The sequence below is a fragment of the Physcomitrium patens genome, chromosome 1, assembly GCF_059467195.1.
Source record: "Physcomitrium patens ecotype Gransden chromosome 1, ASM5946719v1, whole genome shotgun sequence".
Lineage (NCBI taxonomy): Eukaryota > Viridiplantae > Streptophyta > Bryopsida > Funariales > Funariaceae > Physcomitrium > Physcomitrium patens.
In genome coordinates, this window is record NC_143410.1 from 26,255,888 (window position 1) to 26,318,060 (window position 62,173).

General features: G+C 34.9%; 4 protein-coding genes and 1 long non-coding RNA gene across 8 annotated transcripts; 3 read left to right on the top strand and 2 right to left on the bottom strand.

Moving 5' to 3' along the window:
• Window positions 1-21,292: 21,292 nt before the first annotated feature.
• LOC112281131 (uncharacterized) lies at window positions 21,293-24,364 on the bottom strand. 3 transcript variants are annotated; one of them, XM_090254883.1, is made up of 4 exons: window positions 23,672-24,361; window positions 22,783-22,888; window positions 22,326-22,615; window positions 21,293-22,040 (listed from the first exon to the last, which is right to left on the bottom strand). In XM_090254883.1, exons 3-4 carry the CDS (start codon window positions 22,594-22,596, stop codon window positions 21,646-21,648), a joined length of 666 nt encoding a protein of 221 aa, XP_090111009.1. In that variant the 5' UTR covers window positions 22,597-22,615; window positions 22,783-22,888; window positions 23,672-24,361; the 3' UTR covers window positions 21,293-21,645. The 3 variants fall into 3 exon arrangements, with proteins under 3 accessions (XP_090111009.1, XP_024373114.1, XP_090111010.1); XM_024517346.3 differs by lacking the exon at window positions 22,783-22,888 and having other exon boundaries at window positions 23,672-24,364; XM_090254884.1 differs by lacking the exon at window positions 22,783-22,888 and having other exon boundaries at window positions 22,326-22,721; window positions 23,672-24,364.
• A 2,832-nt stretch (window positions 24,365-27,196) lies between these two features.
• LOC112281112 (U-box domain-containing protein 43) lies at window positions 27,197-32,046 on the bottom strand. 2 transcript variants are annotated; one of them, XM_024517305.3, is made up of 8 exons: window positions 31,904-32,046; window positions 31,266-31,724; window positions 30,818-31,174; window positions 30,379-30,621; window positions 30,072-30,269; window positions 29,201-29,975; window positions 28,833-29,101; window positions 27,197-28,631 (listed from the first exon to the last, which is right to left on the bottom strand). In XM_024517305.3, exons 2-8 carry the CDS (start codon window positions 31,713-31,715, stop codon window positions 27,756-27,758), a joined length of 3,168 nt encoding a protein of 1,055 aa, XP_024373073.1. In that variant the 5' UTR covers window positions 31,716-31,724; window positions 31,904-32,046; the 3' UTR covers window positions 27,197-27,755. The 2 variants fall into 2 exon arrangements, with proteins under 2 accessions (XP_024373073.1, XP_024373081.1); XM_024517313.3 differs by having other exon boundaries at window positions 31,266-31,717; window positions 31,904-32,042.
• Window positions 31,456-33,040, top strand: LOC149989966 (uncharacterized). Its single transcript, XR_016505809.1, has 2 exons — window positions 31,456-31,595; window positions 31,742-33,040. It is a non-coding gene; the product is annotated as an uncharacterized LOC149989966 (long non-coding RNA).
• A 905-nt stretch (window positions 33,041-33,945) lies between these two features.
• Window positions 33,946-37,396, top strand: LOC112281122 (eukaryotic translation initiation factor 3 subunit I). Its single transcript, XM_024517325.3, has 7 exons — window positions 33,946-34,502; window positions 34,685-34,900; window positions 35,426-35,553; window positions 35,871-36,080; window positions 36,261-36,347; window positions 36,623-36,702; window positions 37,003-37,396. Exons 1-7 carry the CDS (start codon window positions 34,319-34,321, stop codon window positions 37,076-37,078), a joined length of 981 nt encoding a protein of 326 aa, XP_024373093.1. The 5' UTR covers window positions 33,946-34,318; the 3' UTR covers window positions 37,079-37,396.
• Window positions 37,397-43,007: 5,611 nt separating this feature from the next.
• On the top strand, window positions 43,008-44,642 carry LOC112290123 (uncharacterized). Its single transcript, XM_073538012.1, has 2 exons — window positions 43,008-43,770; window positions 43,972-44,642. Exons 1-2 carry the CDS (start codon window positions 43,687-43,689, stop codon window positions 44,203-44,205), a joined length of 318 nt encoding a protein of 105 aa, XP_073394113.1. The 5' UTR covers window positions 43,008-43,686; the 3' UTR covers window positions 44,206-44,642.
• The last annotated feature ends 17,531 nt before the right edge of the window (window positions 44,643-62,173 follow it).

Below are 62,173 nucleotides of genomic sequence, written 5' to 3' on the forward strand. Positions count from 1 at the left end.
ATGAAGGTACATCCAGTCTTTTATGTTTCTCTGTTGGAGCTTTATCGAGAGTCGTCTTTTCTTAGAAGAGTACAATATCAGCCACCTAGTATTGAGATCGAGAACCACGAGGAATACGACGTTGAAAAGATACTGGATTCACGACGAAGATGGGGCAAGTTGGAGTATCTTGTTCATTGGTACGGCTACGACATTAATGAGCGAACATGGGAGCCAATTGAAAATCTAGCCAATGCGCCACAAAAGGTATAAGAGTTTCATCAACAACATCCTCATAAACCTAAGCCAGTTCGATGATAGCTTCCTTCTAAAGCTTGTTCACCCAAGAATATAAGAAAGGGGGAGAACACCACCAAAATTCGCAGTTGATGTAGTTATTTTTTCCAAGATAAAGTAGAATTTTTTCAGTAGCCATAGTTTGGTCTTCTGATATGGATAGCCAAGAGATAGATACTATGCTAGTCAGATTATGTCAACCGACTAACTCACGAAGCAACCCCGAGATGAAAAACCGCCTATACCACGACGACGACAGAGGATACCGAGTAACCGATCACTGGTGATTATATTCAAGTTTGAGCCTGCTTACGATGGTCAGCTACAAGACGTATTTGCAAGATAATTTCATAATGAGGACACGGAAGTTCATGCTTAGTCAGAAGTTGAAGGAGTGGGCTACTACCGTTGGCTTCAAGGGCCGATGAACCACTTGCCTCGTGAACAACAGTTGGAATTCATAGCAGATGTTAAGCGACAGATCTTTATTTTCTTGCGTTGGTATTGGTTAACAACAACATTATTTTTCAGAGACCTCGAAGCTAAAGGAGGGGGTGATATTAGGAACATAGTCCTTAGAACCTTCTAGAGACAAGTTTCTAGAAACTTCTAGAAATAAGTCTCTGGAACCTTCTAGAAGCTTCTTAGTTGGTAGAAGATGTTAGGAACATAGTCCTTAGAACCTTCTAGAGACAAGTTTCTAGAACCTTCTAGAAGCAAGTCTCTGGAACCTTCTAGAAGCTTCTTACTTAGTAGAAGTTTCTTGAGAAGCTTCCTAATTAGGAGTATATATTGGAATCGAGGCTGAAGAGTTCTTCAGTCTCGACAACACATCTCTTGGAGCTCTAGTTCACCTCTCTGGTGTTGTTCTTGTATTCATCTGATTAATCTAGTTCTTGTCAGTTCTTCTTGAACTTCTTGTTAGATCTCGAGTCTGTATTTCTATATCCGTGACACTATTCCAACACCGCTAGAAAGTCATGACATGCTTGAAGAACACATAAATTATTTTTTTTTTTTTAAGAATATATAAGCATCTTTCAAAATAGAATAGATTATTCTTAAATTCAAAATTAGAAGTATCATAAAAGCTTAAAAAAAAGATTTTTGATATCATGAATAAGAAGATCATAAGACATATTTGATTGAATTTATTTGACAAAGGTTGAATCAACGATCAATGTTGATTTTATTACTCGAAGGTAAAAATACTCTATTTTTAAGAGTCTCATTTTTTCATTAATTAAAAGATATGTCTTCTTCTTTTGATATAAGATAAAAATATCTAAAAAGGGCTTCTAATAAATCTTGTTTTTTTTTAGATTGATAAATGATCTTAAAAACAAATCTTGACAAAAGCATGCTCTAATGGGCTTAGCAACAATTCAAAACATATGGTGATGTAAAATATTGAAGATTCTTGTAGTTTATATAAATAGTGATTGGATTAGAAGTGCCTTAAAGATAATGGTGCAATTCTTAAAATGAATCCATAATTACAAGAAGCTCTTTGTTGTAAATCTTGTGGTTGATCTCGACTATTAAAACTTTTTTTGAATGAAAAGCTATTAAGTGGAGTTTATTATTTGTTCCCATTTGTGACAATATGACCTCTAAAACAAAGTTTGATGCATCTATTTCTATAAAAAAATGGTTTAAAAAAGTCAATCCAATATGAAATTGGTACAAAAATAAAGACTCTCTTTAAAGCTTCAAATGCTACTTTTGCTTCTTGATTATATTGAATTTTATCTTTACAAGTCAAATATATAAGTGGAGCTATAACTTCAAAGAAGTCTTTGATGAAGATCTAATAATAGTTGGCAAATCTCAAAAAGTATTAGATATCTTTCATTTTTTTTTAAAATCTTCCAATCCATAATAGATTAAACTTTCTTAGAATCCATTATACGTCTATCATTTGAAAAAATATATCTTAAGAAGTCAACTTGAATAGTACAAAATATACACTTTTCTATCTTAGCATAGAATCTCACATCTATTATTTTTTGTAATACACAATGAATATGGAATTTATATTCATTTGTTTTCTTAAAATAAATTAAAATATTATTTAAATAAAAAATAATAAAGTCTTTTAAAAATTCTCAAAAGATATCATTTATTAGATTTTGAAAAGCTATTGATGTATTTGTAAGTCCAAAAGATATGATGTTGTATTCAAAGTGTCTATACTTTATTCAAAACGCAGTCTTCTATTTATTTCCTTCTTTGATGCATACCAAATTGTATACTCTTTGTAGATCTATTTTTATATAGATCTTAGCTTGATTCAATTGACCAAAAAGTCTAGATATCAAAGGTAGCAAGTACTTATTTTTAATGGTGATTTTGTTGAGTCTTCAATAATTAACATACATCCAAAATAATCCATCTTTTTTCTTCACAAATAAAATTAGAGCTCATATTTGACATTTGGAATGGAATATGAAGTTCTTAGCCAAATTTTTTTTAATATATTCTTTAAGTTTAGCCAATTTATTTTGTAATAAACTATAGATTGATCCAAACGATAGTTAAGTTCTTTCTTGAAGATCAATTAAGCAATCAAAAGAACAATGTTTTAAAAGGATATTTGTATTTTTCTTTTCAAATATATCTTAAAAATTTTGATATTGATTTGGAATGCTACTTGAATTCTTTCCACTATCAAAATAAGTATGATTTAAATGATACAAGGTAATCTTTATTTTGCAATATGCAAAAAAACTCTTGTATCTATAAATACAGATTTAGTTGTATTAGAATTATGACTTTTTACTTTATTAATTACATTCTTAATTATAATTTTAAAAAAATCAAGGTTATAAGAAATCCAATCTATTTTAGGATTATATTTTTTTAGCCATCATAACTCTATGTCACGGACACAAAATACAGACTTGAAATCTAACAAGAAGTTCAAGAAGAAGTGGCAGAACTAGATTAAACAGATGAGTACAAGAACAACACTAGAAAGATGAGCTAGAACTCCAAGAGATGTGTTGTCGAGATTGAAGAACCCTTCAGCCTCGACTCCTATATATACTACTGAATAGGAAGCTTCTCGAGCTACTTCCGCTAACTAGGACGCTTCTCCAACAACTTCTACTAATTAGGAAACTTCTCGAGCAACTTCCTAGAATCTATCAGAATATTCTAGAACCTTCTAAGAGAATCTTTAGGGAATATTCTAAGAATCTTTTAGAACCTTCTAAAGGAATCTTTAGAGAATCTTTAGAGAATATTCTAGAAGAATATTCGAAGAATCTTCCAATGTATGTCCATGACATCACCTCCTCTTCTAACTTCGAGGTCTCCGAGAAGCAATGTTGTTATCAGTCAATACCAACGCAAGAAAATGAAAATCTGTCGCATCACATCCGCTATGAATTCCAATTGTTGTTCGCGAGGCAAATGATTCATCGGCCCTTGGAGCCAACGGTAGTGACCAACACCTTCAACCTCTGACCAAGCGTGGACTTCTGTGTCTTCATTGTGAAACTGTCCTCCAAACACACCTTCTGGCTGACCGTCGTAGGCAGGCTCGACCTCAAATACAATTACTAGCGATCTGTTGCTCGGTATCCTCCGACGTCGTCGTGGTGCAGGCGGTTCTTCATCTCGCGGTCGTCTTCGTGAGCTAGTCGCTTGAGATGACATAACAAGTGTAGTATCTTGACTATCCATGTCCAAAGGCTAAAATGATGAGAGCAAACTATAGTTGCTAACAAAGTTCTACACTATCGAACTATGGGTTTTGGAGGTGCCCTCCCCCCTTTTTATGTTACTTGATGAGCAAGCTTCAGCAAGAAGCTATCGTTGAATCGGCTTAGGTTTATGAGGATATCGTTGATGAAATTCTTGTACCTTTTTTGGTGCATTGGCAAGATTTTCGGCACGCTCCCACGTTCGTTCATTGATGTCGTATCCACTCCAATGCACTAAATACTCCAATTTTCTCCTATTACGCCGTGAATCTAGTACCTTTTCCACCTCGTATTCCTCATGGTTTTCAATTTCGATACTTGGTGGCGGACTTTGTACTCTTTGGGGAAAAACTGACTCTCGATAAGGTTCCAACAAAGACACATGAAAGACTGGATGTACCTTCATAGTAGCTGGTAACTCCAAACGATATGCCACCGGATTGATCTGCTTCCCGATAACAAATGGCCCTAATCTCCGATAGTCCAATTTGTCACATGGCCGCTTGGTCTTGATATTCCGTCGAAGAAGCCATACTTTACTTCCAACTTTAAAAGTAGGCGCCTCATTTCGATATTTATCTGCAGATGCCTTGTAACTCTCTTGGACAGATTGCAATTGAAGCTTCAACGTCGCTTGAAGCTCCGATAGTTGCTTCACAAATCCTTCAGCTGCTGGGTTGTTATTTGCTGAAGAACTCAATAAATCGAGCTTGGGGTGGTATCCGTAGTTGGAGAAGAATGGTGTTTGTTGAGTTGACGCATGAAGAGTGTTGTTGTATGCGAACTCAACAAGCGGTAGATATGCAGTCCAATCATCTTGTTGATAGTTGATGCTGCATCGTAAATATTGCTCCAAAACTTGATTCACCCGCTCCGTTTGACCGTCAGTTTGAGGATGAAAAGTCGAAGAGAGCTTAATATCCACCTTCAATATCTCAAAGAGAGACCTCCAAAACTTGGATACAAACTGAGTACCTCGATCCGACACGATATCATCTGGTAGGCCATGATAACGATATATATTATCAAGAAAGAGTCTTGCGGTGTCTTCACTTGATGATGTTTTCTTGCAAGGCACGAAATGCGCCATCTTTGTAAATCGATCCACCACAACAAAGATGCTGTCAAATGAATTCGATGGCGGTAGGTCCGTAATGAAGTCCATAGAAACTGAAGACCATGGTCGGTGCGGAATAGGCAATGGCTGGAGAAGTCCATACGGACGATGTCGAGGGATCTTGGATCTTGAACAAACATCACAAGAAAGGACAAATTCCTTCACATCCTTCTACATTTGGGGCCACCAAAAATCTCGTGAAATGAGCTCCAAAGTCTTGTTGAATCCAAAATGTCCCGCAGCTGGAAAGTCGTGGCGAGATTGAAGTATTCGGAGTCGAGTTGGTCCTTTCGGGATATACAACCGCTCCTCAAAATACAGAAGATCTCCCTCCACCTTAAACTTGTCATTATCGACACGTTGTTTGATGTCAAGAGCTATAGAATCCTCAATGGTCGCAGTACGTACCTCACTGAGGAAGCCGTCATCGATAGTTGCAACAGTAGCAAAAATCCTGAATTTTTCTGGTTTCAACAATGTTGTACATTGTTGATCAAACGCTGCTTCTCCAGCCTTTGGCGTAAGATACGATCTCCTCGATAATGCGTCAGATAATCCTTGCTGTTTTCCAAGGCAGTAGGTGATAATAAAGTCAAATCGTGATAGAGACATATTCCATCGAGCTTGACGACGATTCAAAATTCGAGCTGTCATGAAGTACTCCAAATTCTTGTGGTCCGTATAAACAGTCACTGGATGTGCAGCTCCTTCGAGGAAGTGACGCCACTCTTAGAAGGCATCCACTATAGCAAGCAACTCTTTGTCGTGGATCTCGTAGTTGATCTCAGCAGCAGAGAACTTTCATGAATAGAACGCAACTGGGTGAAGCTTCTTGTCTATGCCCATCTGTGAAAGCACAGCTCCCAAAGCAAAATCTGAAGCATCGGTCTCTAAATAGAAAGCCTTTGCAAAGTCAGGGTGTACCAAGATTGGAGCTGTAGTGAATGCCGTCTTGAGATCTTGAAATGCTTTTGCTGCTTGTGATCTCCATTCGAGCTTGTCTTTGCTTGTTAGACGCGTGAGTGGTGTAGCAACTTGAGAATAATTCTTGATGAAGATCCGATAGAAGTTAGCAAATCCAAGAAAACACTGAACATCTCTAACCGTCTTCGGAACTTCCCAAGATATAATTGCTTCTACTTTTTTTGGATCCATCTTCAAGCCCTCTGTAGTCGCAATGAAGCCCAAAAATTCCATCTCATTTTGATGAAATTGACACTTCTCCAACTTGGCGTAGAGTCCTCGTTCGCGTAGTTTTTCAAGAACCAAACAAACGTGCTTCTCATGTTCTTCTTCATTCTTGGAAAATATCAAAATATCATCCAGATAGATGACAACAAAGTCATCGAGGTACTCCCGAAAGATGTCGTTCATCATATGCTGAAAGACCGCTGGAGCATTGGTAAGACCAAAAGGCATGACATTGTACTCAAAATGGCCATACCTTGTACGAAAGGCTGTCTTCCATTCATCTCCTTCTTTGATTCGCACAAGGTTGTAGGCTCCTCTTAAATCAATCTTTGTAAAAATCCTTGCACGTCCAAGTTGATCTAAGAGGCAGGAGATCAAAGGTAAGGGATAGCGATTTTTCTTGGTCACCTTGTTGAGTCCTCGGTAGTCCACGCACATCCGCAGTGAACCATCCTTTTTCTTCACGAATAGGATTGGTGCTCCAGCTGGCGACTTTGAATGTCGAATAAAATTCTTGGCTAGATTCTCATCGATGTACTTCCGCAATTCTGCCAACTCCGTCTGCGATAGGTTGTATATTGGACCAAAAGGTGGTTGCGCTCCTTCCTCTAAGTCTATGGCGCAATCATATGGTCGATGTTCCGGCAGTATATCGGCGTTCTTCTTCTGAAACACATCTTCAAAATCCCTATATTGCTCTGGTATATTCGATGTTGAGATATTCTCGCCGCTAGTTGGAGCTGCATAAATGACAAATGGTGCGCCCTCCTTGGACGATCTTAGGAACGCTCTCGCTCCAATAAACATGGATTTCTTCATGTAGGTTCTACCAACAGGTTTATTATTATTTTTTTCAGGAAATGTTATCCTTCGTAGCTTCCAATCAATGGACGGATTATGATCTTCTAACCAAGAAAGACCAAGGATAACAGGGCTTGATGGGGTTCTAATAATATTAAAAATAACGTGACTACTATGGTCCTTAAACACCACTTCTATAGGTTCTGATTCGTGGGTAACGTTGCCTGACAATAAGGGTCGTCCATCTATCACCTCTACGTGAACAGGTTTGGACTTCTGTACTAAACGGATCTTGTGGCGTTTAGCAAACTCTTCATCTAAAAAACAAGTAGATGCCCCCGAATCCAATAAAGCTAAAGTTTTTTGTTTTTGAGGGCCTAAAAACAAAGGAATTGTAAAACAACGGGCAGGTTGGACAGAGAAGGAGGAACCTGATTGTTGTCGTGATATTAGATTGTCCAGCTGCACGGTTCCTACTGTCGCTGGGCGTCGTCGTTTTCCGGAATCATTATACTTCTAGTCTTGACAGGGTGCCAATTTTGCTTCTTTGGGCAATTTCCAACCTTGTGACCTTCTTCTCCACAGTACAAACATAACCCTTCCTCCATACGCCGTTTCTTCTCTGTTGGAGTAAGAGATCGGACACGCGCCGTGTCGATTTGCATGACTGTTGCCTCCGAATGTGAGTTTAAGCTATTTGCAGACATAGTCACGTCGTAACGAGTCATTTGGTGTCTTGGACGTTGGTCTTGGCGACACTGGAATAGGCGGTTGTCACACTTTACAGCTTGGCTAATAGCTTCGTTGAGCGTTTGAGGATCAGGAAGAGATAACAGCAAGTCCTTCACATCATCCTTCAAGCCCCAATAAAACTGACTCACCAACGCCTCTTCACCCCAATTAATGTCACTTGCCAATTGTCTGAAATCCGAGGCATAGACTGATGCAGAGCGTGTTCCTTGTCGTAGCGATCGGATCTTTGTTGTAGCCCATCGAACTTTATCATGCTCGCCAAATGCTTCTGCAAACGCCTCCAAGAACGTTTCAAAGTTGCTCAGGATTGGCGATCGCTTCTCGAACAAGGGAGTAAACCAAGACAGGGCTTGTGCTGTAAGCAAGGTTCCAACAAGTCCAACACGCGCTTCCTCCGTCGGATAACGTTCGGGCTGTAAAATTGTTATCAACCTGATTTGGTTGACAAAACCTCGAAACTTGGAACGAGTTCCATCAAACTTATCCGGAAGACTAACTCGAGGCTCCTCTCATTGTAGGACTACTCGATCTTGTTGAAATGGAGGTAGAACTGCTTCTTCTGGCGCAGAAGTTTGAGGCTGATATGCTTTAGATGGCGCTATCTCAGATGCTCCATTGTTATGGAGTCCTACCATGACTCCTTCGATCTCTGTTGTCCTATGTGACAACGAGGCAAGAACATTTATGATGGCGTCTAGTTTGGATTCCAAACTTTCAGCCATTTTAACGTCTTAACCTTCGGCTAACCTTCAGAAAGAAGAAAAAAGAGTTTTGACAAGAGGACAATATTGGTTCAGAGGAGAGTACTCCGCAACCTCTAAAACGCCTTAAGACTCCAAGATGAGGGGTAATCCACTCTCTCCAAGAAGAATAAGGCTCCAATATTGAGAAAGAAGAGATATCAGTTTAGAGGAGGGTAATCCGCAACCTCTAAAACACTAGCACACCTTCAAGAAGAGGGGTAATCCACTCTCTAACAAGAAGGAACTAGCTCTGATACCAGTGAAAATGCAGTCTCGACAAACTGTCACGGACACAAAATACAGACTTGAAATCTAACAAGAAGTTCAAGAAGAAGTGGCAGAACTAGATTAAACAGATGAGTACAAGAACAACACCAGAAAGATGAGCTAGAACTCCAAGAGATGTGTTGTCGAGATTGAAGAACCCTTCAGCCTCGACTCCTATATATACTACTGAATAGGAAGCTTCTCGAGCTACTTCCGCTAACTAGGACGCTTCTCCAACAACTTCTACTAATTAGGAAACTTCTCGAGCAACTTCCTAGAATCTATCAGAATATTCTAGAACCTTCTAAGAGAATCTTTAGGGAATATTCTAAGAATCTTTTAGAACCTTCTAAAGGAATCTTTAGAGAATCTTTAGAGAATATTTTAGAAGAATATTCGAAGAATCTTCCAATGTATGTCCATGACACTCTAAAATGATTGAATTAGAAGGATATCTAATGATATTAAATATTACAAAGCTACTATGACCATTAGTTGTTGCTTCTGTATAAAAGATTTCATGATTAACATCTCTTGAAGATAATGGACGACCATCTATGATTTCTATGTGAATAAATTTAGTTTTCTTCATTAAAGATATAATATATCTTTTAATAAATCCTTCATCTAAAAAACACATTGAGGCTCCTGAATTTAATAAAGTAGAGACTTTGTGATATTTAGGCCCTAAAATAATATTTATTGTAAAACAAAGAGAGGGTTCTAAAGACAGAATAGGACCTTCATTAGATATTGTATAATGTTATAGCCACACAATCATTCTTATAGTTGGACAAACTTTTTTTTTGACATACTATCTTCTTTGATAGCTATATTTTTATTTTGTAGTTGTATTGTTTTTTTTGGACAATATTGAGCAATGTGCTTAAGTTCTCTATAATATAAGCACAATATTTTTTAATGATCATGAGTCTTTTCTTGCTTAGTAAGATGTTTGAAATGTATTACATCAATTTACATATCTTCTACTTCTAAATATATATATATATATATATATATATATATATATATATATATATTGAAGAAACATTGGTATTATCATTGAATTATAGTAATATTAAACGACACTTATGCAACTCTTAGATTAAAATTCAAAAGTTGATTGTGACACTTCACAACAAAGTTAATTACTTGACTTAATATTTGAGGATCAAGTAAATTGAGTATCAATGTTTTTACTTCATATTATAATCTATAAAAAAATTAGCTAATAAGTGTAATATCATTCTACTTGATATTAATTCCAAGTTATTAAGATTGAAAAACATATAATATTATTAATTAATTTTTTATTATAAAATATGAATTTTTTTTGTTACAATATAAATTACATCATATTTTTCATACATAGATTCAAAAAATTTTAAAAAAATATCTAAATTATCTAATATTTGATCTTGTTGTTCAAAAAAAGATAAAAATCATGATAATGTTGAATCTTAAAGAAGTATATCAATGAATTTAATTTGTAATCTTGGAATTGGATAGCTTTAGAATTGAAGTTCAATCACAAATTATACTTGATTCATAAATTCTCAAAAAATAGATCTTGTACCATCAAACTTCTTGTACAATGCAATCTTTGATTCTCCAACATTGGAAGGATGTTCTATTACTAGAAAAGAGACATGATTTGATACAAATATAGAAGCAACTGCAATCATGTCTATATCTTTGTTTCTTGCTATTCTTGTTGCTTCTTGTGATGGTAAATTGAATTGATATATTACAAGTATTAACTTCTTCAATTAATCTTGCATTTATGCCAATGCAATTTTTATTTTAAGGAGCTCTACTAAGATAACACTTTGAAAAGAAAAAATATCTAATATAGCTCAAGCTAAATAGAAGAAAAGACTTGAAAACAAAGAAAATACTAAAGATAATATCAATTTAAAAGAAGATAATCTACAACTTTTAATACACTTATGTCTTATGAAGAAAAAAGAATAATCCACTTTTAATCAAAAAAAAGACAAAGCTTTGATATTATAAGTGGACTTTTGTCAATCTATCAAGGAAAAAAACTCTATGAAGAAAATAACCAAGTGAGATTTTTTTCAAAGAAATATGATAAAATATAAGTAAAAAAATATGTATATTAAAAAAAATAAAAAAGGCTATTGCCAAAAGATAAAAAATTTAAAGACTCTTGAATTTAGATTAGATTAAAAAATAAATTGACAAGATTGAAGAAGGCTTCACTCTTGCTTCTATATATATTATCTACCTAAGAGCTATGTGGCAACGTTCTATAGGACTTCTCACATGTGTTGACTTTGCAAGCCACATATCTTAACTTGTAAAGACAAGTTTTCTATGTATGTGCCACTTAGTTAATTTGTTCTACAAGCTATCTATACATGTGATATGTAGTTAATTTATTCTTATTATAACTGGAGAAATTCATTTTTTGACATACTAACTTCTTTAGCAATCATGCTCCTCATTTTGTGATTCTATTGCTTCTTTGGATAATATTGAGTATTATGCTTAGTTTCTCTACAATATAAGCATAAATCCTTTTAACAATGTCAAGTCTTTACTTGCTCAATGAGGAATTTAAAACATAACATATCAATTTTTATTGATTTTTGGCTTAATAAATAAGTTTCTAAAAACTTAAAAGTTGTTGTTATTACTTAGATTATTCTTCTCTAATAAAGTTTTTGTTCTTGACACCTTTTAAATAATCGATTATTGCATGCAATGGCTTGAGTAATAAATTATTCTAAAGATACTGCTTTTGATATTGTCAATAATAAATCTTTGATATTATCATTCAATCCATATCAAAATTAATTAATAAGGACTTTGTCATTCTATTCTACATTGTAAGCAAGGTTTTAGAATTCATTAGCATATATGGTAATTGATCTTGATTCTTATTGTAAAGATAAGAGCTTAATCTCTACTACTCTTTTTGAATCATTATTTTCAAATGTAGCCGTAAATACTTTTATGAATGAATTCAAATCATAAAAGAGTTGTGAATCTTTTTTCTATTAATGGTATAAATTAAAAGAAAGTACTTCTAGATAGAAGTGCGTCTATAAATCCAACTTCAGTAAATCCATGAAGATATTAATCTTATTCCATTAAACTTATTGAATATACTAATCCATGTTCTCATTATACTTTTACAAATAAAACTTTCTGAATGTGGTTGTGATATCGATCTACTTCCTTTCTTCAATTGTACAATTTTTTAATACAGATTCTGAACTTTTTTCTGTAGACGTAGGATTAGGGTTTCCATGGTTGGTATTGATGATGCATAAAATTTCTACTCGAAGAGTTTTGACAAGTTTGTGAAGATCTATAATAGATGCAAATCTATTCTCACTTCCACCAAGTATAGCATCTATGCTTTTTCCTTCTATTTCAAACAATTTAACAAATCTATAAGTCAAATTATGAAAGATTAATCTGCAAACTTTAATATTAAATAGAAATTTCTACAAAAGGGAGAATCAATTATTTTTAAGGAAAAAAATGATGTTATAAAACTAAATAGTTTATTTAAAGGTGGATAGTTTGTAACTTTCAAAATAAAATAATAGAAGTGAGATAATCTACTCACTTCTAAAACAAAACAAAAAATATATATATATATATATATATATATATATATATTATTATTATCAAACTATCAAAGATATGAATCTTGAAGAAAAAAAACCTCAATACACTCTTATGTCACTCAAAAGACTAAAAAATTATTCAAAGATGGTAATATATTAAACTATAATGGCTATTTGGAAAGACAAAAAGATTAGAAAGTCTTAAAACAAGACTAAGGACTAAAAAATTATTGACAAGAGTGAAGAAGGCTTCATTCTTGCCTCCATATATACTCTTAATTAGGAATTGTGTAGCAATTTTATATAGGACCTCCAAAATATATTGAATTTACAAGACACATATTTTAACTTGCTAGACAAGTTTTCTATATGTATGCCATATAGTTAGCTTGATTTATAAGCTATGAAGACATGATTAATTTGTTGATTAAGTTTCTAATCTACTAATCAATTATAAATATATTTAAAGTTAAAGTAGTATTTATAAAGCTTCTAAGAAGCTTCTTTAAAAATATTATAAAAAAATCTACTTTTACCTACTTCTATTTAATCATATGAATAAATATTAGAATAAGTATGTATGTCTATGATAACTTCCCCTCTTAGTTGGACCTCTTCTATGTCTTCAATTGATTTGGTTTTATGCTATGTGAAATTATAATTCTATTAAGAGGAAGAAAGAACTCTATACAAATCATTACTTCATATATAGAAAAAAACGAGGTATAAAAAGAGTCAATTATTGATACTTTATTTTACATGACTTAACATTATAAGAAATGGATCTTTAAGTACCAATTTTTTATTCAAAAAGCACCCAAATGTCTCAATAAATGTAAAAAAATCAACAACTTGTGAAGTAGATTTGTGTTGAAGAATTGATTTGTTGTGCAGTTGTTTCAATAAGTGAGTATGTATATATTAAATAAAAAAGAACTTTGAAGTCACAACACATAGCATCAATAATATTGCATACAAAAAAAAATTGGATTAAGATATCTCTTACTTCCAACATCCAATACTTATAAATAATTCTCATATTCTTTTGATATCTTTTCTACTATAAAGAAATGCTTTTAGCATATCTTTTATTTTCTTAAGATTTTATTTGATCTCTACAATCCAAATATATCCATTAAGATCTTAACATATCTTTTAGGATTTTAGCATATCTTAGCATATCTAAGTATATTTTAGAATATCTTAATATATCTTAGAATATTTTAGAATAACTTTTAAGATTTTTTGATCTAAAGATACTTTGATCCTAAGCAACTTACTTAAAATAATATCTTCTATTTTTAATTAATTATTCTAACACTCTCACTTTACTATTGGTAAAATATTTTAAATCTTAATATTAATATGTGATGTCTATCCTTTACTAATATCTTTTATAACAAATCAATAAAAATATCTTCTATTGTATAATACTTTATATTAATCACTCCCATTTCAATCTTCTTTTTTATGAAGTGATGTTGAATGTCCATGTGTTCCATCATTGAATGATGCTTTGGATTCTTTACAAATATAAGACATCTTTGATTGTTATATTCTATTGGACTTACTTCTATTTGTATAATTCTAATGTCCTCCAAAAGTTTTCTTAGCAATTGTTGGTTGTCTCTTATAATTCCATGAAATAGCTTCAATTCCAACAAAAAATACATAATCTATTATTGACTTTCTATCATTTATATTTCTAGCCCAATCTACATTACAATAACCATATAAATTAATGTTATTACCTCTAAGGTACAATTTGAATTGCAAAGTATCTTTTAAATACCTCATGATTCTTTCCATAGTTGTCCAATGGATTCGTCTAGTCTTTAACATGTCTTGATTCACAACATTCATTGCATATATAAGATCTACTTTTGTACTAATCATTGTATACATAAGTGAACATATATCATGGGTACATATCTACTATAATTGTTACTTACATAATATGAATAGATAGAAGTAGATAAAAATAGATTAATTTTATAATATCTTCTATAAAAGCTTTCTAGAAGCTTTTTAGATGCTATTTTGACTTTACATGTATTTAAAGTTGATTGATAGATTGAAAACTTAGTCAATAAGCTAATCACGTATCACATGTGTTGGTAGCTTCCAAAATAAACTAATTATATGATATCCATATAAAAAACTTACTTTTTAAGTTAAGATATGTGACATGCAAAGTCAATACATTTTTGGAGGTCCTATAGAATGCCACTTTATAGATTTTAGGTAGATAGTACATATAGAGGCAAGAATGAAGCTTTTTTTGCTTCTAATCTAATTTCAAGAGTCTCTAATTTCTTTATTTTTTGGCAATAGCCATTCAAAAAAAAAAAAATAATATACATAATTTTCTATATTTAATTTTTAATATTTCTTTGAAAGAACCTCATTTATTTATTTACTTTCATCAAGTTCTTATCCTTAATAAATTGATAAGAATATACTTACAATATCAATGCTTTGTCTTTTTTTAATTAAGAGTGGATTATTATTTTTGCTTGATAAGACTTAAGCATATTAGAAATTATAGATTATCCTCTTCTAAATTAATATTATACTTAACATTTTTTCTTTGCTTTCAAGTCTTTTCTTCTATTTGTCTTGAGTAATATTAGACATCTTTTGTTCTTTAATTATTACCATAGCAAAGCTTCTTGAAATGAAAAGTGCTATAGCTTAAATACAAAAGCAATTGAATGAATTGATGCTTGTGATAGATCAACTCAATTTACCACCACAGAGAGGAGTAAGAATGGCAAAAAGCCAAGATATAGAAATGATTGGAGCTACTTCAATATTTGCATCAAATCATGTTCTTTTTCCTATGGTGGAACAACCTTCTAGTATAAAAAAACTAGGGATTACACTATCCAAGAAGTTTGAAGGCATAAGATCAAAGTTTTGAAGATTTATCAATAAAGTACAACTTGTGATTGAACTTCAATCCTAAAGCTATCCAACTTCAAGATTGCAAGTTAGATTTATTAATACACTCATTTCAGGTTCAATATTATTATAGTTTTTATCTTTTTTTGAATGACAAAATTCAATATTGGATAATATAGGGATTTTTTTGGCAAAGTTTTGATCTATATGTAAAAAAAATGATGCAATTTGTGTTGCAACCAATAAGATCTCTATTTTGTAATAAAAAATTCAATTGATAATATTATATGCTTCACAGTATTGACAACTTGTAATTGATATCAAGTAAGATGATGATGCATTTATTAGCCAATTTTCCTATAGATTATACTATGTAATAAAAAGATCAAGTTATTTTCTATCTCTCAAAGGATATCTCTTTTCACTTAATGAAGATTCACCTTCTTGCACTTTAAGGTCCTTTGCAATCTTTTTATTTTAAAACTTGTCTCTTCATATTCAAAGATTGATACTCTTCTTCAATATTATAAATATCTTGATTATCTTTATTATTGGTTCTAGCAATTATAGACACATTTTTATCTACTTTCTTTAACTCTTCATCTTCATTTGTATTTTCACTATCTTTATTGACATCATCTTCTTCTTTTTTTTTTGCTAGAATTTTTTCTTTAATAAGTCCATAAATACAACATTACTCTCATTTTGATACATTTTCAAGTGTTCACAAGCACTCTTTTGCTTCAAAAATTCTATATCACAATTCTTGATGATCTTTTTGATTTCTAAATTGATTAGCTTATATATCTTAGTACCTTCACAATATCTAATAAATACATATTTTATATCTTTTACTTTAAGTCTAAACCTCAAACAATCAAATACCATTACATAAGTAATGCATTCAAAAATCCACATGTATAAAACATAAGGTTTTTTTTCTACTCAAAGCTTCTTATAGATTCATTGATGTGAGTACACTTGTAAGGTACTTATTCATTATATACACTGTTATAACCATGGCTTCTGTCAAATATGCACGTCAAAGATTTTGTACATGAAGCATATTCCTTATCATTTCTACAATGGTATAATTGCTCTTTCAACAACTTCATTTTGTTGTGGAGTGTAAAAAGTAGAGATTTATCTTGTACTGTCTTGATTCTTTAAAAATTCATCAAATTTTTTTTATATATATATTCACCTTTATTATCTATACATAATACTTTAATCTTATACTCTTATTGCTTCTCTATAAGTGCCTTAAATTCCTTAAATCTTAAAAAAATATTCACTCTTGACTTTAAGGATATAAATCCATACCTTTCTTAAAAAATCATTAACAAATGTGACAAAGTACCTTGTTCTTTCAATTCATGGCAACTTCATTGGTTCAAAAATATCAAAATATATAATTTCTAATAATTTTCTAGCTCATGTTTCAACTCCACTTAGAAACAAAGCCCTTTATTGCTTGCCTTGGATACAACCTTCACAAGCAAGTGTCATGGCATTGTAATTGAATTGATTAAGATCTAAACTGCTTATTATAAATTAGAGCTTTTTCATGCTTTTGGCATTCAAATGACTAAGTCATTGATGCCAAATTTTGAACTTATCTTAAACTTATAGGAACTTTGTAAATATTTCCACTTTAATTTTATTTACCTTCTTAAAATTAATAAAGTAGAGGTTTCCATTTCTAAGACTTTTTAGCAATATATTATCCATTCAATGACTTCACAAAATATCCATTCATGTCAAATTGAATCTTACAACCATGTGATATAAGTTTGTTCACGAAAAGGAGGTTTTTTTTTTTTTTTTGTATATGTAGGATTTTCTTTAATTTGATCCTCTTAATTTGATCCTTCACATTAATCTTCTCCATAATAGAGTCAATTTCAATAGCTTGCATCATATCATTATCTTCCAACCAAATATTTGTTGCTAGAATTATTATATAAGTGACAAATGAATATTTGTATGGTGTCATGTGCTTAGTAGCAGCCGAATTTATGATCTACTTGGATATGGCAGCCATAGAGGCTCCTTCACTTGCCATAAAAGCATAATTATCTCCACCAAAATAATCACAAGTATTATTTTCATTCTCCCTATTTTTTTTCTTAGACTTGTAGCAATTCCTTACAAAGTAACATAGTTTTTACAAATATATCAATTCTTCATATTTTTATTTTGATTATCAAATTATTAAATGGCATAATTTCCTATCTAGAAATATATTAGGTATCTAGGTGTAAAAAGTTTAGCTTTAACTTATTGGCCAAGGTCCAATAAGTTATTTATTTCTATTATAGAAGATAAATAAATGCTGCAATAAAGAAAGGTGTTTTAATGATAAAAATCTTTTATATTTAAGAAGGTTTGTATACAATGCTTTCTAAAGCATCTACAAATGTTCTAATATCCTTTGATGTATCAAATCATAACTAATTATTTGCTGGTAAGTTTGATTTTCTATAAACTCAAAGAAAATCTATAATCTTCTTAAAAAATCCATTTGTATATCATAATTTTGTCATAGCTTCATATCTCTATATTTAACATATATGTAAAGTCTTGGCTCTTAAAAATCTCTTTACTTTTCATAAAATATCCAAATTATAACAAAATCCTTTCAAAATATTTTTCTCCCCCAAAGGATTTTTTTTTCTAAACTTTAGAAATTCATATCTCTTGATCCAATCATTCGATTTTTTTAAAAAATTTTGGATAATGTAGACTTTATTCTTAAGCTTTATTAAAAAAAAATGAACCATAAATCTACTATAGATCGTTTGGCATCTTAGAAATCTTAACATGTACTCTAAACCTTAATTTACAAGCATCCAAGTACTATTTTCTCCATATCTCAAAAAAACAAAATTAAAATGCTACAAAATTTATGTATAAAATTTAGTAATATGATAATAAAGATTTTAAGAAATATTTAGGTAAAATCTTGTTGAATTGCTCAAGTTACAGCTCAAAACACAACGACTAGTAAATCAGGTCACTTATTGCCTTTAGATTAGAAGTATTGACTTTAACTTCCTATATATCCTTCATCTTTGCTTAAAATTCATCAAAAAATATATAAAAAGTATAGCTGAAAAAGTTTTCTTTCCAACTCTAATTGCTGATCCTTCATTGCTTTTTGTATGCGTACATTATGTCCAGAAGAATGACAATAGGTACAAAATCAACACCTTAACTTTGAGCGCCTATATCTCTTTAATAAAAATTCCAAATCATTCAAAAAAATTACCAAAACTATAAAAAAAATCTAAAATTCATAATCTTAGCTTTTCAAGTTTGAATTTCCTTGAAAGAATAACCCTATTCGCTAATAAGGCCTTAGATAGCCTCCTTGAAGTCCATTGGGTATGAATTTTGGCCAATAAGAATGGAGATTTTCATCATCCATTTCCATTCATCTATATGATTGGCCTAACTATTCTTTTTTACACAAATTTCTTTCTCTGATACTTTTTTTAATAAGTTTTACATAGTATATATCCTAAATATCAAATAAAAGAAACAAAACAAGATTTTAAGAATCACCAATGTCTAATAAAGGTAGCTCTAAATATATAAAAATTATTATCAATATAAAATCAATCTCAATAATAGCCTTTTTAAACTAATTACTTCAAAGTAGTAATCTAATCACATTTTATAATCAATTAAAATTTAATAATACAACTCTCACTACATTGTATAGTAATTATTTATTAAATGTATATGTGCATTATTTTTACATGGTAGCTAATTTACAACATGATAATATTTGTGAAAATAGCTATCTTTGCTTTGTCTTAAAAATAAAATTAAATCATTATAGTTAAGCTCTTTTTACTTTTTGATCACTTCATACACAAGTCTTGATGTGACATAATTTATAATAAGCTCTTTCATGTTGATAGATTCCAATGCCACAATGAAGTAGTTACACGACTTTGGAAGGCTCATTAGTAATATCAACACAATTTTTCTATTACCAATTGGCATATCAAAAATTACTAGTTGATTTGCAAGTGCTTTTATTTTGTTGACGTGATCCATGAGGTCATCTTCTTCTTCCATCTTTATTTTTAAGAACTTCCTCCTTGTCCATAAAGTATTAGGAAGGTTTTTATTCTCATAGATATTGCAAAAAAAACTTCCATGCTTCTGTTGATCCATTGAAAGCAATAATATATGAAAAGTTGGCATCATTAAGATTTATTGCAATCATCTTAGAAGTCTTTTGTTCACAATGTTTATACTCTTTCTTCACCTTGACATTAGCATTGTCACTTGGAAGCTCTTCACTTTCATTAATAATGTTCCAAAGATCTAATAAAATTAGCAAAAGCTCTATTTTTTTTTTTTCAATGGTAGAAATTATCACCTCTAAATTTTTCAATCACTCTCAAGCTCTCACCTTCACTTGAAACCATATCTAAGGAAGAGGTGTATCAAAGAAAAGATAAAGCTCTTAAAATCAATAAGATGATGTTGCTTTAGAAATCCAAAATACTCTTTTTGTGAGCAAATAAGTGCTTTCATTCTTTAATCACCTTCAACTTCATTCAAAAGACTTCTCACAAGTCTTATACTCTATTTAAACCTCTTATACAAGTTTTTCCATTCTTTAATCACCTCTAATATCAAATAACACTTTTAATCTCACAAACACCTCTTATCACTAAAAGATGCTTTTTAAGAACTTAAGTACATGAATGCATAATATTAGAGCATCAATGATATAACTCAACAAAGGAACATAATACTGGTATTTATAATATTATTCTAAGGTATTTAACAACCTCCAAAAATATGAGTGTACTTAGCAACAACTAAGAGCAAAACTTCATCAACAACTAGATGCAAAAGTGGGATTAATTGATACCAAATTTTAATAACAACAACCATAAGATCTATTCCTCACAAGAAGAAAGACTTCAAAGAACTTCAAAGAACTTCAAATCTCATAATTAAAAGTATGTGGGCCCATAACCTATTGAATAAAAAAGAACTTTGAACTTACAATACATAACATCAATAAGATTGCAGATAAAAAAAAATATGGAGTAAGATATCTCTTACTTCCAACAACCAATACTTGTCGGTAATTCTCACATTCCTTTGACATCTTTTTTACTATAAGAATACGTCTTTAATATATCCCTTATTCTCCTAAGATCCTATTTGATCTCATTGATCCAAGCATATTCATTAAGATCCTAGTATATCTTAGCATATTTAAACATATCTTAATATATCTTAGAATATCCTAGAATAACTTTTATGACCTTTTGATCTAAAGACACTTTGATCATAAACAACTTACCTAAAGTAATATCCTCTACTTTTACTTAGTTATTTTAGTAAAGTATGTGTTTTTGCAGTATTAATGGGGTCATTGCCAAGTGGCCATAACTTCAAGCTACAATGTGTAGTGGAGCTCCATGTGGATTCATAGCATCCCATATCAACAACCAAACTGGCTGCCTTCACACTTCATTTTTAGAATTATTTAATGAATTTCTCCAGCTTTTGTTATCTTTCAAAGGTGCTGGATATATGAAACTAAGTACTCTTAATAACAAATACAAGAACTTGTAGAGCTTCCCACACCACCATAATATATTGGTCTCAAGTCAAATATTTGGACTTTAAAGTTTGTATTGTAAAGAATTAATAATTGGCCTTAACAAAGGAGCTAGTATAAAAATAGCTCCTCTGAGAATATAATACATAAAAAAATTACATCTATCTACTACATGAACATGAAGATAGATATAATTATTTTTACTTCGTTTCAATCCAATCACTTTCTCTGTTTATTTCCATGATCGTGCTGATTATTTGGCTTCTCAGAGTGTGGCAATCCAGAATAAAAATGCAAGCACATCTACAAAACCAATTACACAAAAATAAAACAAAAATAATTCTCAGAAAGTGGTAGAGAAGACAATCCAAACAGTTTGCAGAAACCATTGGACACTCCCACCACATCCCCATTCTACTTGCTATCAACACTCTGGTACAGGTACACCAACGTCCAAAATGAAACTCACCAAATATATGGAAGAATAAACTTGACGAGCAATCTCTGCACGTTTGTATTGTGAAACTGGCTCATACTGTGTAATATGCAAAACAACAGCATCTGGGAGATAGGGTTTCTGTTGGTGTTCTAGTAGTTGAAACTGTGTGTCTAACGTGACAAGTAAAAATGTACGTAATTAAAAAAGGATGTGTCAAGGTTGCACCGAGGGGAGCCAATTTTACAAGGTGGCGCCCACCAGAGAAGCTGCTTCAAAGATTCTCCACTTGATGCCGTGACTACGTGTTTTGCTGTTCTGCTGAGGATTCACGACCAAATGTGGCTCGGCTTTTGTGACAGCTCCTGATTCAGCCCTTTCAAGGGCTTTGCATACAGCCTCCACGACCTCCCTACCACGTGCACTGTTGTGTTGAAATTTCTCCACACACTTCTGCTCAATCTTCTCTGCCATAGACTTCAAGGCTGGCATGGACGTCTGGCACGTTATGCTCGTCTCTTGCCGCAACAAGGTCCAGTCTTCATTTTCGGGGTGAGGATTGTAAGAACATTTCTCCTCCACATCAACAAAATCTTTTAAGGTCACATTACGAGTTACTATTTCTAAAGATCGCTTGTCTGCAGGACAGAAATCGATAACATTATCAGTACTTACAACTGCCAAAAATGCTACATTAGGAAGAAAATGTAAAGGAAAAATAAATAAATGAATGTGCAAATTCACTGCATGCTACTATATCCCTAAATTCATGAGGACTTGTAAATTAATCCTCAATGATTAAATGACACTTGAGACAGTCCCTAGTTCACCATCGGCACCTAAATTGGTCCACCCTGATTACCTTCACACACTAAATGCTGTTCAAATGGTTTAGTGTATAAGCATAGGCAACAACGGTTTACCATTATCGATGATGGACTCCTCTAGACAGAGGCACACGTTTGTTCCCATGAGACGCTGGAGCCACCAGGGACCAGGAGCATTTATGGTGATTGATCGAGTAGTGAAAATTTGTCCAATTTTCGGGTCGACGGTTCTGTTCACAATACGGACGTCCGCAACGTGTGAAAGTAACGACCTGTGTTCCAAATCTGCGAACTTTCTAAAGTTAGCTATCGAAACACGCTCCCAAGGATGCCGATACGTATGCTCTTGCTTATACCCCCTGACCATATTGCCGTAAACCACAGTCCTGAACACAGCGGAGGCAAATTGAATGAAGAGTACTGTGAGGATGCCAGTCCGGTGAATTGAAGTAAATAAGAGGACTATGTGAAGGTGGGAAACTTCAAATCATGCTGCATGCATTGAAAATTCAGAGAAAGTTAGCCAAACTTGTTGTAGGACTGAGAAACTCACAAGATAAAACAATTGGTCGTTACACTATTGCGGCACTCAAGTTGATCAAATAGATTTTCTTCAACCTGCAAATCTAAAACCCGAGTAACAGACGCAAAAATGGTCCCTGCATACGCAGACGCACGCTGATGAATATTATGAGGATCGGGGAGTAAGTTGACAAGGAAAATGAAGTTTTGAGCTAGATTCAGCTGTGTCGTCATAAACCATCTTAGGTAATCAAATTAAAAATGAACTGCAACACAAAACCTAATCATTGCAGTAGAAATATTATGACACTGAACTACACTGTAGTATCTCTCAACAAAATCTTACGATACTCATGGATCATTCAGAAGATGAAGAAAATAGTCTTGTAAATTCCATGGTAATAATGAGCGAAAAAATACTGACGATTTTATTTCTCACAAAGCCGAAAGGCAAAAAGCCAAAAAAACGAAAGAAAGAAAACGTGAACTACACTACCTGCGTATCTATACACCTACATTTCACGATTCTAAAACCGAAGTAACCCCAATATTAAGAAGACCGATCGGGGGACAAAGATACTCTTGAGATACAATCACCGTGAGTCTCCATCACTTTCCACACGAACCCTAAAACGAAATTCGCTCAATGACAAAAACCCACGTAATGCCACGACCCACGACAGAAATGCTTTAGAATTACTTCTCTAAAACTATCATACCTAGGAGATCCACAAAAGGGTTCTAAAATAAACCTAGCTACTCACACCATCTCTTCATTTCCACTCCCAACGCCTCATCGGCAGCTCTGTGAAGTGAGATAAAAGAAAACAAAGACCACCAATTGCGACAACCGTCCTGAACTAAAAAGATATATCATATAACATAAAAAATTAAAAAAGAGGCAAGGAATAAACACCGACCTGTAAACGAAATGTGGAGAAAAGCTCCAGCAGCATCCTCTGCTCCAAAACACCGATTGATCAATCGAAACACTCCGAATCTCAGCAATAGCTTCTCTCTCCGCAATCAAGAAACACGAAGATAGACGTGGGAACTCAAAAGTGGGAGACAACAATTAGTTGGTGCGGTGGGAAGGCTGGTGGCCGCCTCAGAGCGGGTCAGCGCGACGCGAGCACATCCCTCACAAGACCACACTACGGGGCAGAGCGAAGGAACAGGGGGACCAAACAGCAGAGCCGCCAACGGGACCCGGACTTCATGGAGATGGAACCGAATCCAACGGAGCCGAAGCTCAGAATTCCGTACCAGAGCGAGGAGGGTCGTGAAATCGAGGCCCAAATTCTCTCTCACCTCCCAAACACTAAACTCTGACCATGCAAATCTATCGCCCCTAGTCCCTCTCTCCCTCCCTCGCACAGATCCAGCCAATTCATACCCTACCCGCCTGCCTGACGGAGATCGATCGGGAAAGGACTCACGATCGGTTCTCGCATCTGACAACTGCTGGGGGGGTTGGGGGGGGCAACTCAACAATCCCAACTCCTTCCTGCTTAGGTCGGTCATTCACCACGGACATTCGGCGGCCTCCCATTTCCTCGCAACGCCCGCTCATTCGTCGCTTGCCATAGACATTTCCGCTTCGCCGTCAGTCTGTCTATCGCGACAAGCGGCTCTTGGTTTAGGGTTTGCTTGCGTTCTTCACGCTTCTGGAAAAGGAAAAAAAAATAAAAAAGTTACTTCATTTCTTGGTTGAGGGTTTGCTTGCGTTCCTCACGCTTTTGGAAAAGGAAAAAAAAGAAAAAGTTACTTCATTTCATTCACTTTAACGGCATTTCCAATGGCTCAAGCTTCAAGCACACCGCAAGTTGCAAAATGCACACCCTTTATGTCTATTTAAGGCTTCTGATTGACTCATCCAGATCTCTTTTTCCTTGCCCGAAGTGGGTCTCAACCTCCCTCCTTCTCTTCCTTGTCCTGCCTCTCTTCATTGTCTTGGCATGAGTCTTGTCTCTTCCTTCTCTCTCTTGCCTCTGTGCAAGTCCTCGCCTCCTCCCCTTCTTATTTGTCCATGTGGGGGTGTAGGTTTTGATCCCCTCATCCCTCTCTTCCTTGACAATGAGGTGGACCATCACTTGCATCAAGGCAAGAGAGAGGAGGGGACCAGGACCCACATTGGGATGCAACATATCTCCCCAAATGTACTATTGGTTCATCCATTATGGAATGTGTGACGACAGCAAACACACCCACTTCCTAATTGCACAATTGCAAAGAGTATTGCACCCTAATTCCTACAAGCAATGACATGGAGTAACACCTCTAAGTAAAATTGATTAGTCTTGTATGTTATGAAACTAGGTGCAATGGTTCCTTGAATAAAACAACAACAAAAGAACATCTACAGATACACATGCACCACTTGGCAAAGGCAAGGTGCTGGTCTATAGATTCAAAATATAGAATCTGTCCCAAGGGATGTGAAGCAGAGACAATGTTAAAGTGGGTGCTCTTGTATGCATAGAGAGACCTACATGCAATGAAAGGTGTCCTTATTTATGATTTCTAAATTTTTTATTTTTTATTTTCAAACAAGTTCTCTAAGTTCAAATCATTACTTTTGGATGGTCATCTTGTGGGTTATTTTTAAAATATTTCTTCATAATACTACACAATAGTCACTTCTATGAAATAAATTCAATGCCTTAATCAACTATCTTTAGATCCTTGTATATGTTATATTCATATCTATAAGATAGCAAAAATTTAAGTATTATTATATTTTACTTTTATATTGGTATAGTAAGCTCTATGTAATTTGGTTGAATTCAGATATATAGTATTCTTATTATCATTAAACTCTGATTTTTTTGATATGTACAAATTCTAAAACTAATTTCTTTCAAATAATTTATATTTAATAAAAAAAATCAAACTCCATTATTTTACTAAGTTGCTATTATAATGCAAAATTATAAATCTAAAGTAGAAATTGGTTTCAAGCACCCATAGGTAGTATTAACACTTGTCTAACTTAAAATATATTTTTTAAGTTTTTGAGACATCGTGTCACAACTTGCATACACCAACTTACATGCTACACATGTCATAAATACATGATAACTCTTAGTTTTACTTTATACAATTTCAGAATATTTTGGAATTTACTTCAATGTATTATAAGGCTTATATTTCAATTGTGGTTGCTTTCAATATCCTTTACTTTAAATAAATATTTAATTTACACATGCACAAGATTAGACAACATCTTATTCTACACGTTTGATATATGCTGAGATTTTATTTATTTACTAAAATATACACAACTTTAATGCTATGGTAAGAATTCTACTAACATCTATTTCTATTAAATAGATATTAAGATCGCCATTATTTCTTATGCCCTAAAATAATTATATAATTCTTTTACATTCTCAGTGTTTTTCAAACAAATTCATGTTGACTATTTATATGGTAGCACCATAATCTTATTTACTAATGTTTTCATTTTCTCTTTGATATGTATATTGTTAATAATACCTTTTAGTTGTAGTTTAAATATTGTCCAATTAATTTATAACATTGGTTTGATTACTTGCTTTCATTTGTTTTATTTGTATTGATTACTAAAAGATTTCACTAAGAAGATACAAAATATTAAATTTAAGTGATTCTTAAGTTTAGCAAAGAAGGTGGAGATACTTCCAAAACCTAAACCAAGAAATGAAGTAACTTTTGCTTCTTCTTTTACAAACAAATTATAAAAAAAAAAAAAAAAAAAAAAAAAAAGTAAAATAAAAAATAATACAATGCTTAAAGATATAATCAATGTCAAAGGATAAATGTTACAATATAAAGTGGACCAAAAGTTGTTTTCAAATGGAAATTTTTTCAGAATGTCAAAAGTCAATATTCAAATTTTAAATCATTGTATCTGACAATTTATCAGTAATCTAATTTATAGTTGCATTGTTGATTGGTTTTCTCAATTCCATATAATCTAAACAATATCTTCAGTTTGTATTTTCAAAAATTATCAAGTATTGATTCATGTATTCTAAAATAATAAAAACACGTGTTTAAAAAACATACATGAAAAAACATAATTAAAAAACAAGTGTAATTCAAACAATGAAGAAACATTTTTTAATACGTATATACAAATATATATTTGCGAAAAAATTTAATAACTTTAATTCAATGTGAGTTCAACTAGATAGCCATAATCTTTGAGTCACATGTAAACGTCATCCAAAACTGAAAACTAGAAACAGATGACCATACAAATTTTTAAAAAAAAACACACATGTGCTATAATTGATACCAATAAATGAATATGTAAACATGTAAACATTAGAATAGATGGATAATTGCATGTCTCCTTACCCATGAGACACCACATCAACTAAAACTGCGTTAGAAAGTGGAATGAGTGAAAACACAATTTTTTTTTTTTTTTTTTTTTTTTTTTCCTCAAATCAAATAAATCTCACAACAGAGTAGGTCTGCTAATTTGCACACTTTCAAACTGTACACATAACTAATCTAACAGTGTGTGTGTGTGTGTGTGTGAAGCCACAAAGCAGCCCTAGTTACAACAAAGTGATGCTCATAAAAGCAACTCAATCAACCAAATACAAAACCTCTATCCCCACTTGAGAGAACTCCAGAATTAGGGTTTCGGGGACAACAACGCTACGCTAAGAATTGGTCTCAATCTGAGATTTTAAAAGGTCGTCTATAGTAATGAAACATGGAGCTAAGTTATTGTGGCACGCGACCAGGTTTTAGGGTTTTAGGGCACGCTTAAACCTGTCTCAGCTCGGACTTGGCTTGGCTCCTACGATGGTTGCTGTTCTATGGAAACGTGTTCTACGATTCTTCGAAGCTCACCACTGTTGTACAGGATTCGCTTATTGCATTTGTTGGCATGATACAATTTCGGCTGTTGAGTAGGAGAAGACAGTGGTGCAGAAGTTGAGAAACGTCAGCAGTAAAGGGCCTGGTATTGCTTTGCTTTGTTTGTATGCGTGTTTTTAGGTCATGTCACAAGGAGTCTCGGCGTTGCATGCTGGCCATTTTGCGGAAGGAAGACGCAGGAGGGTGGCTGGAGGAGGTTTTGGAGAGGCGGGCGAGGGCGTCTTGGGCGAGGGCACGGGTGTTCGGGCTGCCGTGACGACGAGCTTCCATGAGAGCTTTGACGAGGCCTTGGTCGGAACTGTACAATTGTGTGTATTCTTCGACTCGCAGGATACGATCGATCATCCAAACAGCTTTTTCTTGAAGGCGGCCTTGCCGGACGTTATAAAATAGATCAAAGATCGGTTGGACGCCTTCGGCGTGGGCGAGCTGCTCAACGCCTCCCTTAATGTCGACGCCGTCCATGAGGAGGGTGGAGAGTGCGTTTACCGCAGCTTCTTGTACACCGTAGTCGTCTTCCTCTTCGAGGAGTTCAATCAGAGGTGAGATAGCACAGGCAGCGACGAGGCAGAATGTTCCGTTGGGATCGCATACTCCCCCGTGCACATCGCATTTTTCCGGCAGGTCACGGATGGTTTTTGATGGAAACAGGCACAAACCGAAGAAGGCGCCTCGGTTGGAAGGAGCCTGCAGTGGATTTCGAAGTGTGAAGAGATAAGCGCGTTCTGATAGGAGTTGGAGGCCTACAGCTGATCTTTCCTTGGTTAGTGGCGTCCAATGCGTCATCAGCTTCTCCTGAAAGAGGGTGAAAAGATAGAGCTCTCGCATGCTGTTGAGAATGGCCACGTTCGAGTTTCTAGCGAAGTGGAGTAAGATGCCCAGCAATGCTTCCTGCATTGCGCATCCTGCACGCCCTGACAGTCGACCAATGCGCCCTGACTTGCAGTCTTGAAGGGTATTGACAGTCCACTGGAGCATATCAATCTCCAGCACTCGTATCACCTGCATAATAACGCTTCAGAAACGCATAACACTTCTGCCGCTGATAGCTTGCGTGCCCACCAGTGTCCTCGAAGTCACAAACACTAACAATGACGAATGCTCAAAAGATCATAATATTCTTCCCTCCGATTACCTCCACACTACCATTGCAATTTGACCATAAAAGTGTCACCAATTATTGTGAATTTTAAATGCGCTCACCTCGAATTCAGTAAGTGGGATGTTTGCGAGAATCGTTGCAGCCGCAACGCGTTCTTCCAAAACAGCCTTCCCCTGTAGTTGAAGGACCTCCTTTAGAAACTTCAGCTGGAGTGTAGAGCGTAGGGCTGCAGCAATGTCATCTCCGATGCGCACACTGAGGAGGCTGAGCAAACGTAAGGCATTCAAACGAGTGTTTGAGTCGGAATGCAACATGAAGTTCACGAGTGTGATCGTGCCGCCGCAGCTGCATATATTTGCTGCCACAGCATCTGGAACACGGAGAAAATCGTCAGTGGACCGGGTGCAACACGTAGTTCAGAGTGTTTGCCAGCTTAAAAAGATACCGGCGAGTGAGACCCGCTACAAACCTGTAACTTCAGTGGAACAAGCTATGCCATACAATGTTTGCAGGATCTTCTCCTTCCATAGCGAGCTCCCGTTCTGTAGAAGCCCGAAGATTTTATGCAGGACTTTCTCTGAATATAAGAGATGGCCCTCTTTGTCCACTTTCGAGGTCTCCCAGCTGCCGGGTACCACGACCAGATTTGCAAGAGTGCTTATCGCCATTTCCTTCAAGTTTTCCGGCGCCGGTAACGAGAATATTGTGAACACCAGATGGGCAATAACTCCAGCCTTGATTAATACATGTGCAGTGTCTTCTAGTGTGGACAAGTTGTAAAGGACACCCAAAGCGGCTTCCCTGGCATTCGGACTGATTGACAACATTCGCACCAGAGCTTTACCGCCGGTCTCCGCCACAACTTCTTTACTTGTGTTCGTGAGGATCATTTGGCTCAAGTGCTTAGCGAGCTTCACTTGAGTTTCCTCAGAGCCTTGGCATAGGCGGGCGAGAACAGGTTTCAAGCGGCCTGCCTCTGCCATCTGCAAGGCATTGGCGTCCACGTTTTCCAGATTCAGAAGTGTGTGTTCGGCAAGATTACTAATTTCTGCATTGCCGTTGTGAGCCGACGTTACCCCCATCAGACCAACGATGGCACCCTTCTCTGATCCGATCCGTAAACTCATGGAAGGATAGGTTGACAATTCGTAAAGAAGACCGACTGCACACTCCCTCTCTTTTTCCACCCCGCTGTTTAGACTTTGCACGGCAAGCTTCAACGCTCCCATGTCTACTACTGCATCCTGTCGATACGAAAACCAAGTTTGGATGTAATTCCAGCTCAAACAGAGAGAACTTATTAAACAAAACCAATGGGAGTTCTGAGATAAGCTTTTCACCTTATTTTCCTGAGAGTCGACGACCATGCCACGGAGAGCAGCAATGGCTCGGCTTCGGAGATGAGCGCGTGACTTTACATTCCGCTGCCATAGACCTAGCACTGCAGAAAGTAGTCCTTCGTAGAGCTTGCGCCGATTTTCAACGCTGTCGTCGGCAACGAGAATAATATCCTCAAGCGCCTGCTCAGCTTCTTCACCCTGTTAAAAACAGGTTCATGAGAATTGTTTAATGCGTTTAGTACCTACATCATTATTACTAAATGTGAAGAAACGTGTATTCAGATACTTGAATGGAGGGAAAACCTACCGATGCGGTTGGGCCTAAGCGAGAGGTTGCTAGGCGAATTCGAATAGCAACATTGCGCTGTTCCCATTCCTGAATGGTATGGCGAAGCACCAGGCTAGGTCGAAGTTCGGTGGATGTCAGTACTTGTCCAGAGACAGGGCATGTGGACGGTCGTCCTTGCTGACGACAAAAGTTAAACCAATTCTCTATAGCGCTGCGCTCATAAGTTCGCTCCGATTGCAGGAACACCGGATCCTTCATCACCTACACATGCGTCATCGGGAGATTTTACAACTGCATTTTCAGTCACTAAAACAACAAATAATAATGATTTTGAATCCAAATCAGACAATTGCAATAACCGGAGGTTCTACGTTCTACGAAATACTTCGAAAAAGCTGAGAAGGAGCAAACCGGAAAAGATCGTGCATCGGAGGTGCACGAGACTTGTATATCTCACCTTTTTGGATAAGGGACACAGGAAAGTGTCAAATGGTGCAATGGTGTCATCTTCTCCAGCCTCCACAATTGTGTGCCAATGCGGTACAGCCGGCTCCAGAGTCCACGACTGGAACATACTCTCAATTGTTTCAAGCAATTTTATCTGTCCCCGGTCCCGGCAATCAGCAAGCTCCCTTCGCAGTAGCTGGAGTTGCTCAAACAAGGCACCTCTATTTCTGTCAAGTTCGAGCCCCAATTCACGACCAATGTCGAGAAGGATCGCATTCTGAACTCCTGAATCTGCATCCTCGTGCCGTGCTGATTGCGAGGCTTCTCTTTCCAGCGCTAGGCATATGCGCTCCTCACTTGCAGAAACCTGATCCATGAACGCAGCACAAAATCACCTCCTGGATTGACCAAAGAAACAAGGCGCTTCGTCGAATGTATCTAGAGGAAGGAGACTGTACCATGAATAGCGCTTGTTGCATTTCGCGAGCGAGATCATCCGCCTTCTTTCCCACATCCCACATTCGGGAATCCCGCCTTGGAGAAGATTGCACTGACGGAAGGCGAGCCAGGCATCGCCCAATACCATGCGTGGTTTTCTGAATTTCTCTCACCACTTCCTGACAATTTGTAAGCAAGTAGAGTCGGCTCTTACTTTTGCATATCTGCAGAGGACTCTGAAAATTCACCAACTCTCCCTTGATGCCATTCAATACAGTTTGCACGCGGAGAGGCAATTCAGGCGCGTTTCCAGTATTCAACTGATCAAGAATAGGACGAAGCTGTTCAAGGTACGAAATAAAACGCCAAAAGCTCTCTTTCTCCACAGGCGCCTCGCGAGCTTCTTGTATCACTTTCTTGAGCTCGACTATAACTTCTGTTACTAGGTTCTGGTTGGTATCTGACGCCATCGCTGGTCACTGCCACCAAATTTCAGTGCTTCACATTTCGTTGATTCAAGCCCCGACTGGAACAACTTCTTGCAATTTCCTGTGACTATCGAGCATCTGCTTCCGAAACCATCGTCTCTCATACAACGAGAAGTTGCCTACATACAATGGAGGAATTTGACAAAATGAGCCGAGGGACATGTGCTCACCTGTACTAAATCAATAATGTGCACAACTGTGCTGGGAACATGGGTCTTTGTGTCCACATTCTCCATATCCTGTCGCTTCCGCAGCTATCCGGATAGACAGAACTTTGCATGAATGCTGCACCCATGACTTCTCCGGCGAACATCTTATCATTGCATTCACGGTTGAATACTTGGCCTTGTGCAGTCGTAACAAAGGTGAGGAAAGCAAGGTGCAATAGCCTTGGGAACAGGCTCTCTCCGTGCCATCCCAATATACAAAGGGGGTAGAAAAGAAGAGCACAAGTGACGAAGATGAACCACAATCAAAGAAAAAGTGCACAGTGGGAGATTTTCACGGAAGGACTGCGCTCCGACTTACACCGGAGCTCAGCAGGGCGACAGAAATTAGGTTTATGATTTGGGCAAGAAGAACGAGCGAAACACAACAAATGCTAATAGTCTTGTATAATCTCATGTCCAGCCAAGAGCAATGCCATATTCGAAGTCAGAGACACCAGATGATAATGAAACAAGAATTCCGCAATTTGAGATCTCGAGTGGGTTGGACCACACACAAGGGGCAAAAGGCAGAAATTGAAGACGCAGGGTGAAGCAGCAAATCTCGGAGGGAGCACGCGAGTATTCAGTGGAACGAAGCAGAGCGGCGCTGACACCGGCCATCCTCTGCTGTTGGACCCACACAAGGAGCCGCTGCCAGTGTGCAACCTCCTTTTCGACGTTGTAAATACTAAAATATTATCTCAAATACCTGCCATGTTTACAGTGCCCCATACCTCACCGTAGCTGACGATTCTCCTTTTCTTTTCTGTACAATGCTCACAGAGAATCGTCCTCATTGCTTGCCGGAACAAATGTCTCCAGGATTGCAACAGTGTTTTTCTCTTAGAGGGGTTTGTAGAGATCAACTGGCCAGAGCTCATTGTCATTAGTCCACAAGTATTCTTACTTGTGTGGGAAATTCTTCACGCAAGGATTGCTGTAGGTAGATTGTGACTGATTGTTAATATAGTCAATGGAGGTAAAATACCGAGGGTGGCACGTTAGCTGAAGGTGTGGAAGGCGTGGAGAGCACTGATTTTAAACTTTTTACAAGAGATCCCGTACATCATTATTTCCTTCAAACGATTATTTAACTCCTTTTTTTGATACTGACATATGGATGGTGTAGGACTGGATTTGCAGTAATCACCGAGAGTACAGCTACATAGAATTAGGAATATCATGAGGTTTCAGAAAACACACCGCGTCGGTTACCAGAAGCTCAAAGGTTGCCTCGAGAATCACGGGAAACTACAGATGTGCACCGATAGTGAAGAGTATGTCTCGATTGATGTTCAACAATCCAATTGGAAACCAGCGAATAATCAATATTTCGCTGGCAATCTCATCCTTTACCTAGAAAGGAGTAACCGACACAATCGGGCTCGCCGTGGTTGCACTTTGTCATGTGTGATGTCTGTTCTCATTTAAACGATTTGTGGCTTAACTTCAGTGCGGTGAGCCTGAAGCGTAAATGCTGATCTATCCGCTACTCGGATCATGGAAGATGGTAACGCTAACAGTACCCAAACAGTTCGTGGCAACAAAAGTCTTCACGTCGGAGGTAATGCCCTCAAGGTCGTGTAAAGGTGGATCACAAAGTCCACCTTCAAACGCATGTACAGCTTCGCAATCAGTGTGCTCAGTTGCTGAAAAGCTCTAGATGATCAGTGCTTGATTGTAGCTTTGATTGTCACTACATGCTTCCATGCTCAGACTTCGATAGTGCGACAAGGAACTTACCACAATTTACAAGGATCGCCCTCGAAAGCGGCTTTCAGGAACCAACCACCATCTCGTGCACAAAATTTTGCCAACATTGACTCAGCGGCGTGAATCTTGCAACTAACCAGTGAGAAGAATTCTCGTGAAGGGTACTATATATGCAAGTTTACAGGTAATGCCTCTAGTGCCACCGTCACAGTAATTGACTGATGGTGGACTCGAAAGCTCAACCAACACAAAAAGTCAAGTTCCTCTGAACGAACACTGAAAAAAAAACCCACGATCTTCAGGAATGGGAGCCAAAGAGATTGTCGCCATCTTGTGCATGACCAACCTGTTCCTCAGCCGATGCAGTACTTGCGGGCACAGTGCCCAAAAAATTGCACAGTTTCTAAGCAATCTCTGGACTTCCGATTGAACGCTAGAAAGAATGTAGGTCTAGATTCTTCCTTTTTTTTAGGGCAAACGTGGCTAATAGTGTTCTCCAGCAAGAAATCCTAAGGTTTTTGCAATTTCACATCTTTGTTTCGTCGAGCTTGAGCTGAGGAGCTTGACAGTGCGCGAGTGCAGCGAATTTTAGTAGTAGTCGGAGTGTTTTTTTTTTTTTTTTTTTTTTTTTTTGTGGCAAGAGGTGGAGGGAAACTAAGCAGAATGAGGCCGATTTTGTTGAAGGGTCACGAGAGGCCCCTTACGTTTTTGAAGTACAACAGAGACGGAGACTTGCTTTTCTCCTGTGCCAAAGATCATACGCCTACAGTGTGGTATGCGAGTAACGGCGAGCGTTTGGGCACGTACAAGGGCCACAACGGAGCTGTATGGTGCTGTGATGTTTCGAGTAGGTTTTCTTGACCTAGCTGGTGTTGTTCGGTCGTGAACTTGCTAGCGTAGTTCGCGAGAACTAGGTAGGTCTTGGGTTCGACCGTTTGGCGATTCTCAAGCCACGGTGTATTGAAAAGATGGTTTAGTTTTGAGTCTGGGTTTTGATTCGCCTCCATGTCATATGACCATGTTGTTCAGGGGATTCGACTCGCTTGGTGACCAGTTCGGCTGATCAGACTGTGAAGCTATGGGACTGCGAGACTGGTGTCCAACTGCACTCTTTCAACTTCGATGCTCCCGCGAGGGCTGTTAGCTTCGCTGAAGGCGACAAGATGGTGGTGATTACTACTGATCCGTTCATGGAACAGCAATCTGCTATTCATGTCAAGCGGATAGAGTCAGACCGATCTTTACGTAAGTGCTTTCGTTATCCTTCACCTCATCGCGGTGCACAAACCTTTAGAATCATATATTAGCTTTTTCCTTCAAAAACCTTAAATCTTTGGAGTTCCAATTACAGCATCACTGGGAAATTCCGAGACATCGTATCTCTACAATGATTGTCACCCGACTTTTTGAGTGTCTGGTTCACAAGCGAGATTTTTGTTAGGGTTTCATGCCCTGATCAAAAAACCGAAGTGAAGCACGGTTCAGTTAGTTGGAGCCAATTGTAGACATCGTAATGAACGTGCATTTTTTAAGCTTGAACCGTCAAGTAGTTTTTGATTCCATGGAGATGTCTACCTGATACTTTTTGTAACACTACCCTAAACTCCTCCTTGTCTCTATCAACTCTAGGACACGTCAAGGCTAATCTCAGGCCTTTCTTTTTGCAACTTCGGAACTAGAACTTGTTTACACTTCTAAGATCGTTTGAGACAAGAACGCAGCAGTGTATTCGTTCATTTCTGAAATTTGAGGTCTGGATGATGAATGCAGAATCCAGTGAAGATGTGCTCACGATCACAGGGCCACAAGGCAGGATCAATAGAGCCATGTGGGGACCATTAAACAAGACCATTATCAGTGCTGGCGAGGACGCTACTATCCGTATCTGGGATGCTGAGGTTTGTCTTAACAATTGGATCCTGACAGCACTTTTCAATTTTCAATCAAGTAGTTTATTTACAGGTTACGTGATGTTTTGATATGTTGTGCCAGTTTTCTTTTTTTTAACTATCGGAGCGAAAGTTCTACGTTCTTTGGGTTGTATAAATGTCAACAGACGACTCAAGCTTCATTCATGTATTTCCTCTGTGTTGACTTCAAGGATAGGGTACCTGAATCTCAATTTTGCAGACTTCAAAAATCTAAAACGATTCATCTGATTGCAATGTGACAATGTGTTGGTTGCAATTCAATTCGTTTCTTCGTTCACTTGCAGACAGGCAAGCTATTGAAAGAAAGCGATCCTGAAACAGGCCACCAGAAGGTTATTACAGCGATGGCGAAGTCAGCTGATGGCTCACACTTTATCACTGGATCTCACGACAAATCAGCGAAGTTGTGGGATATTCGAACCTTGCAAATGTTGAAGACGTACACCACAGAGCGACCTGTGAATGCTGCTGCTATTTCACCCCTGCTCGATCATGTATAGTCTACCTATTCCCATAATATCCAATGTGTCCGCTCTCTTTAGGCGGAATTGGAGAAGTCTTGTAACGTCTATCCTGTGGGATTGAACTAGACAAGCTGATTCCAACTGATACTGGTGATTGCTGAATAAGATAACAGGGATGCTGAGTTCAACATGGCTTTGGTTGTGCCGCAGGTCGTCATTGGTGGTGGTCAAGAGGCTTCTCAAGTGACAATGACAAGCACTCGAGCTGGAAAGTTTGAAGCAAAGTTTTTCCACAAGGTCAGTTCGTCGCCCCCAGTGTCGTAGTTTATGTTTTTTTGGTTATGGTGAAGTGTCTGTTAACCCTGGTACGGTCAATTTTTCTACTCTTATTGTTGCGGTCTCGATGAATGAAATTCGTCAATGTGCATAATATACAAGTTGGCGCTTTGTAAAGACACCATTGACTGCAGAGAATGCCTTTTTACCATTTATCCGAGATATTCATCACAGACTGCAACTCATAAAGCATAGAAAGAGAATCCTTATTTACCGTCTCGTGATTGACGTGCCAGATTTTCGAAGAGGAAATTGGTGGTGTGAAGGGCCATTTTGGACCTATTAATGCTCTAGTTTTTAATCCTGACGGAAGGAGGTTCGTTTTGGATTTTATTTTCTGCGCATGTGTTGGGATAAGTAGTTTTTGGACATATGTATAAGTTTGGATAGATGTTTCCCAATATCCCTCTCTTACTTTTATGAAATAATTGATCAAACTATTATGAAATGATGGGTAAAATAATGTTGAGATTGTTCTCTCTGCAACCTTGTGCAATGAAAGTTCTACGAGTTCTGCATGGTTGCATGGCTAGAGCTTAAATAAGATATAATTTCTTTTGAAACAAATAGTAGACTCTCTTCACTAATTTGGTAGCTCTTCTCCATGAATATGCAGTTTCTCAAGCGGTGGTGAAGATGGATATGTGCGGGTGCATTTCTTCGACTCAGATTACTATCACATCAAGGTTTAATATGTGTATCTTTTAGCTAGGGTTGAAAGGTCCAGTGACCACTGTTAAGAATTTTTGCATGTTCTTTTGGCTGGACCAAGGACAGCAAGTTTTGACCAAAATTAAATTTCGAGAGAGGATATTCAATTACGTCGTAAACTTAGCAGATAGATATACCTAGAATTTCGGATTGCTACATTAGTGTTGTGATAGTAGCTCCAGAGCATCAGCTTCTTTTTGCTGTTTGATGCCGTATGTTATATTAACTGCTTTCTTGCTCATTCCTTAGTATTTAGATTTATTCCAATAAAGAAGTTCCAATCTCATTGTTTTGAAATATACTCTGATTTTGGAAAGGTTTCTTTAAGTGGATGTTATTAAATGATTTTTTTACCAACTGCTTAACATCATCTTAAAATTCATCGCCTTTCTCCTCATTCATTACTGCATGACCCTTGAATTCTTACAAGCTTTTGTTACCGTTGACGAGCAGAAATCAATTTCCATCCTGTTAAGACTCAAAAACGTATGCCTTCAAATGATCAGTGGAAAGACGTAAGCATCTTATTCTATCTCGGAGGATTTATTTTGCACTAAGAGAATGAGACATATGTGAGAATTTCGAATACATGTCCATTCCAATCAGACTAAAGATTTTGGCTTGCAAGGTGGGTAATGCCCATCAAACCACGACTTTTGTCAAATATAAAATCTAATAATGGCTATTTATACAAGTAATTAATAAAAAAATATTAATTTCTTTGATTTCAATGTACATGGAAATTACCATTTTATTCTTTAACACTTACAAACGCTTAACAACTTAACATTTAGCACAATGTATAATATGGTAGGATTGTATTAAGTTTTTTAAAAAAAATGTTAATTTTATTACCTTGGACAAAAAGAAGAAATAAGAATCTTAAATTTTGCTTAAACCATTAAGAAGTTAAGAAATTCTTAATATATTGACATATTTTATCACTCCGTTTAGTTATAAAAATGAATTGGGCAAATTAAAATTAGTACTTAACATGAAAGCTACAACTTCTTAAGCATGTTGGGCTCTACAAATTTTAAACAGAAGATATTTGATTCCATGTGCATAAAAATACTTTATTATGTATTAATTATTGGAATTTAGTAAATATAAGTTTCCAATTTTTTTTTTTTTTTTATAATAGTAATGCCAAATAAGATGACTCAAATACCATTAGTAGTCATATTTTGTGGCAAAAAATGATAATCTTAAAAATTAGTAGTATTTATACATTTCCATTAATCTTAATGCTTGGAGCAAACAACTTCGTAAACAATTTAGTTAAAATATGTTTTAATGAGTGGTACAATAACACACTTATAATTTGAACTATTACAATATATATATATATATATTTATATATATATATATGTAAGAAAAAAATACTTAAGTAACTAGTGACAATTTTCTAGTAAATAAAACACTAAGAAAAGATCATATATATATATATATATCAAATGTAGTTTAAGAGAAATAAATATGTTACAAAAATTGTAATAATTTTCAATTCATACTCATATGTTGACAAAGTAGATATTTTTTTATATTTATGCTAAAATTAAGAAATAAAAAACATTGACATCAAATGTCTCTACACAAAAAATAAATAAATAAATAAATCCAGATTAAAAAAAAAAAAAAAAATGTTATAAGGATTAGTTTATAGTTTTATCTACCATTGAATGCATACATTTATAATGATAGATCTATGTCTACAATATTTATAATACAAGATATAACTAAAAGATCTTTTGTAATATACAAGTGTTCAAAAATCCAATACTTTATAATTTTTCCCCATTATCAAGTGTTTACATTAACAATACTAATAAACCTTATTTAAGATATCTAATAGTTAAACTTCTTCAAAAATAACTAAAACTCTATATGTGTGTATGTATGTGTATATATATATATATATATATATATATTTGCATTCAACACAATAAATAAATAAAAGATGTCTTTATAAAAAGTAGCAATGACTTTTTAGAACCAATTTTGATAAATAAGTTAAAGAAACTAAAGTCTAAAACATTTATAAATTTTAAACCTTCATATATTATTATTACTGTTTTATTAAATGGTTCTTGTTGTTCTTTTAAACATTAAATTTAATAAAATTTTCATAAAACACTATATATATATATTTATATATATATATTTTAATATTGATTTTCTACTTGTAGTGAAAGTTTTATTTTTTAAAGCATAGAATAATACTAAAAGAAGATGTCAATACTGAGAGAATATTAAAACAGCTTATAAGAGAAATGTATAATTAATTCTCTACAAAAAGAATAATGAATGTCATAGAAAAAATAGTATAACCATCTGAAGGTAGAGATCTATTTTTAATTCCATTTTAAAAAGAGGTTATTGTAATATTAAGAGTTTAAAATATTATTAATTATATCTGATTGAATATTTTTTTTGAAGGTAGGATTAATAATTTAAGCATTTGTATGAATTAAAGTAAAGATTTATTAAAATTGTGTAAAAAATAACTCAAACAACACCTCACAAACATAAAGAAAATTGAATATTAAATAATAAATATTGACTTATTTTATTGTATTTAATTAAATTTATAGTTTTATTGGTAGGTTTTTAATTTTATTTGTATAATTTTTTTATTTTCTTATATTCATATTTTTTACATTAATATTTTTTAACTAAATATGTTATTCTTATATATTTCTTAAATCTCTTCCAAATTGTATGCATTAACTATTACATGTGCTAATATTTTACATTGGTGATTATTTAAAGGTTTTGAAAATACATTTTTTAACTTTTTTAACTCTTATTGGATATTTTACTTTATACTATTATGAAATATACATTCTTAAATTTGTAATGCATAATATATAAAAATACATTCTAATAATCTTTATGATTATAAAATATCTCAAAAGTATTTTATATATATAATATAATATTTAAATATTTAATATAAAAAATATAATAATTATTTATTAATTAATATAATTTATAAAATAGATTTAATAATAGATAATTCTAATCCCAATTCTTTAAATATAATATTTATTACATAATATTAATTCTATTATATTTTATATTTCTATTTACAAATATAAACTTTATCATATCATTATCTTTTTATTTTCATTTTTATAATTCATTTAAACCTTCTTAGAACTAAAACTATTGCCTTATGTTGTATAATATGTTAGTAGTTTAGTACATGGGTCATATTTGTCTCTTTTAATCACACTTGAATTTATACAAGTGACTAATATGCAAATCTTTCCATTGATAGTATTTCAAGTGATTTAATTCCGTCCTCTAGTGTCAAAGAGAGAAGAACAAGAGTTAAAAAAAAAACAAAACAAAACAAAGGGAGAAATTAAGTGTGCAATTGGGGGCCATGTACAAATATGAATAAAGTAATGAGATGTGATCTCTTTGCAAAAACAAAACATTAATAAGTTTGAAGTCCTTTGGAAGAAGGGCACGTAGAAAGAGCTATCTTTCTTTGGTGTTTTTAGACAAGTTTACTTACTAATATGTTGTCAATACTCTTGTACTACCACTTGTGCCTTCAACTTAGCTAAACAAATTACACTACTTTTTTTCTTTCATTTGCAAACTATCAAGTTATCCGTTTTATCTTATAACGTCTTCTTGTTCTTTATCATTAGTTTAGTCACTTCAACACAATGCTTGTTGGTCTCTTTTAAAAGACTGTAGGGGATGTATTGTATCTGCAAATTGTCACAATTATTAAGAATATGAAATCAAAACGAATTGTGCATAACAATTTTCACGTTCACAAGCCACGCATAAAAACTACAACCACCTAAAAAATAATTGTAATTTAAAAAAATATCATCTATGTATTTAAAGGACACCATGTTTTACATGTAATTGACTCATATTAGCTACAGTATACCCTTACTTTTTTAAACATGTACTAGAAATATGTATATTTTTTAAAAACGCACACATTCTCGTACACACACACATTGTTTGAAACTGTTTCTGTTGAAGCTAGACAGGGGGCGAAATTCCACCAATGAACTCAACCTTCAAAATGTAACTTTTATCCTCAAATTCAACGGACTGACAATTATATTGTTTTTATTATTCTAACGTCTTCAATTCCAATGTCTCAAAACACAATCAAACCTATCATCAAGTAAGTGTTCTCGCATTAAATAAATGCAGACGTAAGTTACACCAACACATTAAAAATAATAATAAAGTCAATTCTAATCATCTTGAGGGACGGAGTCGCCAATCGCTACTATTAGGATGATCATATACAGACAAAAAAAAACTCCCGAAATATGACCATTTCTAAATTAAGAGGTATTGGGAACGATTCCTGGAGGAGACACTCCTCCGACGCCGCACGAGAGAAATGCTGATGCCGGTCACCAGGAGACTTGGACTATATTCTTCTGCTGCTTCTTCTGCTTTTTGCAATCTGCACATGCAGTGGCTGCACTGTTTTGTCGATGCAGCGATCGTAACACAGCAACAGCAACAATGTTTCCAGGGAAACTGGTTTCCAGAAGGACCACTGGAACACAGAGTCGAAACTGATTGGGAAAGGAAGGAAACCACACTCAAACCTCAGCAACCCATCGTCAAGCTCGGAGGGGAGCCTGCATTTGCATGCAAATCGTCGCAAGCGTGTCATGGTGCAAAAACGCCGGTTCCGGGGATTTAGCCACGTTGTCAGATGCGCTTTTTTTAAATGATTTTGTTGCCTTCTTCCAGATTATCTGGATAAGAGGATGCCATTTGCTAAGTATGGTGTGCGTTGCGAAGATGGCGACTGCGGAGATGTGGACACGGAGCCTTGCTTCGGTGATCACAGGAGCAGGTGGGTTTCTAAACTGGGAGGGTGGGGGCTTGTGGCAAACACCAAGAATGCCGTAGTGTCGACCTGCCAGTGCATCAGGGTCATTGATGGAAAGAGCTCCGATTACGGACGTGCCCCAGAATCCTGAGCCGTGCGAGATTGTGTCGAGTGGAATCCGAGTACCTTTACTTAGATCTTTTGGTGCGACCATTTGTTCGTGAGCTCGCAACTCCATGTCATTAAAGTTAGTCCAGTATTTATTTATTTATTTATGTTACCTTTTTTCTTTCAAACGGGGGCTGTGGCAGGTCGGATGTGCTCATTCAATCCCCCCACCCCTTCCAGAGTTTTCAATTCCATCTTTGAATCAGCTTAAAGTGCCTCGATTGTGTGTTACATATATTTACACTCACAGCCTGGAACTACATTCTGTTTTATTCATGACCTCATGCATGGTGGGTTCAGACAAACCTCAAAATTTGCTAATAGTAATCACCACATTTATTTTTTTATACTTTTTTGAAACCTTTGGCAGAAATGGATGCACAGCGAAGCCGTCATGAAGAAGTAATTGAACACAGCCCGACAAAACAACGAAAAACTTACATAAGTAAAGCGGAATAAATAAATTTTAGAGATATGAACTTAGAACCCACTTGAGGTAATGGTGAAGTATTTTCGCACATGCTGACAGAGGCTCATTTTCTCCTTTTCTTATTCTCTAAGCAACGATATCATATGATGCAATAGTGTGTGATTTCCATTGGTTTGATATCCCGCAGATGGGCTTGCTTTTATGATGCGGTAGGTTTTAGAACTAGGTATCAGAACCTGCACATGCATCATGAGTGCAAGAATGGAGGAGCGCTCTGAAAGATTTTGTGGAGATTAATGGGGGGAATGAATGCGTGTGCGGATACATGGATGTGAACTGAGATGGCTGCGTCACATTCAATCCGTCATCAGGTGATGCTCTCCCAAGCAAAGGTTCCGTGGTCTAGACCTCTAAGTTAAGCTCCTGGGAATAGTTGAGAATAAAGCACCCGGCGCTTCGAGTTACACCGGAAGCCGGTAGACGCATGACGTTTTTTCGATGCGTGGCCGGAAAGATGGTAGGGAGGATTATCTCTATTAGGGAGTTCGAACACTACGATGCCATAGCACTCTAGAACGATACACGAAGTGTTCAATTCGGCTTACAACCTACGAAATTGTGTCTACTGTCTGCGATCTCGTGGTTTGAAGAATTAGCTTCGTGTTGCGCGCCTATGTCGGCGTTAACTGGGTTGTGGTATCCTGTTCACCGGGAGGTCAGGATAGTATGGAGAGTCTCCGATCTGTGCAGCTCAGCGGATGGAGCTTGAATCTCTGAATAACTCCGTGTCGTATCGAACTCCTCTCGAAGGGTTGGAGAACTCGTGGTTGGTTGCAGTCAAGTGAAGCGTATCGACCGACCTTGGGAATGTTGGTAAAGCGACTTTTTTTTACTGGACATCACTGGTTTCTCTCAAGTTGGATGTGCGAGCTCGTCTACTTGTAAGTGGATTTGCGCCGGGTCCGACCACAAGGACGCAGCAGTGCAGGTGCTTCGACGGAGTCCAAGCTTTGGCCAGCGAGTGCTGAAAGTGTTAGGGGTTTCATGTAGTATTCGATGCGCAGCAGCGGGGCAAGATCGTAAGAGACGTTTCGGCAAGTAGCCCTAATCAACAGCAGTCGTGGAGTAGTTCGTAGTTTTTGTAAAAAGACAATCTCCGTATGGAGCTGGATTGGTATTCGAAGAAACATTTCACCTCAAATTCAGCTAGAAGAGTTGCAATACTGACCAGCTTCATGGGCCATGTGAGTCGATCTGCTTAACTTTCACACCCAACCTCTCTATGTTCGATTTTCACTTATCCAAAACATCGTGTGAAATTGTCTTCGATTACTTCGTAGTGCGCAATATGAGCCCCATTTCCCGGAAGACTGTACCAGCGTGAGAAGTTAGTACAATGGACTTTCAGTGAAGTTGTTTTTGATGGTGGAGGGCATTCTGTGCAGGTTGGATCAAGGCTATTGCTGGTAAAGCCGTTGTACAAAAGGTTGTCAAGTTCAATATCATCGAAATCCCTACCAGCACCTACGGCATCTAAGAAATGGGACGACGATGAATATCTCGACTTCCAACCAAAGTGCTTGTCGCTCGGAAGGTCGAGGAAATGGGTGTTTTCATCGTTCGATGAAAGAGCGCGAAGAAAACAATACAATTGCTTTGCATGTGTTCTGCACATATGAAAGCTGACCGCCTGCGATTACAATCAAGTAGTGCAAGCGACCACCTGCGACTACACGCTGGACTTTTTCTCGTAAATTTTGTTATTATATTCTAGAACCTTATCAGATTGTGTAGGTGTTTAGAAGTAGTCATGAACCACTACCAGTGACCATGCCTGTAACTAATTCACAAGTGCATGCTACAATTCACTCGGGTAGACTGTCTGCTAAGCTTCTGCAAATATTCATTCAAAGAGCGACGATCTGGATACAACTACTCCTGCTCTTCTTTCTTCTTTGTTATTTATTTTTATTTATATTTTACTTCGAGTTATACAAATCTGAGTCTGTTTGAGAAGTTTTTATTTTTTTATTTAGTTCTTCATATTGGTGTATCTCTTTTACCTGATGTTGCATCCTGGTGTTGCAGCAAATAATAATATTATAACATTTCCGTATGTTTCCAGCCAGTCTTTGTGGCATGCAAATCAAGCCTCACATGATGCGTGCATTGTTCCTGTGAGGTTGCTGTTCACTGTTCCCTGTTGTTGTCTCCCGACTCTTCCCTGTCCTTGGTCGAGGTTGATTCCCGCATCATTCTACGTCTCCTCTTCTACAATCGCCTTTCAGATTTCATTCTTGTCATCCTGCGCTTCGATTAGAACAATCTCTTCCAAATTCGTTCTCATTCCTAAAGGCCCAGAGGAACTTCTTCTTGTTCTCTAACCTGCAATAATTTACTCATTCCCAAGTTCTCTGCTTCTTTGTTGATAAGAATGCTGGTTGCAAGAATGATGCCTCGGACCGTGAACAAATATAGGATGTGAAGTAACAGGGTTTCCATGCGTACGGATGCGATTATCTATTAAACATCTGCACGAAAAAAAAAGGAGAGCAGCGGGCTCTGCCATTATACAGATTGAATGATTTACATTGACAATGGAAGTATCAAGCAAAAGAGCGAGGTTGACGTTGCCTGAATTTGGAGCATAACAAACAGCATCTCTACAGAAGTGGAAGCAAGCAGAAGGATGAAGCAACGGAGAATTTCGTGGAGTAGATGGTGAAGATGAGAGGGTCGGACAAATCGAAATAGGGTGGTGGCGGACATGTCCCATATGGGTTGAAGGGTCGAGGTGAGTGTGACGGCTACTAGTACGCAGAACACCAAATTTCTCGCAACTTGGTTCAATTCAGAGATTAGTCTCCAATCCGTGAAAAGTTCCCCAAGAGAAAGAGGGCAGCTTCGAGTAATGGAAGAGGCGTGTTGCTAATGATCTCAAGAGCTCCAAGAAGTGGAAGAGGCGTGTTGCCAATGATCTCAAGAGCTGATCTCAAGAGCTTTAAGAAGTGTGTTAGTCTTTCATTACTAGAAAAAAATGATAATGGTAGAACTTTGGGGGCTTGATATAAGGATATTAAAATATTAATCTAATATGTATTTAGGTACAAGTGTGGATTGTAATAGGAATTGGATTAGTCTATTGGATTGACTTGAAAGTAGAATAATCTATTGTGGGATATAATAATGTTTTATAACCAAAGAAGGTAATATAATTAAGCAAAAATATTACAAAATTTGAAGTATCTTTTTATTTTATTATTCATGTAAAGTAAAATAAAAAATTTATAATAATAATTATTTTTTATTTAAAAATATATATGTATATATATTTTAAAAATTAAAAATAAAGTTAATTTAATAATTATTAATATAATATATAATTAATTAAATAATATAGAATTTGAATATAGAAATTTTGCAAGATAAATAATAATAATAATAATAATAATAATAACAACAACAAAAGATTTTATGAAGTAATATATTTTTGGCATAAATTAAAATAAGATTGAAAATAGTGTGATTAAATTCAATAAAAATTTAAATCTTGCAATTTTAAAAATATATCAAACTAGTCTAATTTATATTATAAATTAGTTTTAAAAAATTATTATTCCTTTAAGTAATGAGAATTTTTAAAAATGGCATAAGATAGAAGTACATCGTTGTTGTCATTGGTTTTTAATGAAATAATAATATAAAGTTTAAAAATAGTTATTTTTTTCTAAATAAATTCTCATTTAAAAATATTATGAGATATTGTTATTGACATATATATTTATTCCAATAGTTACTTATATGATTAAGTAGAAGTAGGTAAATATAGATTAATTTCATAAAGTCTTCTAAAGAAGCTTCTTAGAAGATATATAAACATGGTTTTGACTTTAGATGTATTTATAGGTTAAAAACTTAGCCAATAAGTTAATCAAATGTTGATAGCTTGTGAAACAAGCTAACTATGTAGTGTATACATAGATAACTTGCCTTGAAAGTTCTGACATGTGGCTAGCAAAGTCAACACATGTTGGAGGTCTTATAAAATATCGCTACATAGTTCTTACTTAGAGAGTATATATGGAGGCAAGAGTAAAGCCTTCTTCACTCTTGTCAATGTCTTTCTAGTCCTTAGTCTTATTTCAAAACTTGTTAATCTTCTTGTTTTTTACAATAACTATTCTAGTTCAATATTATATCATCTTTGAGTGACTTTTTAGTTCCTTATAATGATACATGAGTGTATTAAAGTTTTTTTTCCTTGAGATTCATGTCCTTGAAAATTTGACAAGAGTACTAACTTATTGTTTTTGTCTTGTTTTAGAAGTGAGTGGATTACTCTACTTCTATTGTTGTGTTTCAAAGGTTATGAACTATCCACCTTTAAATATATATATATTTTTATTTTTTAACATTATTTTTTTTCTTAATGAGAATGAATCATCCTTCTTCATGAATTTTTTTATTAGAGGTTGCGGATTACCCTCTTTTAATTTAACCTTTTGAATTTCTTTGAGATGTCTATGGAAGAAAAGATTATGGATGCTACTCTTGGAGGCGTGAGAATATATTTGCAACTATTGTAGATCTTTATGAGCTTGTCAATACTCTAAGAATAGAAATCTCACATATTTCTAACATTAATTATGGGAGTATTATGCCTATACATATAAAAAAAGTTTAGAGTTTGTGACAAGAAGTTGTACAGTTGAAGGAAGCAAGTAGATCGACATCACAGCCAAATCTAGGGGATTTTGCTTCTACAAGTATAACAAGGACAAGGATTAGTATGCCTGAGAATTTTGATAGAATAAGATCAAAATTTTGAGGGTTTTTGCAATAAGTCAACTTCTATCTCATGTTGCATCCTTTCCAATAACTTCATGGATTTATTCAAGTCGGATTCATAGGTATACTTCTATCAAGAAGTGCTCTCCTTTGATTTGTACCTTTAATAGTAAAAGAATTATAACTCTTTTATAATTTGATTCATTTTTAGAAGTATTTACGGCCACATTCAAAACAAGTGATTGAAAAAAAATAGGAAAGATCAAGCTCTTATCTTCATGCCAAGGATCACGATCAGCCATCATATATGCTGTTCAATTCCAAAACCTTGCTTACAACTTGGACTGAAATGACAAAGTCCTTATCAATTAATTTTGATATGGATTAAAGGACAATATAAAAGACTTATTACTGATAATATCAAAGATAAAATCTTAGAAAAAATTCAGTACTCAAGCCATTATATGTGACAATTGATTATTTGAAAGACATCAAAAATAAAGATTTGGCTAGAAAAGAACAAATCAAATAATGATGGCAACTCTTAAATTTTTAGAAACCTATTCATTAAGGCCAAAAGTAATATAAATTGATATGATATGTTTTAAACTCCTCACAGAGCAAGAAAAGACTCAATGATGCCAAGAGGGATTATCCTTATATTTTAGAAAAGATAAACATATCATTTAATATTATCCAAAGAAACAATACAATTACAAAATGAGAAGCATGATTTCCAAAGAAGACAATGTGTGAAAAAATGAGTTACTCCAACTACAATAGGGATCATGTGGCTGGAATTATGTGCAATATCTAGTAAAAGTCATATTCTCTATTTAAATCCCTTATCTTGTTTTATAATAGAAGTTTGTTTAGGACTAAAAAATCACAAAATGTTAGCCTTGTTGGATTCAAGAGCCTCGGTTTCTTTTATAGATGAAGACTTTATCAAAAAATAAGATATATCCTTAGTTAAGAAAATCAAACATGTGCATATAGAAGTAATAGATAGACATTCATTGTCTTCTAGAGATGTTATACATAAAATTAATCTTATAGAATTTATTAATATAAATAAGTATTATCATAGATATAATAAAGTAAGTAAGTATTACCTTAAATAAAATACTAATGGTCAAAGGATAGGAAAAAGATGAAAGAAAAAAACTAAGGTAGCAGCTAGGATTTAAATAGGGGTAGGATTTTAAGTAGCAATTAGGATTTTAAGTAGTAGCTAAATTAAGTGGAATATAGGATTTTATTGGATGAAGCAAAGATGGATGAAGATGAAGTTCAACCATAATAAATATAAATTTCACCTACAAGTACAAGATGTTGGAAATAAAAGATATCTCATTCCACACTTCTCTTATATGCAACCTTGCTGATTTCTACTTACTTATGTCTTGCTTATTGTATTTCTTCAATAGGTTATGGGCCCACTCATACTTTGTTGTGCCATTTAAGTAAGTTAATATCATTTTCTTGTGGTTGTACTTGTGTGGAATAGATCTTATGGTATTTGTTGATGTTAAGATTTCTAAGATTTAAACTTATATTTTGGGCATGAAGACGTGCTAACTTTGACCTTATAGATCTCTAATATTGCTTTGTGAGTTTTTATCTTCCATGATTGAGAATTTAAGATGTTATAGAAAGACCTTGATAGTATCTTTTATTTTATTGTTCTTTCATTCATCTTAAGTGTATAGTAAAATAGTTGATTTCAAAGAGTGAGAGTTCATGATAGTGAGGTTTATTAGAGTACATATACTTCTTAGAAGCTTTAGAGCTTGAGTTGAGAATGATTTGAGTGAGAAAGCATTCATTTATTCATAAGAAGGGATTCTAAGATTATACTAATATAAAATTATTTTGGTGATTTCAAGCTCATAGTCACTCTTTTTCTTGATATATTTGAATAGATCCCTTCTTAGATATGGCTTCTAGTGAGAATAAAGATTTGATAATAATTAAGAAGTTTAGAGGAGAGAATTTTTATCATTGGAAGGTCAAAGTGAAGCTTTTGTTGGCATCATTGGACCTTTTCAACATTGTAGATGAAAGTGAAGAGGCTCCAAACATACATGCACATGCTAAGAAGTAAAAAGAATTCCATAGATGTGAAAAGAAGGATTTTGGCATAATTACCACTAATTTGGATGAAGTCAATTTTTCTCACATCATCTCTTACAAAAGTCCAGCAGAAGCATGAAAGATTCTTTGCAATATAAATCAGAGCAAGAACTTGTCCAATATCATCTTCACAAGGAAGAAGTTCTTCACTTGTAAGATGGAAGAAGGTGAAGATTTCATGGCTCATATCAATAAGGTCAAGGCTCATGCAAATCAACTAGCAATTATTGACAAACCTTTAGAATAGGGTGATATTGTCATGATCTTGTAGATGAATCTTTTCAAGTCCTATAAGTACTTCATTATAGTATTGGAGTCTATAAAGTTGAAAGTACTTACAATGAACTACTTAAAGGCAAGACTTGCCTATGAAGTGACAAAGAGGAAAGAAAAAGAGCTTCAAAGTGAATATTCAGCAGTCTATTCATGTCAAAGTAAGGACAACCTTTTATAATAATGAGATAATATCAAAAATTGCTTCATTTGTGGAAAACCATGTCATTTTGCATGAAATTACTACAAGCCAAAAAAGAAAATAGAGAAAGTACCAACAATGTATATGAGCAATTTAAAAGAGATTATTTTATATTCGTGGCAAGTGAAGGTACTTTCATGGCTGCTACATCTAAGTGGATTATTGATTCAGGTGCCATCAAGCATATGATACAATACAAGTGTTCATTTGATACTTATGATTGCTCGTTTTATTTATTTCAGAAGAAACCTCCCTGCATAAATCCATATAGGAGGATTCGAACACGGGGAATGACTAGTTGCTTAAGCGTTCACGTTAAGGTTATACAATCAATTACCTCTTGAATGTATTGTCTCTATTTTTAATATCTGAACATACAAAGAAACTATAATCTCCTCCTTCACCTTATCGGTCTCTTCCTTACAACAATTCTGTCATACTAATAACTGCTATTTCTACCAATATATTCATCGTCATAATCTCCAACTATAATACTGCGCCCTCACAACTTTCAACACACAATTACCCTCGTTCCAATCACTAGAATTCTTCACACATAATTGCCATTCACGTTACAGTGTTTCACACAAACACAGACTTATTCTCTCTGCTGAACTACAATCAGATTTCAGCATTCAATCTTTTTTCTTTTCAAATAATACCAATCACATTTCCATTCCATAATTCACTTCACAATATTTAGAAACTCTCAATCCTCTTATTCAAAGAAAATAACAAACAAAAGAAAAGAGGTAGCACCAAACTTATCTCGGCTCATACTATCACAGCGATGGTCTTCGGCTCATGACTATCACAGTCTAGCACCTTAATTAATTTCTACAACTCCTATATACTTTCCCCTGATTCTTCAGATTCTAATCGTAATTCTCTAATTAACCACTTTTAATAACTAAATCACTCATCCGTCCTCTTGAATTTCCTATTATATGGACTATTAATATATTTTACCAATATCTTTAAAAAATGAATTAATATCTATTCTACATAGCTCCACTCCTATCTGTGCAGTGTCTTTGCAAACACTCAATTGATACCTATCTAAAAATTATCTAACAAATCTCCACAAAAATTGTAATCCTTCTGGTCTATCTAATTAATCAATTGCCACAGTATCTATTATTGGTTCCACCGATTCCGGTTCCAACTGCAAATCTTCTTCTTCTTCCAATCCTTCTATCGACCTTTGCCTCAACTGAGCTGAAAGTCTTCAATGTACTCGCCCAGTTCATGGACTTGAGCCTCCAGTTTCAAGATCTGGACATCCCGAAGTTCCAATTGTTGTTGCTACTGACTCATCCATTCTGGAATATCTTCAATCGACACTTGTGACCAACTCCTCACTGTTATGTCTTAACTGGAATTACTACTCTCGAAAATATAAGAATTATAAGAAAATGGCACTCCAGCCAACCCAAAACAACACCATAGAATGACTTTAATTGGTGCCCCACTCCTATTCTTTTACTACTTGGTGATAATGACAACATGTTACCCATACTGTCCATGAAAGGTAATGGGAAGTAATCTTTCTTAGTAGCCATATTAAGTTTCCGAAAATCCTGACAATTTCCATTTTTTTTCCGTACCATCACGATTGGTGACATCCATGCACTATGCAAAACATGATAAATAAAACCCATGTCGAGAAGTTTATCCAATTCCTCTTTCACTAAAAGGGAATATTTTGGGTTAAGTCGGTATTGTCTTTGACGAACTGGCGTAACACCCTCCTCCAGAATAATCTGGTGCTCACACACGTCAACTGAAATCCCTTTCAAATCCGCATACGACCACGCAAAGGTAGATTTGTGATGGATGAAAAACTATTTTCAAGCATCCAATTCTATACGAATAATACCGACATATATTTTAATTAGGTGTGGTATTTTGTTGGTGCCGAGGTTAATAGATTGACACATAAGGTCTTCAACAACCTCTGATTTAATTGTCTTCTCCTGATCTGAATATCTTATATTATCCGACATATGGGAACTACCAAAATTTGGTTTCAATGTGCTGACTCTATTGACTGCAGAATTGTTCATCTATTCGGCAATAGCATGATCCGAGTTAGTCGTATTCTCCTGATGTAGTAAATATTCATTGGGACTTCTACATTGGTAGACTCATGCCTTTGCTGTTGAGGTTTTTTGTCCTACCTCAAATTGCGGTGAACCTATAGCATCGTCATCTGCCTCAATTGATTGACTCTTGTTGTCCGATGTAAATTCTGATTCTGGCAATTGAGATTCTCCATATTATTGTACAGGGTATATCTGTAGAACAATCTGGTCTTGACTTTTTTCAATTATCAATGTGCCTCGGCCCCAATCGTTCTTAGCTTTGGCTTGATAAAGCCATGGTCTACCCAATAAAATGGGATACGATAATGTAGAACTCTGTAATCGAAATACAATATAATCAATTTTGTATGTCAATCCCACAATTACAATGGCAATATTGCGTAAGATTTCCATTGGCTTTATCTGACTATGATCTGCCATTCGCAAGACCAATGTTGTAGGTAGCAATTGCTTTAGATCCAACTCCTCCATTGTATCCGCGTTCATTAAATTCACACTGGAGCCACCATCGACTTGTATCCCTGGAATTAAAATGCCATCGATTGATACATCGATTGTTGGTGCTCCCGAATCTGGGTTTAACCTAACTTCATGAATTTCTTTAGTACGAGATCTTCGTCGTATTAATGTTGAATTCAATGTAGATCGACATTTCGGTGCTACAGCCAAAAGTTGCTTCATTGTAATTGAAGGCTGAATAACATCCAAATCCTTCAGAATGTCATAGGGTTCCATATTGAGAGTAATTCCCAATGCTCTTTTGCGTTTCATTGGTTTGAGTTTAACTCCGTGAGGTAAGATATTCTTCCGCCCTGGACTCAAAATTGGAACAACAGCTGGGGCTTCTTTGGAATTCTCACCCTCGAGAGGATCTTTCAATAGATAAGACATTTCTCGAAATTGCGTAGAGATCGGAACTACTTGTAACGGAACCGAAGCCTCCATAATTCGGACCTCATTGGATTCTGCCATCGAGTCAGGTCTCATACTGGGTACAAAGTCCGTAACAGGATCTGGATTGGATGGTCCTAATAAATTGGCATGTGGAACCGAATTGGGTTCTTCAGTCTGTTGAGGTCTCAATATTGGCATACGTCCCAATACTGATATTGGTTCGTTTAGCCCCATGGACGGCGCTACTTGCTCTCCTTTGATCGGTTCATTCAGGTCCTAAATTAGATTCTTATCTTTTTGTTGGCCTTTGGTAAGCACTGCGTTCACCACCTCGACACAATGTACTAGTGAGTCTCGTTGAACAGGACCTTTGTCCTCCGCCGGTTGGCTTGTTTGCATTTGCTGGTCTCGGTTATTATAATTAAAGGGCACATTGCATTGCTGATAAGTGTGACCAGACTACTTACAATTTCTACATATTAGAGCATAGTCATCACTGGCCCTTAGATTAGGACATTCACTCGCATAATGTCCGATTTGTCTATAACGGAAACAACGAAGTGGTCTTCTTGTACCCCCATCAGGCATATTGGGTGCCTCCATCGGTATATACCTACTAGGCTTGTTCCATGTAGAGTTAGAAAATGATCTTGGTTGTCCCATTGGTACTGAAGGAACTTGGTTTGATGACGTTGGTGGAGCATATTGCTGATACCTCTACTGCTCTTTTCCGTAGTTCTGGGGGTTCAATGCAGATCCCTGATTAAAATTGGAACTTTGAAAGTTATTGAATGCTCGATTTTATCGATTAAATCGATTTCTATTCCATCCAAACATATTTCCCGTTTGTACTTGATTGACGTCCCACTAGGTTGGTGGGATCATGGTCTGATTACTAAATTGTTGTTGTTGTCTTTGCCAATTCCAACAATTTGATGTTAGGTGCTTTCCTCCGTAAAATGTATATTGGTCCATTATTTGTGAGGGTGAGGGGCATTCTGTTATAGAATGACCGTGGCCCTTACAATTATTGCACCATACATTGGTCTTAGTATTGGTAGGCTTTTGCCTCTTCTCCTTATCTTTGGCCATATTGACAGCCATTTCCTCCATTTTCTTCGTCAAATTCAATAACAAGGTTTCATTGGAATCTTTTAAGGCTGACATTATTGGTATCTCTGCTGTAATTAATACTTGTTGTTGATACAGAAAATATGGAGCATACACTGTTGTCACGTTCGGTGGTATATCTTGTAATGGGGTGACATTAATTGGCCCCTAAATATTGGTATTGGAATTGGCCCCTGTTTCTAACATCTGTGGATAACTACCCACTGATTCGTTCCAAGTCGGATTCTGATATCTACCTTGAATTGGAATTATCATGGCTCCCGCAGTTAAAAATTGATCATAATGGCATTCCTCCCAAACCTTGGCTCTATTAAGGGATGTAGCCATCGTAATGGGTGGAGCTTCCTTTACAAACATTTTTAGCTCTGGTGGATGTAAACCATTGATTAATATGGATAAGATAAATACCTTCGACATTTGGTGATTTGGCCACTTACTGAGTATATCAGCCACTCGGCCATAGTACGATTCCACCGCCTTCCCTAGGATCATTTTGCTGTTCATTAACCTCTCTCGAAGGCAGTCCTCAAAACCAATTGGCCAAAAACGAGATAAAAATATATTCTTCAATGCTTCCTAATTCAGAAATTTACCCACTGGTTGGCAATTGTATTATTCAAACGCCATATCTTTTAAGGTCGTTGACAGCCATCGCAACCAAATATCTTCAGTTCTGCCATTATTAGCTACATATACTATAAAAAACTGAGACAAATGTTGATCGGGATTCGTACATGAAAATCCCCAAAAAATAGGTAGTAACACGATATTAGTTGTACGATTGTCTACTGCACCCATTTGTACTGCAATCAAAATGACTGGTCTTCCTGATGCCATTGAATTTCTTATTCCGCTAAACTCCGTTTTAAAATAATCTCTACTTTCCCTTATTCTAATTTCAGAGCTCTCAGTGCTCCTCGATTTACTGTTATTTTCTGCAATTAATTTTATTAGTTGAATTACAGGTGAAAATGTCAAATTTTGAAATATAATATAGTTATCTTTATTGGCAACCAATTTGTACCAATTTGAAGAGCCACTATTGCTTGTTTCAGTGATACCCCGTACTGAAAAAATACCCAATGGAGTACCAAATTCTTCTACCCCTCCTTCTCTTTCAGTTAACGACCTCAACATTTCCACTGGAATGTTAACAAAAAATTTTTGCAAGTATTTTTGGCAGTTTTTCTAATGGTACATACGACTACAGAATTAACAGTCTGTCCGGTTCTTGATATGTTCGGATGTGTCGACAAGCTTGCAACCATGGTTTAATCCAATTCTGTCGATGCTTCCTTTTAAGATTACGTTCTTGCTCCTTTCTAAGCAACTTCCTTCCTTGCACTCTTTCCTGTCTTTCTCTCAACTGATTTATTTTTCTTGATGCAATGCTCTCGTTCTTATTAATCATAATCTTGCTTCAAATACTACTGAAATCGTCTTCTATTGCCAATTTTCTCATACGTTTGGTAATTAATTCCTAATACTCAAAGCTATTATCACTCCCTGGTAGTGGCACCAAAATGTGATTGCTCGTTTAATTTATTTTGGAAGAAACCTCCCAGCATAAATCCATATAAGAAGATTCGAACACGGAAAATGTCTAGTTGCTTAAGCATTGTCGGGGTAGAGAGAGTTTGCCTCAAGAAAGCGCTAGACTTCTAGCTGTTACTAAATACTCAATCAAGTTTGGAATATAAGGGTGACAATTTTATATATATAAACTCCTCTCCTTTGGAGCAATTACATCAATATACAAGCCTTAAAATCCAAAGAACACCAAAATACTTGATAAGGTGTTATAAAAAACTTATATATCCTTATGAGGAATTTTTCCCGAAGTTCAACAGCTCATAACTTACGATCTAACCGTCTAAACAACTCCAAATTTTACATGGAGTACTAATATATCTTTAGCAAATACCACATCAAAATTCAACTGTAAATTCGTCTTGAATCTTGTGATATCTTGAAAACCCTAACTGTAGCTTCAAACCCTAGCTTTTTTACACCCGTGTACAACTTCCTTCATATCTCACAAAGTAATTATTCAAATACTATGAAACTTTGATCTAAAGCTTTTTAACCCAATTACACACACTTGTGAAAATTTTGAGCCAAAAATTCGTCCAAAAACTCAAGATATGGCTTCACCCATAACTAGCAACAAAACGATATACTTACTGCCTTCAAATTACAAGTGTTGTCTTCAATGCCTCATAACTCCTTCACCCAATCTTAGAATTCACTATACAATAAGTAGAATGTGTAGCCGAGAAAATGCTCCCTCCAAATCCAGTCGCCGATCTTCCGTTGCTCTCCGTATTCGTATGTGATGCCCAAAAGAAGTGACAGTAGGTACGAAATTGACACCTTATCTTTGAACATTCATATCTTTTCCATAAAAACTCGAAATCACACAAAATCTTCACCCAAATTATACCCAAAATCCTAAACCTTCTGACCCTAGCCTCAAAAGCTCGAATGGCCTCGAAAGAGGAACCCTAATTCCTAATATGGCCTCGGGCAGCCTCCTCAAAGCCCATTGGGCATGGTATTCGACCAATAGGGATGAAGTTCTTCACCCCTTGCCTTCATCCAACCATGCCTTACTTTCATCCTTCCCAATAAGCCTCCTTCTAGTTATATTTTCATCTTTTAACTCCTCCCTTCCCTTAATCTTTATACTAACTATCTAAATCTTATATAATATAAACTCTATAATCAAACTAGATTAACTTCCAAATAATTTTTCTTATTTCAATTCATTTTAAATTAACATACTAACTATTCTAACTCACATTAAGACTTATAAACATATTACATGTTTTCACTAATTTTTACATACTGTAAGTAATTACAGTTCGACAACGTTCACGTTAGGGTCACACAATCAATTACCTCCTAAATATATCATCTCTATTTTCAATATCTGAATACACAAAGAAACTATAATCTTCTCCTTCACCTTATCGGTCTCTTCCTTACAACAATTCTGTCATACCAATAACTGTTATTTCCACCAATATATTCACCCTCATAATCTCCAACTATAATACTGCGCCCTCACAGCTTTCAACACACAATTGCCCTCGTTCCAATCACTAGAATTCTTCACACATAATTGCCATTCATGTTACAGTGTTTCACACAAACACAGACTTATTCTCTCTGCTGAACTACAATTAGATTTGAGCATTCAATCTTTTTTCTTTTCAAATAATACCAATCACATTTCCATTCCATAATTCACTTCACAATATTCAGAAACTCTCAATCCTCTTATTCAAAGAAAATAACAAACAAAAGAAAAGAGATAGCACCAAGCTTATTCCGGCTCATACTATCACAGCGATGGTCCTCGACTCATGACTATCACAGTCTGGCACCTTCATTAACTTCTACAACTCCTATATACTTTCCTCTGATTCTTCAGATTCTAATTGTAATTCTGTAATTAACCACTTTTAATAACTAAATCACTCATCCATCCTCCTGAATTTCCTATTATATGGACTATTAATATATTTTATCAATATCTTTCAAAAATGAATTAATATCTATTCTACAATACTTATGAAGAAATTTCAGCAATAAATATCTTTATGTGAGACAATGGCATGTTAGAATAAGCTCTATTATAAAAGAGATTGTTGTGAGAAGACAAACAAAAAGAATCAGATAGAAGGATGTCTTGCATATATCCAAGATCAAGAAAAACCTCCTCTCTATGAGTAAATTAGTTTTACATGGTTGTAAGATGCAATTTCATAAAAATGAGTGCTTTGTAAAGACATTGGATGGAGTTGATGTTACCAAGGGCTTTAGAGATGACAACCTTTATTTCATCAAGTGCAAGATGTTGAATGGAATTAAAATGGGTGCATTTGTTGAGTTTCTACTTGATCAAGACTTATCATCAAGTCAAGTTTTAACATTTGGCATCAAAGTCTTGGTCATTTGAATGCCAAGAGTATGAAGGAACTCCAATCCATGGTAAGTGATATAGATTTTAGTCAATTTAGCCACAATACCAATATAATTACTTGTGAAGGTTGTATTCAAAGTAAATAATTACAGAATTGTGAAGGTTGTTTTCAAAGCAAATAATTACAGAATCTAAATAGAGTAGCAATACGTACTAGCAAGTTGTTGGAGATTATAAATTCAGATGTTTGTAGACCTATGAGAACGCCATCAGTAGAAAGAACATGGTATTTTGTCACATTCATTGATGATTTTTCAAGGAAGATGTGGATTTATATCATGAAATGTAGGAATGAATGCTTTTTTAAATTCATCAAATTTAAAGTACTTGTGAAAAAGTAATTTGATTGCAAGATCAAGGTGTTGTACATGGACGATAGAGATGAATACATCTCAAAGCATTTTGATGAGTTTTTAAAGATTCAAGGCATTGCAAGACAAACCTCTACTCTATATATTCTATAACAAAATGAAGTTGCTAAAAGAACAAATCGTACCATTGTAGAGATAGTAAGGGATATGCTACATATACAAAATCTTGAGTTTGAGTATTGGGTGGAAGCCAAGGTAACAACAATATATATAAGAAATAGGTACCTTACAAGTATACTTACATCAAAAACTCCCAAAGAAGCTTGGAGTAGGATGAAATCTTGTATTTCACAAATAGAGACTTTTGAATGCATTGCCTATACAAAGATACCAGATTGTATGAGATCCAAATTTGATGCAAAAGGTACAAAATGTATATTTGTTGAATATTGTGAAGGCACCAAGGCATATAGACTAATGGTTTTGAATACCAAGAAGATCATCAAAAGTCATGATATAGAATTTTTGGAACATAAGAGTACTTGTGAGCTTTTGAAGATGTATTTAAGTAGGAGTAATAGTGTGTTTGTGGATATATCTTCAATTTCAGCAAAGAAAGAAAAAGATGATGATAATAAAGATGGTGTGAATGAAGACGAAGAAACAATGAAGATGAAGAAGAAGGCCTCTACAATTCCTAGGACTAGCAATGAAGATGTTGAGGATGTTAAAGATGATGATGGTGATGAGGAATATTAGCCTTTAAGTAAAAAAAGATAAGATTTAAGAAAGAAGAAGCTTGAAAGCAAGCATGGAATACAACAAGATGAATCATCTTCAAATAAAAAGAAATATCCTTTGAAAAATAGAAAAAAAATTAATGAATAATAGAAGAACCACATCTTTTCTCAAGTAAGTGAAGAATATGCCAATATTGCACTTCTTACTGATTTATTAAATTTGTGTGATGCAATAATGTCCATAGATATAATAAAGTAGGAAAAGGCGATGGAAGATGAATACAAATCACTCATGGAGAATGGAACATGAGAATTGACTCAACTTCCTCTAAATCAATCTTCAATTGGTTGTAAGTGGGTGTTTAGAATCAAAAGGATTACGATGGATAATATTTTTAAATATAAGGTAAGATTAGTTGCCAAATGCTATTCACAAGTTATTGGTGTTGATTTCAATGAGATATTTGCTCCCATGGCCAAATTCACCACTATTACAACCATTGTAGCAATTGGAGCAGCTATAGACTTGGAGATGCAACAAATAAATATGAAGATGGCTTCTTTAAATGAAAAGTTAAAAGAAGACATCTACATGGATCAATCTCAAGGATTTATTGAAAATACCAAACAACACCTTGTTTATAACTTGAAATAATCCTTGTATGAATTAAAACAATCACTAAAAGTATGGTACCAAAGTATTGACATAGTATTTATGAATGAGAGATTTGTAAGTAGTAAAGCTAATTATTCTTTGTATGTGATGCAATCAAATGAATTTATATTGATTTTCATCCTCTATGTTGATGATTTGATTATATTAAGTAACACCATGAAGAAAATGGATTAATTGAAGGCAAAATTAGAGGAAGAGTATGAGATGAATGACTTGAGTGAATTCCAATATTATTTAAGAATAGAATTTATAAGAGATTGTGGTAATAAGACCATTATAATAAGCCAAAGCAAGTACATTGAAGAAGTGTTGAAATAATTGAATATAGAGGATTGAAAGCCCATTGAAACACCTTTAGAAGCCAACTTGAAGTTGATGAAGCTCACAAATGAGGAATTTATTGAGTTTGAAGATGAAATGAAAGATGTTCCATATAAAGTAGTAGTAGACTCACTCATTTATGTAATGGTTGGTACAAAGATAGATCTTGTATATGTAATGAGTGTTATGAGTCAACACATATCAAAGGCTAGATCAATCCATTGGATAACCATCAAAAGGATCATGACATACTTAAAAGATACTTTAAACTTCAAATTGTATCTTGAAAGGAATAATATTGCATTACATGGTTATTATGATGCAGATTGGACTAAAAATGTAAATGTTAGAAGATCAATAATCGAATATGTGTTCTTTGTTGGAGTGGAAGCAATCTCATGGAATTGCAAGAAACAACCAATAATTATAAGATCTACAATAGAGCAGAATATATGGCAGTAAGTCATAGTACAATGGAGGCAATTTGGCTGAGACAAATTTTAGAAGACATTAGACTCGTGCAAATAGAAGCAAATCCAATGAAGTGTGATAATCAAAGATGTCTTACTTTTGTAAAGAATCCAAAGCATCACTTAAGAATCAAATATATTGACGTTCAACATCACTTTTTAAGAAATAAGATTGAAATAGAAATAATTGACATAAAGTATTGTACAACATAAAACATGCTTGTTGATTTACTCACAAAAGTACTAATGAAGAATATGCATCAAAAATTAAGGACACTAAAATTAATAGCCTTTGATCAATAGCAAAGTGGGAGTATTAAAATAAATAAGTATTATTATGGACATGATAAATTAAGAAAGTATTATCTTAAGTAAGTTGATAATAGTAAAAAAGTAAAAAAAAATAACTAAAGTAGCGGCTAGGATTTAATTGAGAGTTAAGTTAAGTAGAATCTAGGATTTCATTAAATAAAGCAAAGGTGGATGAAGATGAAGTTCAGCCATAATAAATGTAAATACCATATATAAATGAAAGATGTTGGAAGTGAGAGGTATCTCATTCCATACTTTTCTTATGTGCAATCTTGTTGATTTTTACTTACTTGTGTCTTGTTTGTTGTATTTCTTCAATAGAAGTAGCAACTAGTAGTCACAATAGTTTAATAATATTTGATCTGATTAAATCTCTTTTTAATCCAATTATTTTAAGATTATTATAATTAAAAAGATATAACCTTTAGATAGATTGGATTTCTCGCAATCTTGATTTTTTCCATAGTTTAGCTCAAGGTCCTACTAGGAAAGTAGAAATTCATAAGTCTAGTACACTCAAACCATTATTGGTAGGTGTGAGAACTTTCATGCATGTTACAAATGAAGGACCATCTTTTGTTATATATGCCATGCCTATTGTAGATGGTGTGAAGATATCAAGTAGTATTCCTAGACAATATCAAGTTTTTTAAGATATTTTTGAAAAAAAGCATATAGATATTCTTTCAGAGTATTATTCTTATGATTATTTCATTGATCTTGAAGAAAAAACTCAACCATCATTTGGATCAATTTATAGCCTATCACAAAATGAGTTGATTGTACTCAAAGAGTATATTAATGAGAATTTGGCTAAGAACTTTATACCCTATTCTAATTCTTCAACCGAGGTTCTTATTTTATTTGTGAAGAAAAAAAATGGATCTTTGCGGATGTGTGTAGATTATCAAAGACTTAATAAGATCACCATTAAGAATAGGTATCCTCTACCTTTGATTTTAAGACTTCTTGATCAACTAAATCAAGAAAAACTCTATACAAAAATAGATCTATAAGAAGCATATAATTTGGTCTGCATCAAAGAAGAAGATGAATAAAAGATTACTTTCCAAACTAGGTATGGATATTTCAAGTATAATGTCATGCCTTTTGGATTCACAAATGCACCAACTACTTTTCAACATCTAATGAATGACATCTTTAGTAAGTTTCATGATGATTTTATTATCTATTATTTGGACAATATTTTAATTTATTCTAAAAATATATAAGAACATAAATTTTATATTTGTTGTGTCTTATAAAAATTAAGAGACAAAGAATGACATGTGAAGATGAA

What these genes read in the sequence shown, in the direction of transcription:
- LOC112281112 (XM_024517305.3), bottom strand. Translation starts at nt 31,715, where the DNA reads ATGGCGTCAGATACCAACCAGAACCTAGTAACAGAAGTTATAGTCGAG. An exon ending in TGTGTCCCTTATCCAAAAAG is followed by an intron (nt 30,622 to 30,817) that starts GTGAGATATACA and finishes ACGCATGTGTAG; the next exon opens with GTGATGAAGGATCCGGTGTT. An exon ending in TCGACTCTCAGGAAAATAAG is followed by an intron (nt 29,976 to 30,071) that starts GTGAAAAGCTTA and finishes TCGTATCGACAG; the next exon opens with GATGCAGTAGTAGACATGGG.
- LOC112290123 (XM_073538012.1), top strand. Translation starts at nt 43,687, where the DNA reads ATGGAGCTGGATTGGTATTCGAAGAAACATTTCACCTCAAATTCAGCT. An exon ending in TGACCAGCTTCATGGGCCAT is followed by an intron (nt 43,771 to 43,971) that starts GTGAGTCGATCT and finishes CATTCTGTGCAG; the next exon opens with GTTGGATCAAGGCTATTGCT.
- LOC112281122 (XM_024517325.3), top strand. Translation starts at nt 34,319, where the DNA reads ATGAGGCCGATTTTGTTGAAGGGTCACGAGAGGCCCCTTACGTTTTTG. An exon ending in ATGGTGCTGTGATGTTTCGA is followed by an intron (nt 34,503 to 34,684) that starts GTAGGTTTTCTT and finishes CATGTTGTTCAG; the next exon opens with GGGATTCGACTCGCTTGGTG. An exon ending in TTTAATCCTGACGGAAGGAG is followed by an intron (nt 36,703 to 37,002) that starts GTTCGTTTTGGA and finishes ATGAATATGCAG; the next exon opens with TTTCTCAAGCGGTGGTGAAG.
- LOC112281131 (XM_024517346.3), bottom strand. Translation starts at nt 22,596, where the DNA reads ATGGTCAGGGGGTATAAGCAAGAGCATACGTATCGGCATCCTTGGGAG. An exon ending in GGAGTCCATCATCGATAATG is followed by an intron (nt 22,041 to 22,325) that starts GTAAACCGTTGT and finishes TCTGTCCTGCAG; the next exon opens with ACAAGCGATCTTTAGAAATA.